This window comes from Xiphias gladius, chromosome 16 (assembly GCF_016859285.1).
Source record: "Xiphias gladius isolate SHS-SW01 ecotype Sanya breed wild chromosome 16, ASM1685928v1, whole genome shotgun sequence".
NCBI lineage: Eukaryota > Metazoa > Chordata > Actinopteri > Istiophoriformes > Xiphiidae > Xiphias > Xiphias gladius.
In genome coordinates, this window is record NC_053415.1 from 9003310 (window position 1) to 9073871 (window position 70562).

Here is a 70562-nt window from a genome sequence, read left to right on the forward strand (position 1 = left end):
AAAATGTTACTTTTGTGACCTTTAGAAAATATATTTTAGGAAATACATATCAATTTCATTTAAAGAAATTTGTTGTACATCATAGGTAGTGTAAATTTGTAGTGCATTATTTTGGGTTCACTTTTAAATTTCAATCCATCTGACACAGACCAATCCACTGGTACTGTTTGTTCTCAATTTTAACAGTTAAACTTACCAGTTTTAAAATTGTTAATAATTCACCTGAGTAAGAAACATTTGTCAGTGATAGCAGTAGGTCCTACTCAAAAAAAAGGTATATTTTTTGGACATTATTCACTTTCATTTAAAATGTATTTTATAAACAAAAAGTAAACATGTCCTAACCACTTTTGTATAAGAAAGACATTGATTTAATTTGAAAAGTCGTTTTGAAACACAAAAATAGTCAGAAAACCGAGGGGGTAAACATTGTTTTTTTTACAGCACTGAGAAGAAGTGGTTTTTGTGCCAGAGTGTAATGAGAGCAATGAGAGAAAATGGTTTATTTTTACAAAGTGAATACAATTTAGGAAAAAAACCCAACAAAAACTGCATTCAAAATTATATTCTCCCCCCAAAAAAAAAAAAAAGATCCACAAAACTGACACTTTGTGCACAAACTGCAGCTGGTCAGCACCCTTCTGATTTGGTGGCTTTCAAAAATTCCCTGGACAGAATACTACAAGTGCGATCATTTAGGCAACACTGTCAAACCATGTCCTTGGTCCTTATAACGCAGGAGCATGAAGCTGACTGTCAATACTTATTGAGCAGCATCTTGTTTTCCATCTTGATAAGTTGTGTCCACAGAAATGTCCTCCGATAACACCACTGACAATGTGAAACAGCAGAAGCATGTATTTGGGAAATAGTGTGTGTGTGTAAGTGTGTGTGTGTGTTCAGAAGAACATGTCCTGGAAGAGGTTTTGTCCCATTTCAATGTAGGCCTCTTTCTCCTGTGCAGACATCTGCTCCACTAGCTCCGGCCTCTGGCTCACCTCCCGGTATGAGAACTGCCGACCTCCCACCATCACCACTGGCTCATCCCCCACCTCCTCAAACTCATCCTCTTCCTCTTCCTCCTCCTCCTCCTCGGCCCGATGCTGAGCAGCTGTGGCAGGGGGAGGACCTGAGGGAAAGTCGTCGTCCGATTCGCTAGTGTCGCTCTCGGAGTCGCTGGCATTAGCTGTGGCGGAGGCAAGTCCCCTGGCAGCAGCGCTTGCTCCACCTCCACCTGCTCCTGCCACGCCCCTCTTCTCATGGATGAGCAGTGCACGCATCACCTCCTCATTTTCATCTGCCTGACCAATTCCATGACCAGCCACTCCATCCTGGGTTTCGGGTACAATGTCTCCACCTGAGGAAACAACAAATATTAGAAAAATATTCACTTCTGAAATCATTCTTTTTATTACTTCCACTGGAACTTAACTTTAAGCTGCTTTTGAACATTTTGAGCCATTCTTAAATCTCTTTATTAAATTGTACCTGGCACAAGACTTCAAGGTCTTATGACGTGGTATGGTAGGTTTGTCCTAACTCACAACCTTATCAACCATCGCTCTGTAGCTGGTGTCTGTACTCGGCCATAGAGCACTCTATAAAAACACTGTACAACCACGGGGGGACAGAATGCTTCCATAGCTCCAAGAGAGTGATACATCTCTCTAGCCGACTGTGTCATGTCAATTTCGGGAGTCACATTCTCCCAATAATTTAATCAATCAACATCAATAATTGAAGACGAGCTTGGTAGGTTTGAAGCAGGACCTCTGTTCTTTGGATCAAGTATCTTGTGAAAAATTAAGTTTGCAAAATTTAGTTTAGTCTACAGCTTTTACTTCAGTGTGAATCATTTAATCAATATTTCAGTAAATACAAGTATCAGATCAGACTCAGTATCAGCAGATACACAATGTTGAAGGACTCGGATTGGTATCGGGGTAAAAAAAAAAAAAAAAAAAAAAAAAAAAAAAAACTTTATTGGGACATCCCTACTTATTACTGAATAAAATCTGTTTTTAAACCACGTCACCCTCAGATGTTTTGTCTCTTTCCGGGCTAACAAGATCATTACAGACAGAATACAGAGACACATCTCAGAGACAGGAAATTGGAAGCCATAATTCATGCCATTTCCACAAAAATGGATTTTATTAATGAGCAATCCTTGCTCAGCCATGAACTAATCGAGTCTGATTATTTCAATTAGGCAATTATGTTTCAGTGACAGTCTGGCCAGGCCTGATTGCTACATGCCCTTTGGGTGGAAAAACAGTGTCAGTATAAGATAGCTTGGTGAAAGACCACTCTGACAACGGGAGATAACCTGGGTTGACCTGTAATAGTCTGTTTCAACTACAAAGAGAACAGGGATGGAAATTATCGGTCAGAGAAGAGCAGCCAAATGTGCGGCTCTGGATTGCGCTTGTCGCAGTCCATCACTGCCATCAGCTGACTATTTTCTGAAAAACCCTGTGTGTATAGCCAGCCAAGCCATGGACAGGCAATAAGATTTAGGATTAATGACAGTGGCAACAGCAGCTGAGAGTGGGCGCAAATTCAATGTCGAATTTTCCAATTTTAAATCTTCTAACTCACTGAGCCGGAGATCATGAGACTATGGTAGAGAATTTGCTTCAAAATGGAATAACAGTTACACCAATGTGGCAGCACTTCTGGTTCTTGTTTCTTTAAAGACATGTCCTTATATAATGTATGAAGGACATTTACATTTTTGTGAGGCTTCTAGACGTATATACATCTATATAGAGTCAAAATGAATTCTTGAAGCTGATTTTTTTGTAATCTATTTTCCTCCAACTCACAAAATTAGATTGTCCTCCAAAAAAATGTGTCTGATGTCTAATCTTTCTACGAACAAAAACTTATGCCATCAGAATAATGTGCAATGTAAACTTACGGTTCTTGAGGATGTCAGGTTCGCTGTAAGCACCCTGCACGGTGCTCTGGGTCAACCAGACGGGCCTCTCCTTAGTTGCCTTGCCCTCATTGGCCTGCTTCTGTTGGTCATCCTGCTCCTCCATGCTGATAACCACATTCTGGGTGTACAGGTCGGCGTAAGACGAGCCTTTGTTAGACCAGGCTTCACGGTGCTGGCCGCTGGCAGGGTTTCCTCCGGAGGCCGCAGCACGTTCACGGCTATAGGAAAAATTGAGCGAATATCCTTTCTTCACCAGTTCAATTAAACATGAGTAATTGTGATTGAGTAATTCATTTAAGCTACTACCAAGGCTTAATAGACTAGAATGACATTGTGGCACTGTTATAAAGCTGAGCCAGTATCACTGAGGCATCTGTTGTCAGCGAAACTGGCTCAGGATGTGACTCAGGAGGACCTATGTGATGCTGACTGTGGGGAATCAATAGGTCCATTTCTATGAGATTTGTGCAAACTGACCTCTGTTTGAGAGCAGGGATCTCAGAAGGCTCAGGTTCCAGCAGGTCATGGGACAAGTTGACATCTTCGGTCTCACGTAGCAGCGCATAGATGGGTTCTATCTGCTCATTGAATCGTGCCACCAGTGTCCTGGCATCAGGACAGACAGACTCGTCCTCTTCTACCTCCGTCTGGCAGAAGGTGCAGCGAAATGTACCTGTTAGTAAAGAAACAATTCAGTTTAAAACAAGTGAGAGGGGATGTTCAGGTAACCTGCCTGGCCAAAGCAGATACCATCTATCCACAACAGAGTCTTGCACCAGGTTGGGTACATGCGGGCAAAAATTTGTGCATAAAAACTATATTTATATTAATTCACGGGTACAAGCATGGGTAAAAATGAACTAAATGAGGGCTGGCAGCGGGTGAAACAAACATGAAAACGAATAAAACAAACACACAGAAATTAAAATAAAGGTGGATTTAAAAAAAAAAAATCTAAACCAGCGTAATTTTATTAAATCTAATTAGCTGGCAAGATTTTTCTTTATTGTGAATGTCTACGACATAACCATCTATCCATCCATTAGCTACACTGCTTGAGGGTGGCCGGGGGGGCTGGAGCCAATCCCAGCTGACACTGGGTGACAGGCGGGGTACATCCTGAACAGTCAATCACAGGACTGACACCTTGCGACAAACAACTATTCACACTCACAATTTAGAGTCGCCAAATCACCTGACCTGCATGTCTTTGGACAAACCGGAGCACCCATACAGTCACGGGGAGAACATGTCTCACGGAATGGCCTTGGCTGGCTGACAGGTCTGAACCCAGAGCCTTCGTGCTGTGAGGCAACAGTGCTAACCACTGCACCACCGTGCCACCCCACACAACCTCTGACTCCTCTTCATCGGTCCAGAACTGCGAATGACCCTTTTAATATGTGGGCAGATGACTACTGCAAAATCAGTTATATTTCTGTCACTTTGCATTACATCAATAACCAGTTGGAGCTGTCTGAGCGAGTGCTTAGCACATCTGAATGGGACAGTACATTACGGAAAATGGCACATAACCCTCAGACCAGCGATTGTGAAAACCCTGGTTGAAAACAATCTAGATGAGTTCCAAAGTGAGTGAAGTAAATATACTTGAAATGTGTAAGAAGTTTTGTCATGATGCTTTAATTCTGAAGTATTGTTAAAGCCCAAATTGTACTTAGTATACTTTTGTTTTAATGTTGTAACATAAAACTAAATGAGTATTTAGACCGTAACTTAATAACTAAGGAGAAATGTGGACCCTAGGGCTTGAATAGTAGGAAAAAACTGGAGCAGGAAAAACTCCTCTGGGACTTGCTGCGTTGTTGTGACAATGACACAGCAGGCCATCTTCTCAAAGGTAACCAGAAATGATAGTTTATTCCATTGTGATGATCTTTTTGTGAGGTGCCACGCACGCATGCACGCACACACACCTTCCTAGAGAAGAGCATGTTTGGCCATCTGCTTCTCTGGTTGACTTCAGTTTCAGTAATGGGAACTGTTCCAGCATTAGCACAGACCCCATGTCTGCCTCGTGTCTACGTGTGTGACAGAGAGAAAAAACAAAGTCTGTGTGGGGTAGGGAGAGTGTGCGTGACAGAAACAGAGAAAGAGAGACAGAGTCCATGGTGCCACAGTACAGTGCTAGATATGAGGAGAGACAGTCACATAGAGATAGAATAAAACCCTCAATGCTTGTGGCATATAAAGACATTTTCAATAAAATTCCTTTTTGATGTAAATTCAACAAAGAGATTTTAATTATTAAAAGCAAACAATATAGATCAAGTTAAGTCTTAGCAACTTTCTCTTTTTCAATAACACACGTCTAGCAAAGCCATCTTGTGACTGCTGCTCTTCATCACAATAAATGAAAGAATGTTAACATTTTACTGCAAAACACTCCAGCATGGCAGTAGTCTCCTGTTTGGTAATGAGACATGATAATGTCATGATGATGACATGATGATGTTCTCACTGCTGCTCTATATCACAAACTGAGGTTGGGTTCCACCTTAAATATGTTCATATTTGCATTCCTACAAGTCTGAAACAAATCTTAGAGAGCACCAACTGATCAAAGAAGAAATGGTAAAAATATGTAACATTTTACGCACAAATAAAATAAAGCTATTTTTTCTCAAAAAGTTGGGTGGACCAATTTGTCAAGTGGAATGAGTACAAAAACGCATGCCTTACAGCATCCACAAAGCACATTGTGAAAATTCAGAGCTGCGTTGTTTTCGGCTCTCCTCTGCAGGTCAAAATGAGCTGGAAGACCAGTAATGTCGTTTCCCATCCCTTTGAGAACACACTGAGTGTTGCTGCCCCTGCAGAAGCAACCGCTTCATCAGACTACCACTTGTGAGCTCCAGGTATTCTTTTTGTCAGCCTCTGTCAGGACGCAGGGTCACTGCCTTCACAGCAAGATTTAATACCAGTTGAGATACGTTGGAACATGCGACAAGTGCAAAGGAACTGTCGAGATGAATATTAATGTGTCACCAGGAAGACGCTTACTGTTACAAAACAGTACCAGTAAGCTGAGAATGTGGTTTCTGTGCAGCATGAAATTTACATTGCCTATCAAATGTATTTATCCAACGTGGAATTATTGTTCATTTTCTTTCATTGAAGTACTTATACGTGGCATTTTGGGCCACAAGTTTTTACGACTCACTCCTGACAAAGTAGATGTTTTCAGTGGTTCTGGGAAGCCCATTCTATTCTTCTACTTTAAAGTATAAAAGGCATTTGTAGGAAACATGCAGCCTTCCTCCACAGTTTAAAACTTGCCCTCATTTTATTTTTTTTCCTACTTATACTTATTGTAATTCTGTAAAACAGAACAAATGATTACATGGACTGAAAGAAATTCATTCAGATTTTAGCCCACTGCCTGTAGTATATTAGGGTATCACAGATATCGATTTCAGTGCATTATAATACATTTCTGATAACATGTTTCTCTGCTTGCCTGCCAGCCTGTCAGGCTGAGCTGGAGTTGAGAAAGAAGAAAAAAGTAATTTCAATTTCAAATGAAGATGAAGAAAAAATCAATTCTGACAGCTCAAAAAATATGTGGTAGGCCTAACTGCAAAACACACTACATAAATAAAATAAAAGAATTCAAATCCAATAACAGAAGTCAATATAGGATTCATATTGATTAGAATGGTAGCAAACCACAGCCCTAATTTTCAGATTCCCATCCAATCAAATCAGCTATTTCCAACAATTATTCACCCAATGAAAACAGAGATTTAAATTTAAATAATGAACATTTGCTAAAAAAGGCATGTGAGATCTTATTGTAAACGCTTGTATAGCACAACCTACCTGTGTATCCTAGCAACAGTGCTGGTTGATCAGTAATCAACCCTAGGGCTGGCAGATGGTGTAAGCATGGTGCCTCATTCTTACAGACTCAAGAATGAAAGCAGTTTCTGAATGAACACAGTTTAGAGGAAGGGCTCTCCCTAAAGTATGAAACATACAAAATCATCACCACAAGGACAATATTCTTCTGCAGCAATATTATTCCATTCAAATGCATAATTTCATGCATTTTTAGAAAGCGACATACAGCATTACTGACGTACAAGTGATGTACTTTACTGAGACGGAGATCATCACCATACCCTGAGATGCTGGGTGGATGACTTGCAGAAAATTAAATTCAATGATATGCCATAGTCTTATAACCAGACCGTCTCACATACAATGGTCAGTGGCAGTAAACATCCTTTATATGTTGAAAAACTAGCTGATTTTAACATCCTATTTTACTTGGCTTGCTACCAACTGGGAATTTTGCGTATTCTTGACACTGGAGCTAAATTAATTTAGTGCTGGCTGAGTGTAGGTGACCATTCGCAAGTTACTTCTCTCAAGCCTTGAAAACTATCTTTAAATGACCTTTTCTGTTAATATGAATACCACATGCATCTGCCTGCTAAAGCTGTGAGTGATTTAAGTGGGCTTACTGTTCAGTTGCATAAGCACTGGTGACTCAAGCGAGGTGGTCCTACCTTGGTAAGTAAGGAGTCTATGTCTACCATAATGCCTAGTTATTTAGATTTATCCTCCCTTTAAATTCTGCATATCCCCACCAACGCTCTGCCTAAGGTGATTAAGACTTTCTGGTTGCTTCTTTTACTCACCTGTGAAACACATGCACTAACACAAAATAATGGATAACTCCTAGCGATAAGTGAGTGATGTGATGTGATGACCATTTAAAAGCAAGGTTTTGGACAGCTGCCAGCCCATATTGATACAAGGTGAGGATCCGAGAGTGACAATGACAGACAGAAAAACAAAAAGTGTATAAATACAGAGATGGGGAGGGTGAGATGAACAAAGACTGATTCAATGCTGTAGATCACGATGATGTAAAACAGTAGATGTACCAATATGGGCCTGATATTACTCAGCCCTCTTTTTGTTTGTTAATACAGTCAGCCAACTTGTCAGCATAACTGCATGTCTCAGATCTCAGTCTGTCCAATCCATTGCCATCTTACTGTTATGTATTATTATTATTTTTAATGTAGGCACAAAAGGAACCCTGTAGCTTGGCTGAAATATTTCTTGGCAGGCTGAAAGAGGAAACAGGCCCATGTGCTGTTTGTCCATTTCTGCTGTGATGAGGAAGCTTAATCTACCCAGTGGAAAGTAACATTTATTGTTGTACTGTAGTGTGAAAGGAACTTAAGAAAACACTCTTTTCCTATGAACTGCTGCATGCTATGACAAACAATTTCATCAGTTTAGAAGTCACAATGACTAAACAAAGTGGCAAAACGGCATTACAAAATGATTATTTAAGAAAACATTTTCAAATCATTAGGGCTGTAGTCAACCTAAGAAAATCTTTGTTGACTGAAATTATACCTACTCTTCAACCAATCGTGTCAGTTGGTTTGGAGCCGACTGAGTAGACATTTGTACACATTATATAAGTTAGAGCTAGCAGCCAACATTAGGTTTCACAGGTAGCCTGTCGCTCCCAGCGCCAAAAGTAATGGATTAATCCCAGAAGACTATTGACGTAGAGCTTTTCTCCTTACGAAACTAAGGCTGTCTGACCAATGAGAATTTGGTCGGACAAGAGCATATCGACCGAACGATCGCACAGTCAACTGGGATACTACAATCCTACAAATCAACCCCGTTGACAAGGAGTAAAGTGTAAATTGTGGATAGATGTGTAAAACTTACACTTTGTTATTTCAGCATCAGGTAGGGAACAGAGTCAGCCAATAACACCTATACACCTATTACAGAACATAATACAGAAAAAGATGCTTGGGGTAATTTAGAAATGGTGTCATCACATAGTTTGTCCAGCAGAGTGCACTCTGACTCCATTGTTTACAATACTCTCAGCACTGACTGCAGCACGTGTAGCAGAGTGCACATCACAGTGGAGCAGATGGTGGTGCGGAGTCAAGCAGTGTCTTCACAGTAAGTTGCTAACGAGTTTGTGAAATGCATTGCTGGAAAGTTAATAAACAATGGCCCCGTCATTTTATCTTTTCAATACAACTCTAACATTAATGTCTATGTGTGTGTATATACACGCACGCACGCATGCACACAAACACACGCACACAAACACTAAAGTGTTATTCATCAGCTGCACAATGACAATTAGTGATTAACTGATGATTGTAACTATTTAAAATATTTATGTTTTGATTATTTAAATACTAAAGAAAACTAAAAATGTATTTATGGAATGATTTTGTTTGTAAGTGTACATGTTGAAACCTCTATCATAAGCTTAAATAGTCATCTACATATATAATCATGGTAAACGGGTGAAGACACCACACACATTATATGGATAAGTAATGCTAATGAGTCATCCTGATTTACGCAGGTCATTCCATTGAGCAGGCGTAATAGTCAGTTAAAGTGAACTTTCTACCCACCGCAAACAGTAACTCAACTTTGACATGACAGAATGTTAATTTGCAAAAAATATACGCCTGCTATCTTACAATGAACCACTTGCACATCATTATCCCCAATTAGGGTTTGAATTTACATCTTTTCACTGCAAATAGCAAACATAGAAGTGTTCTCCATTTTTCTAACAACATTCATAAAGTACACTTGAGAATTAAAAGTATAAAGGCATCACCAAGTCATTGCTGCTGCACATTCGCAGATTAAAGATAAAACCAAACAATTGAAATTGCTTGTAGACACACTTAAATATTTTTGACTTTTGTTAGAAGCGGAAGTTTGAGAAAATGCAACTCTAAAAATTTGTTCTAATAAAATGGCCCAGAGACAGCACAAAAAGTATATAGGTGGGTTTTTTTTCTGAAAAGGGTACATTTTAATGAAGGGCTGGAGGCACAACCATCTTTTTAAATAAGAGCAGTTATTTCATTCTTATTAGGGACTTGAAGTACTTATTTCAGTATATAGTGTCACTGATGTTAAACTGAGCACTGACGGCAACCTAGAGGCGTACTGCCCTGTACACCATTAAGGTAATAGACTGCTAAAAATTCACATTTTTGCATTATTGTAAAACAGTCTCAGGGCAAAAAAAGGAGATCCTAGTAACATTTCTTTGTATTTTTGTAATTTTTCCTTTGTACACCACCACAATGTGAAACAAAGGCATCAAGATGTGATTGAAGTGCAGACACCCTTAGGAAAGGTACATCTAATCATACCACCATACCATACTGTAAATAGTAAACTAAAATTTCCATGAAACTGCCAGAATATTTTTTCATATTCAGGCATTATGAAGATCAACACCACCAATGTGCTATAGAACTGTAGATAGTTTGTAACCATAGATAGTTACTTACTATTACTTACTGTACTTCCCCTAATGTTTACCTGTCATAGGGTCAAACAGCTGGTTGGCTTCTAGGTCGGTGAAGGTGGAGAAGCAGCAAGGGCACCGGAAGGAAGCACGGTTGGTGGAGTCTCGCTCATCTGTTTCGATGCGCCGTCGCATGTGATCCAATTTATACTTGACCACATTGACCAGTACCCTATAAAATTAGATTGGCAAAAAGCGTTGTTGACGGCAACATATTGACATGGGAGGATTAACTGTCTTTGATGTGGCTGACAATAGAAAGAAAAATAACATGAAAATAAAGGACTCTATGATATTAAAATCAAACACTTTTTGAATGAAAAGTGCATTTCATCTATTGTTGGATGCATTGGTTGGGAGCTTAAATGTATTTAAATAGCTGCTTTTGTGTTTTAGTACTTAAAGGCCTTGTAAGTTTCTTGGCAGACAAGTATAGCTATTATTTTTCCTCATAGCGGAGATTCAGTGGTACCCAGATGTACCACACTGAGGCTTCTGAAAGTGTTGCAGGCTTAGGTCTTGGAAGCATTGCTGACATGACTGATAATGCCTGGAAGGTAGATACCTGGTATCACCCAAATCCTATTCCCTGGACTTCAGCTATAATGAACCTTCAACTGTCAGATTGGGGCGTTTAGGACACTGTGTTCATTGTCTGCACTGTTAAATGCGAAAATTAGAAAATAACCACAAAACCTGTAGTTGATGAAGTAGTAGTTGTGCCGTGTTGTCTTGCCATCAGGGGCTGTCTCCACCCTCATGCGGCACTTGACAAACTTGTCTGACTTCAAGGTGTTTAGTACTGAGCGCAGCTGTTTACGGTCAAACTTGAGCAGCTCCAGCATGTCCTCCTCACGTACACATGGATTACGGATGAGCACATCCAGGGCCAGGGCATGCTCCACTCCATAGAAACCCCTCACAACCTGCTTGGCTAGCCGCTTAAGTGCTGCAGGGACCTCGGTCAGTAACTCTGGTTCTATCATCTTCTGCTGTGGAGAGAAATGAAACCTCTGAAAAGGCTGAAATGCAGTCGTCTTGTGTAAAAGATCTGAGACAGCAGGCGGGAACCTTTGGGAAGCAATGCTGGGGGGGAGTGCCAGAGACTTCGTTGAGCATAAATCAGTAGGTAAGTAACCTTAATCACTGAAGGCTTTGGAGGGAGTTTAAGTACAATTTAGATGGAAATGAAAAAATATATATTGAGCAGCATTAATACACTGAGGGAAATCTGAAGGGAGACAAGATCATATTTTTCGAATAACCTTCATTTTCCTTTACTCAATCCTTTCCCTGAACGGGGTTTGCTTGAACGCAATACTTCTGCTAAAGTGGTGAACAACTTTTAAATTAACGGATTCCCAGTCTCTTTGTGCTTACATATACGGAGTGGTGGCTTAAACCCACAGATTACACTGACGGTTAAACTGACTGCTGGATTGTGGCAATTTAACTTAATGCTATCTTGACGTTAGCTAACTCGAACAAAAGACAAATACCAGTGGTTAGCACTACGCTTGGCTGTAACTACTGGTGCGGACACTGTAGTTGGCGAGTAACTTTATAACATTAGTCGATTTACCAGCAGACTATTATCTTAAATTATCTTTACTTTAAGGTTACCGATGCTACCTTACGTTAACTAAACTTGCAGCCAACATTAGGTTAGTTTTTAGAAAACCGTTTGCCAGTTAACATGTATCTTACCCGACTATCTTTATGGTCCACCAATACGTTAGCGTACAGCCAACGCTTTCCTAAGTCATTTCAGAGTAAACGCTAAATTGGTCTCAAACACACTCAGCTAAAACGCACGCATTTCTACAACTCAAGCTTTAAGCTGCTAGGTCAGCTAGCATGCTTTCATGACTTCTTTTTTTTTTTTCATAAGAAAGCCCCGGAAAGAAAACCAATACCAATACTGAAACGAAATGTTTTACTAAATTCCAATTGGCCGACCTGTAAAATTTGCACTCCATAGCCAATAGAGGTAAAATAATGTTGATTGATATACAGTTTAACCAATGGCTGTGCTTTTTTTTTTCCCAGCCCGAGTAATTTCTCTGAACCAATCAGATTAGACATTGCAAAAGGGGTTTCCACTGTTTTCTTCCGGGACGCTGCTGTCAACCGAAAAATGGCTTCTCTTGACAGAGTAAAAGTATTAGTTTTAGGAGATTCCGGTAAGTCAAGTGACAATTTCGCAATTCAGACTCTATATATAACCTCTTTGCCTATTTTATTAACACATTTGTTTGGTTTGGACAAAGGGCGCCCAGTTAAAAACTCCTCTAATCTTTAATAAAGGAACCTAAACTCTTTTCGGTCCGTTTCAGTTGCTCTGTAAACCTGCATACCTTGCGCAAAGTAACTGCAATGTCCACTGGTAAATTCAGGATCACAGGTGCAATCATTGCACCTGTTATGGTTTGGTCACACTCGTCAGTGCCGACCTAGGTACTTCATTCGCGCGTAAGAAGGCTGCTTGGTATAGGACGAATCATCACCAAAATTTGAAATTTTATAGATATATAATTCCCGAATTAAAGGGTGACACTGAATAGCTCATTAAATATATTTATCAATGTTCTACAAGGCATGTGTTTTGATGGAAACGAAGAATATTTTACACTGACATATTTTTTCAATGGAGGCTTGTTATCATTATATGAACTCGAACCACGTCTTCATCGTCTTGCAGTCAGTAGTGGCAGTAGTAATTGTATAGCCTTACATCAAGACATGGATGTTACTGAATGTGTCTCCTTGTGACTAGGAGTCATTGCCTGAGTATTTATTAGGCCCACCAAAACTGTCAATCATCTACCCATATTTGTTGTTTTTCGCAGGGGTGGGCAAATCATCCTTGGTCCATCTTCTATGTCAGAATCAGGTGTTAGGAAATCCATCATGGACTGTTGGTTGCTCTGTGGATGTACGGGTAAGCAGGCTGAACATCCAAATTTACAAAATGTATTTGAGATAGAATCTAAACTGATGCAGCTGGACTTTTTTTTCAATTAGCCTTAGATGAACTAAATATACTTCATACAACAATCTTTTAAATAACAACATTTGTAAAGTTTTAAAATGTTGGAACCATAGTTTGTCTAAAAAGTAAGATCAGACACTTAATACACTAACTTTACAATATACTGTATGCTTAATGTCAGTCTAATATATGATTTGACACTATCATGCTAGATAAAAATGAGTACAGCACTTAAATGTTACAGATGCTCTACAGGATTAAAATAATTGAGGGGTTGACATAATCATTCTACTACAGGTTCAGGACTATAAGGAGGGAACCCCAGAGGAGAAAACCTACTACATTGAACTCTGGGATGTTGGAGGATCTGTGGGCAGTGCCAGCAGTGTCAAAAGCACCAGAGCGGTCTTCTACAATTCAGTTAATGGTAAAGTTGATTTCATATGATTATTTAAACAATTCTAAAATCACAAGGACTATTATTCAGGTATATTCTTTTATTTTCTGGATTATTTTAGGAATTATATTGGTACATGATTTGACAAATAAGAAATCCTCTCAGAATGTTTACCGCTGGTCACTAGAAGCTTTGAACAAGGATTCCTCTCCAACAGGAGTTATTGTCTCAAATGGGTGAGTAGACATGTGTTTTTTGTATTGTTTGTTTCTTGTTTATTTTTTATACACACAAACACAGTTGTCAAAAATGAACATACTGATACTCAAAACGTTAGTTACCAGGGAGTTCAGTCATGTTTTTTCTCCCCGCAGTGACTATGATAGAGAGCAGTTTGCTGAGAACCCCGTGCCTTTGCTGCTAATTGGCACCAAGTTTGACCAGATCCCAGAGAACAAACGCAATGAAGTTCTCAACCGAACAGCCTTCCTCTCTGAAGACTTCAATGCAGAGGAGATCAATCTCGTAAGTTAACTTTTTCATTCCTACAAGCTCTGACCATAAGGCACTTTCAGACATGGAATCTGTAACATTGCTGGCTTCATCTGTGTGTTAAAGCAATAGCTTTTTGGCATTCAAACATAGGTCTCCGTTAAGGCATGTTCCAAAAAAACATTGGTCAACTATAACAACACCGTTACAAATAAAGCTACAATGCATGTGTGGTATTTGGCATCTGGTACAAGAAAGAGAGTGAAAAGTTCCCTTTCCTTCTGACCATAGTGGAAATACTGCTGGTGAACTGGTGAAGTCAATGTTTGAAGGATTGTAGCTGCAAAATTGAATAGTTTTGACTGACTCAGAAATTACTTCTCTCAAATTCCCAAGGGTTTTCTCACAAAATAGAAAAGTATATCTATTTGCCTTATAAATAGGATTGATGGATCTACAGTAGCTTTATGTGGTCTAACTTTTTTAAAGTGTCATGGTTATTTTTGGATATAACCTTGCTCATTACATAATGTGGCAGCTCATCTGTGCAGGAAAAAAAAATCTCCTTGGGTTGATTACCCAACGGTAAAAAAAAAAAAAAAAAAAAAAAATCAAACCTCTGTGTTATAATCGGTCACAAAAACAGAAAATCAAAGAGACCTATAGTAACATTGTAGCCCCTATGTGTATGATTTGAAAATGGTGGTTTCGAAGAAGACACCATGGCAGACAGCAATACCTGCCAATTTTACGTCAGAAATGTTGATTTTTTTTTTTTTTTTTGCAAACAAAAAAATTATCCCATCAGAACAATTTGAAAGAATACATCATCACTCACATATTCTACACATAAAGCTGTAAGATTTAACCTGAGAAAGACAAGACTCACTTTCTTTGAGGTTTGTGGCTGATTTGCTATTTTGTTTTCACAGGACTGCACCAACCCACGATATCTTGCTGCAGGTACATCAAATGCAGTGAAGCTTAGCAGGTTTTTTGACAAGGTGAGAAAGCCAGAGTTCTGTAATGCGACGTGCAGTTATTTCCTGTTTCTGTAGAGAGTGTCTTTACAATAAGTACAGTATGGACAGGAGAATGTTATTTATACTGTATATATACTATATATAAAAATGTGGTTGTTTTGCTCAAATCACAGTGTTATATTGAGAGAAGTGGGGTATTTATATTTTTTGATGGTGAATTAAATGTCAAAGTGAATATGACAGTATATAAAATTCCAAAATAACAACTTTGACGTCACCACATAGGCCTAGTTTAAAAGTGAACCATAGTTACATAATGATAGCCATTTAAGGATACTTGTTAATTTCCTGTATCATTGTGTTACCTAATTTGTAACCCGTGTCTGACACGATTTGGCAATCAAGTTGGTATCTTCAAAAATTTGTAAAAATACAAAGTTCCCTCCTTCAGTCAATGTGGCTATGCGAGTATGGTAATAAGATTTACTCAAAAATCTTAACCTATCTCTTAACAGGTAATAGAGAAGAGATATTTCACAAGAGATCCAAGTCAGGTGAGTTACACATGTCCAGGCTTTATTTCTGTTATAAAAACAAGATTAAGAAATCACAATGTTGTAATTATTTTGGTAAAAGGAAATTTTAACCCAAAAATCAGAATTCACTTGTGACTGATAAGGACTAAGGTGTAATTGTAAGGGGAGCTATTCCTTTAAACAACGCATTCTTTCCCTTTCTCTGCAGATGACGGGTTTCACGGACAGAAAACGCTTCAACTTCAAAAGTTTGCACTATGACTGACAAGGCCTGAATGCTACAGCTGCGGTCTAGGTTTAATCATAGTGCATGTGGGCTTTTACACCACAACCATCACACTCACTGAAACACTTTCTGTATCTGTACTCCCTTTGCCCACCACTGTTAAACTGCCATTTCTCCCATATGCTATTCAGTCTAAAAGAATTTTCATCCGAACACACAAAAAAGTAGAATTTTTAAATGACTTAAATGTAAATATTTACATGGTTGACAAAACATCACACATGAGTTTTGCAAAAAGGAAATGAAGCTTATTTCAGAAATGAAGGGACATGCTGTAGCACGATGATGTGAAAGGACATAGGCACATGTTATAAATGTACAGTGAGATTTTGTGTTAAACTACTCAATTTCCACAATTCTTTAATGCCAGATTTTTTCAGTACAAGGAAATGTGCTGTTTTTTCCCCATTTCTGTATGAACATTCACATATACCAGCTTCATTAATTCCTTTTTCAAACTAAAACCAGTTTATTAAGCCGTGTTATTTAATAAGCAGAAAGGGCAATATTCACAGCCTCTTAATAGTGGCTTATGCAACATTCCCCTTATCTCTGCATGATTTTGTTAATCCAGGGAAGAAAGAAATTTATTTTAGTGAAGACATGAGGATACTTGGGATTATTACAATCATCTTTGAAAGTAAAAGCTGTTATACCATGAGGCTTGTTGTTGCAGATGAGTGGTCCGCCAGAATCACCCTAGGAAAAAGGCAACAAATAGACTTGATTGAGTAGTCTGTGGAAAGATGATAATTGTTTTTCATAAATAAAAGAAAATAGTTTGTGAACTTTCTGTTGTCAGCAGCATTATTAGTGTATTTTGTTGTATGTAATGGTTGGTTGCTTATTTGCTGGTCTGCTTCAAATACTGTTTAATTACCTGGCAAACTCCTCCCTTCTTTTTGTCAAACTTGGTGCATATCATCCTATCTGTGTTGAAGTAGTCTTGCCATATTCTTTTGCACTCAAAGCTGAATTGAATCTTCTCTGTGGTTTCCTTCAGTACATTTGAGGGAGGCTCCTGGTTTCCAGTTTTGCCCCAGCCAGCAACGACACAGTTAACATTGGCGGGGGTTTTCCCATTTTTCTTAGGTAATCCAATGGGCTTCACATACTTGTTCATTGTGGCTTTGTTTTTTAACTGTGAAAGAGAACAGAGCGAAGTTGGAAATCACAACAGATATAAAGCGTTTACTTCATCAGTTGTTTTGCAATTTACTGTATTTCATGAAACAGTTTACCCATCTGTCAGACATCACAGTGCGTGTGTTTGTGTATGTGTGTGTTGATCTGTCCTCTTAAAGCAACATTGAGTTTTTAGGCAAAGCAATTCGCCCCCACATCCTCACCAGCTTCAGTGCAAATGTGTGAAATCATGTAGTGCATCTTTAACGCCACATCAGACATGGTGAAAAAATGAACTGAAATGATAACCTCACCCACATTGTACAAAATATTTTTAAGAGAAACTGATTTCAGTTAACACACAAGATCAGCTTTGATATGGACTTTTACACAATTTTACTTTACCTTAAGCAGCATAATGTCATAATCCTGTTTTCCGTTGTAATTTGGATGTTGATGGTAGTCAGCCACTTGGATCTTTTGCTGACTTTTTTCAAACTTGCTTATGTATTGTGCCCCTAGTACCACTGTCATGCGCTGATGTCTTTCAAATCAGAGAACAAATAATAACAAAATATTTTATTTATGCTTAACTTTTTACACTTTAAAAGGGACTTAAAGAAAACAACAGCTGTGAATAATTCGTACGTATGATTTTACATTTATGCAAAGTAAACTCACTGTTTGCAGTGTGCTGCAGTTAGAACAAAGTCCTCTCGAATAAGTATCCCACCACATGAGTGGTTTCCATTAAACTGGAGAGATGCCATGTAGGGTCTGGAGTGAGGCTTTGAAACCTTACCACCTACTATTCCACTCTCAGTAGCCACTTACATGAGGAGGGAAGGTAAATTATTATACAGATTACAAAATACAAAATCCTCAGCCACCAAATTCGTTTTATCATTACGGAGCAAAAAAGAAACCTAATCTCTTAAAAACTGTAAAAAAATAAAACCTGCTATTATTATAAAGTTATTTATATTCAATTCTTCCAGTAATAATTTTGAAAACGAATTTCAGCATCTTACCCGCTAGAGAGAACACCTGAAAGACAAATATAATGCAGAATGTTTGTGTCATGGTCGTTGCACTGAAGTAAAAGCTGAAGAGTCTGGCCGGAAGCAAACCCTCTGCCACCTTTTATAGCCCCCCTTCCAGCTCCCACTACAGAAACTTTGTGGGCAGGTGTCAAAATCAGTTATGAACTGCAACATGCGTGAGGCCCCTTTACAAAATCAGATAAAACTTTCAATGCGTCATTTGAGTTGGCACACATTTTAAATCATCAATAATCTAAATGTGTAGAACTGTTTCTGTTTCATTGGGCCTTTACATGTGGAAATTTGGTTTTGTGTTACAGCCACAAAAAAAAAAGTCCATAGTTACATAATCATAGTTTTAATTCTCATACTTGACTGATTCTGTGTCTGTTGTCTGTTGAATACCTTTACTCTAAATGAAGGGCATAAAGGTAAGAGGTAAAAGGTCAATTGGAAACTGTGCGTTAGGGCCATATCAACCACAATGCGAACAAAGGTATTCACACCTCCCACACTAACCTGCACACACAATGTCGTTATTTCTATCCCCTGCGTTTCTTCCTAGACAAAATTAATATGATCGTTTTTCAAAAGACAGACTTGCATGTCAGCCTTTTGCTGTAGAGATCAGGGACAGTTTTTATATCCAGTGTTAGTAGATGCTGTAAGCAAACTGAGTCTTTTGAAGTACTCTACTGACCCTGATTAGCTAAGGACTTGTCTGCTGGAGGTGTTTGCAGGACTAAGTTGTCCTTGGAGACTCTGTGGATTTCTGGACCTCGATGTGATATCTGGAGGTTGATTAGAAGTCCATTTAAGCCATTAATACTAGTTCTTAATATTTGATGTTTTTTTTAAAACCAATCAACAACCATTAAGTTAGCATTTACTGAAATTGTGGGCAGTTGTACGCCTCGAAATACTAGGCCACAGACTTAGTCCTAGAATTTGGGGGAATGGTGTCCAATTAACCCTTTACTCAAGTGTCTTTTTGATAAACTACAATGGCTTGAGAACTATTAAACATAAGAACAAAAAAGAAGAAATGGCTTTATAAGGAAGCTGTAAAGCCTCATACTGTGTATCCTATTCTTTCTAGTGTCTGACACTAGATGGAAGCATTTTAGTGTTCATGAGATACACTTAAGAAAGAAGTTGTTATGCCCAGTCCTCATATAGACATCTGGTAAAAGTTTTACTTGTCTGTATTTATGAGGATGGCTATGACATAAGTCGCAATTATAACCCCCAGTGGTCTTTGTAGAGCTCTCTTGTTACCAGGTACAATAGTGTGATGGCAGGTCCAAAAATTCATTTGACTTTTATGATGAAGTTGAAGATATATGCTATTGCTTACCACTGAGTCTTCAGAAGAAGAACTTAATACGACTGTAGTGAATTATGATATAAACTCACATTTAAGAAAAATCTGATGAATAGTAGTCACCACTTAGAAAACGTTCTAGCAAGGTTATTAAGAGATTCCATAGTGGTGCTTCATTGTCCTTTCAGGTAACTGAATGCGAGTAATTCTCATGTCTTTGCACCCTCAGGAAGGGTAATTTGGCCCTCACCTGCAGTCAAACTGAAACATATACGAAGGCTTCGTACAACAAGCATCATCTTTCATTTGTCATCTTTTGATGTCCAATGGACGACACTTAATATGACAGTATTGTTAAATGTAGCTGGGTGAAATGATGAAAAGGAAACATTTCGGATATATAAATATAACTGAAACAGGCGACAAATCTAGCTTACTGTACAGCACCTTTTAGGATCACTACGGTCTTCTCATAGGCCACCTGTGCTGTTCGTACAATGCACATTTGTTAACAACAATTAATGCATAAACAGCCTCCTTAGGAACCGGAAGTCATGCACAATACTACTATAACTGTGGTTTCCACCGGCATGACCCGAACCTCTGCAAGGTAGCCAGAGAGGCGAGCCCGCACTGCAGAAGCTGCAGCCACTGTAGCATGCACATACAACAGACTAACAAATACCAGTACACTGGTGGGGTTGAATTCAGTAGCTAGTTAGAAGGGAGCAATATTCAAATTTCAACTGCTGCACCGCACTGTGGGCTAATGTGCATTCCTCACAATAATAAAGCTCACAACGAGCCACTGGCAGTGGTGATGTTAATACTGAAAGTGACAACAGTCAAACGTCTGTTATGCAGTTTGTGTACTGTGTAACTATTAAAGGGCACAGATTTTAAGGTCTGGCACTGTTTCATCCATAAACTACCCTAATAACAGATTCTACTCACTGACAAGACATATCGTCTAAATTGCAATTTTGAGGCTTTCATGTTAAAGAACAAGAACAAGTTGAGGATGTAGTGGGCTCCAAGCTAGCACCTGTCAATGTTTAAATAAATAACTCAAAAATTATAGCAATATCAATACTTTTGAGACTACATTGCTGTCTGTGGATTTGTCTCCACAGGTAAGGGACAAAATGAGGTCCCGCAAAATACCCAAGGCATCACAAAGTGTGATAATTTTCCAGTTTTTCAAGGAAAAGGAGATTCATCAAAAATTACATGATTTTGCAGTCCATATGAAAATAGAGCATGTCCGAACATGTCATATGTTCTGGCTGCACCCTGAAATTTTTACATATTTTCCTCCAATAGCGTGATGAATACCAAAGTTGATTTTGTTTTGCATCCTTTCAGCAATCTTCTTTTCTGATGTATGATGACAAACTTGCAGACACATTTTTTCATCTCTCTTCATGCAGTCCGAAAGAACATTTAACAGTGAGATTTCTCCGGTTTCTAGCTCCCAAGACGCAGCTTGCTCGGAGGGAGTGCAGGTAGATTCTACTGACGTGAATACGAACCAGGTAAGATCCGAGATGACATCATTTCTTCCTCATTCACTGACTGGAGAGCTTCCCTGCAGCGTTGCACTCAGTTCTGCCAATTTACTGATGGAGCATAGGCTGAACTAAAGGTAGAAGGTAGAACGGAAGCTACAGTATATCCACACAGCTTCACCTGTTTTCATCATAGCAAAGGAGGCCAGGTCAGAGTGGAAACAAATTAAAGTGCTTAATAAACATTCACTAAGGGCAAGATAATAATTATCTGTTTGATGATCTACAGTATTTACACAGCTTCAGCTGACTGCCAACTCGCAGCAGCCTGAGGGTCTCAGATAAAACTGTGACTTAAAGGTCACTAGGTCAAAGTCTTGCATCGCTTTGTCAAACAGATGTCAAACAACATAAACCAGACTTCAGTGGAAAAAAACTCAAATTCATAGTAAATGATCCACACCCACACCAAATTGTGATGGGTTCTTCCCTGGCGCACGCCCCGTCCCTCCGCCAAGTTCGCAGCAAATCAGTTTAGTAGCTTTTACGTAATGCTGCTGACAAATAAACAAACAAACCAACCAACAGACACGGGTAATACCAGTGAACAGCCCCGTTTCCCTAATAACTAGACTCCGAGTGCCTTTTGGTACGTTCCAAATCGTGCCAAGAGCTGTGGAGCTCCAGTGTGGCTGTTCTGTTGTGTTACATTGCCTAAAGTGCCGTGTTGCAGGAAAAGTCTGTCTGATGTATCAGACCATTTGTTGTCTATAGGAAATATAGCAAATATAGCAATTAAACACACAATAACCAAAATTAACTCCAACTTTTGTTTTTTTGTTTTTTTTACTGCAGCCTTTAACATCATAAGCAGAGGACTGGATAACAAACGAGCAGGAAGTGTCTTAAGTGTACTCGAGAGTTTTTTCTTAGCTTGTTTTAGAAATATTTAAAGTCCATGAGCAGGTGGTTAAAAAAGCAACAACATTTGCTCGAAAGTTTGTTTCTCAAACAATGGCTTCAATCAGTCATTGCCAGCATCAGGTTACAGGTGTTTCAGACGGTGTAGTAATGACACTTTTGCTGAGATTTTACAAACCCACAAACATATACACACACAAATATAGTACATCAGTCTGAAATCTCACTGCAATGTTGCAACCTCCATTATTCACTTAATTGTAGAATTTATGAAACGTAATAAATATTGCATTAGAAACACTACTCTAATTTTCTCTTATCAGTCCCCTTTCTGCAGCACTTCAGGGTGCAGAACAGGCAGCATTTCAGTGTCACCCACAGAACAGTTAGGAGAATGATGACAAGAAAGCAGAAGACGTCCAGGCTGTGGTACTGAATCCAGTTCAAGTCATGTGCACCTACTCTCAGGTGTGTAGCACCTTTGTGTCTCATGATGAACTCGGTCCAGAAAACAGCCAGGTCCAAAGGCTGAACGGGACGGTCCAGGTGTATCTGAGACAGTTCCACTACCTTCTCTTTGTAACTGGGGAGGAGTAAAAATAAAAAGTCAATACTCTGATCTCCAGTTTGTGATCGTCACAAGACCTTTAATATAATCACAAATCTTACAGTACATTAATATAACTATTTGCTATGATACTATCTGTACTGTTCATATTAAACTAAGTAGTGTAAGGAAAGTAAGTTGTAAAGGTAATGTCTGTCTGAAGAAGTGGTAAACTATTTTGCAAACTAGAATGGCACTCTGAGAACGCACACCTCTGCCAAGGGCAATGTCAAACAAAATACACCAGACTTCAGAGAAAAAAATTCAAATTCATAGTACATGATACTGATGTGCCCCAAACGTTAATGGGTTCTTCCCTGGCCCATGCCCCGTACCTCCACCAAGTTAGGTGCAAATCAGTTCAGTACTTTTTGTAGACTTTGTAGAATTAAAACGATTACAGAGTAAAATTACAGAGTACAAGTAAAAAAAACCTACCTCTACCATTTCCCAAAAATTACCACTAATTACTTTTGACAGGGGAAGCTACTCACTATAGAAAGGGTCAACAATATAAACTCCTTAAAAAAGGAAGAAAATGTCTGCATACTATCTCCATGACTCTATCTTTTACAGAGCAGATGTTGCATTAATTAGGGTCTTTTTTCAAACATTTTCATTTGTCTACCATGTAGAAGACATACATTAATACAATACAGTACATCAGTGAGAAAAATATGTAATATTCATGGAAACATATCATTTGAGTAGAAGTCCAGATAAGAGGTCTAATGCAACATGTGTGAAAACACACGCAAGTGGAACACGTGTGCTCAGGCACTTGCTTGCAAATACTGAAAATACCATATGCAAATATGTAGACAAGTAGTCATTGTATTTTTTTCCAGTTTAGTTCAGCTCATAGGTTTTTTGTTGAAACTTTACCTGCCTTAAAAGTATCTTTTTCTTTAGTAGTGAATTTTTCCATATACACCTGAGTGACTGTTCTCTTTAATCAACATCTAGTTGTCTTACCTTTTATCATGGATGATTTTATTTAGTGCAGCCAGTAATTTTTCAGACGTCATCTCATATATACTGAGTTTCTCTGCTACACCACGGACCACCAAGCGATGTACATTGTCTCCCTGCTCCCCAAACAGTGGAAACATCAACATGGGGACAGCATTGCAGATGCTCTCGTAGATACCGTGGCTACCTCCGTGAGTGATGAAGACTTTAGCCTTGGGATGGGCTGAGGAGCAGAGGAAAAGTTACATTTAAGGTCAAGGTCAGTTTAATGTCTCTTTAAAATAAGCACCAAGAAAAAAAAAAAATGCATCCATTCAAAATTATTGAATGTTATGTTTAAATTGTTTAAAAAAGGATAAAATATTTGCACTGAATAACAGTTTAAAGAAAAGTCACCTCTGTAAATAATTTTATTAAGGACTTTTTTTACTGTTTTGCAATTAACAGTACTGAAATAACTATGCTTGCCAATCCCTGCAGCAAACAAATTTCAGATCTTTTTACTACTTTTGGTAGTTTGAATAGTTTAATTTATGTCATGATAGCATCACCTCATACATTTGTCTGGATGAAACTAAACACACCTAGAAGATCGTTCTGAGGTAGCCACTGCATAAGCTTCACGTTCTTGGGCACATCCTCTGGTGGGACTCCAGCGTATCTCCACACAACCTGAAACATAAAAAAAATACCTCTTCGTTTTTAACATTTGATGTGCAAACTATATTTTGTAATGTACTGAGTGTTTTGCATTTTCCCAACAAGGCAAGGCAGGGGACAAAGTCTTGTGGTTCAAACTGAGTGTGATAATCTCTGGATAATGTGTAAGTATTTGTCTTGCCCATGTAGTTAGAAACTTATGTGACATTAATGTTTTATCTGGAAGTTAATAAATAGCAGTCTAATCAAAGTAAAAAGTAGAGTTTTTGAATCTAAGTAAAGTGATTTAATCTATTGAGGTTATCTTTACCCTTTGAGGCATCTGCCGAAAGGCATCAAAGAACTGTTTAGCCTTCTCCTCAGGCATGCTGGACACCAGTGAGCCCAGAGTAAAGACAATAAATCCGTTGTCTCCTGAGCCATCCACAAACTCCTCTAAGTCCTGCAGGGAGGTTGGAGAAGACACAAAAATGGTTTTCAGTCTGTAGAGTGTATGGATGTAAGCTCATAATAATATGTGATCTAGCGTGCAAAGACTAATGTGCAAAGGCTTTTTATTTTAAGGTGCAGCCATTATATCACTTCCATCTTATCTGTAGTCAGGGATCATTTTTAAATGTACTGAAGGGAATTCATTTGATCAATGTGATTTCAGCAGAGATCTACCCAATGAAGTAATGTAAGAGGCAAAATCTTATTTTTACTTATTTCAGCAAATCTTTTGCTTTTGTAGAATATTTGACACTTGCTAACACAAAGGACTTCTCACTCCCTCTCCTTTTCTTAGATTACAAGGGCCATAGAGCAGAAAACAGCTTTTATCTTGAAACATTTTTATCTCCATATTCACATCAAAAGTGTGAGCCCTTTCTTGTCCCACTAAAAAATGAGCACTGAGAGTTTTTTGTTGTTGTTGTTGTATAACAGTGAAATATTTTGCAGGTCCCCAAAATGAATACCATATCAACCTACTACGGTAGGGAAAAACATATCACATAAGGAAACCTAACCTAACCTTAGCTAAGCTGCAGCAGTTGTTTTTTTTTTTTTGGCCAAGTGTGGTCAGACGAAAAGTATAGCGATCTAAAGAACACATACAATGGACATATCATCACCTTATAAAGTTATTTTGACCGACATGTCAGCAAACAGTTACCTAATTACACATCAGGCAGACACGGAGCAACACTAGCACTCGTTTGGAGTCAGTTTTTTACTCTCCTTTTAACTGTTTTTTGTCTCAGCCGAAAACTCTCTTTAGCTGCTAGATGCTCCACTTTCCTTCATTAATTAGTGCCTAACTTTGTCTGTCAGAGAATTTTTTGCTTAAAAAACAGCTCCCTGTCGCTGCTGAAAACAGGGATGATGAGATCAGATTTTGCGGGCTGTGCAACCAAAAAACAGAGAGCTATAAGAGACTAAAACGCTTAGAGCTGCAGAGTTGGTTGATTATTCTCCATGGGGTCATCACTACGAGTGAGCCCTTTCACATTAAACATTTTCATTTGATCAATCATTAATACAAAACAACAAGGTTTTAAGGATTCTGCTGTAGCCTGACTCAACACAAAGCACGTATATGTGATTTGCTGTAAGTGAATAATCCAGGTGTGATGCATACTTGTTTACTCTGGCATACATCCTTTACATACTCACCGCTGGCAGAGGAGCTTTCTTTACACAGTTGATACCTCCGATAAGAACCATGTTTGGCATGAGAGGTCTGGGCCATTCAAAAGCAAAGTCATACCTGAGAAGCCAGATAGCCCCGTGACTAATAAGGTCCTTGTAGGTCATGCTGTCTCCTAAATACCTGCTGACCAGATCGTCAAAGTGGCCATACATTATTTTGCACATGTAGATCTCAACCATAGACATGACCATGTTTTTGACTCTCTGTGGGAAGGTCATGTTTTGTGTATTACCAGAGAAATACACAGGAACATAGGAAGGAGGGGAGGGGCACTGGTTAGCCTTAACATCTAGCTCACATGGAAGTCCACGCAGGAAATAAACAGCTGGGATGGAAAAGACATGAGCCAGGACGGAGCCACAGGGTAGGAAGGGGTCTGTGAGCATGAGATCGAATCCCTCTCCCCTCAGTCGACTCATTAGAGGCTGGTTGTTTAGCAAACTCTCACAACCTTTCACCTGAAATGAAGTGAAGTTAACCAAACGCTGCATATTGATAATGATATCTGTGATTTCCGGTGGCTTGAGGAACAATCCATCCTTCAGCTCGTTGAAATTTTCATCCAGTTCAGCTTTGGTGTATGACACTTGGTAGATCTCAGTCCTGTAGTTCTCTGAACCATTGATCAACATGCTGCTTTCAGGCACCAGCACCAGGACCTCATGGCCCCTGCGGATGAGCTCCTTCACCAGTATCTTCATGCTAAGCCAGTGGCTCCCATCAACAGGCATAACCAGTACCTTCCCCCCCTGAACAGGCCCCAGGCTGAGGCAGCACAGCCAGACCACCAGCCCCGCTGTAGGAAACCACACCCTGCCTCTCATTGCTTCCTCTCTGTCCTGCAGGCTGGCTTGTTGCAAGACGTTATGTGTGAGTGTGTGTTTAAATTCTGCAGGAAGTTCGGGCTGCTTTTGTAGGCGGGCTATTATATAACCACAGAAGACAGACAGAGTGTAGATTCCCAATGGATTTTATGGTAGGGGCTAGCATTCAGAGTGTGTCTCCAGTTAATCATTTTCTAGAATGAATACTTGTGCGACAATAAAAGTGGAAACTGAAAGGTTAAGTGTCTTTTGAGATGCCAATAGTGAAAACCATGTATTTTTTTATTACCTTTATTTATCATACTATACTATACTTTTACTCTAATTCATTTCTGTTTGTAGTCTTATTTATTTTTTTCAGCAGTGCAAGTCGTGGTGGCTATGCATGTTTGCAGCCTTTACTGCCTACTGATTTGTGCAAAGTCCTCTCTATTTATCTTGGCTGTTCCTTGTCTCTTACTCCTGACACATGCGTGCGTAATGAGCTGTTGCGTGCGCCCTCTTTTAACCTCTTTTTTTCTCACTCTTCATTTGCACGCACACGCATATACCTACAACCATTGTAAAAAGACTGGTGGCGTGCGAAGCCACTTGTAATAGGACACCAACACCCTCCTCTTTGGAGGGGGCTGATAAAATCAAACCAGTGTTGTGTGGAATTTCACCCTTGGTTACTTTTTTTTTCTCTCAGTAAACTCCTTTTTATATTAACTGTTCCACTGGTTGTGAAATTGAAAAAAGTATTCATTTATTCAAGTGAATAAAGAACAAGAGGATAGTTATTATACAACCAGGGCTAAAGTTGATTTTTGACTATCACTCTAGTCAGGGCAACACATATGCTTGAATTTAGTTGAATGACAACCCACTCTTGAAAGAATAAATAAATAAATAATAAAAATAAATAATAAATTGTGAGGGGGAGCCCAGTGAGGCTGAGGGGTTGGGTGTTAGTGGGGTGGCTTTCATAGGGACTATTTCTTCAGCAGAAAGTAGTTCCAGCGCAAGCTGTAGACATTAGCGTTCTGTGGATGTGGATGTGGAATGTAATAATGGCAATTTTCTAAATGTCATTTTTTTTAATGCTGTACCACAAACTAAATTTCATTCACCTCCTAAATGGCAAGAGAACACTTGGGAGAGGTGAGAACATTTTCATTTTCATTCAGTTTAATTTAATTTATTGACTTTTTTGGTAATTTGGCTGAAGCGACACTCTGGATGAATTCGAGCGGGGAAAAAAATAACCTTGGTGAAACACTTTGAAAAGGCCTTTACCCAATTGGCAGACAATTTTTTTTCTATGAATATATGGTTCACAAAACACTTATATTCCTTTTCCATGCTTGAAAATAGACATACAGTATCTTTACACTGAGGTAACTACAGTATCTACAGTAACCTATACGTTTAGTGTAATAAATTGTGTTTTCATTAGGTCGACTATTTGAGCCTTATTTTTTATTTACTGAAGTAAATGATGAGATCCATGCTTTGCAGTAATTCCATGCCAGCAAATATTATTGCATTTAGACAGCAACATTTCAAATTCTGTGTAATAATCTGCTTTACACACCAGAAAATGATAATGTGAATTTCCAGAGAAAAGCAGTGAAAACAGTAGTGCCAGGTAAGAAGTTGGTATGAATGGAGCTTACAAGATCTGTTCTGATGAGGCAAAAGCAAATGAAAAAATATTTTTATAGGCTCATACATTTTTTCTACCGCTTAAAATGGGCTGATTCACAGTATTTCTGGTTAATTAAATGATTATATCTCCTGGTGGTTTATAAAGATAATTAAATGACAGATTTCTTCTTCTTCTGAGACAGCAAAACAAGTTGTGGGGTTTAATGTCGCTCTCTGCCCATTTAACCTTGTTTCCGTTCCGTTCAGATTGAAACTGGTACAGAAATTTTACTAGGTCTTGGCCTAGTCACTAGACTGTTGTTGTGGGTATTCTGAAAAAGTGAGGTTAATTCAAACATGAAACCAACTTGTAAAATTGCCGGTGCATTAATAAAGCAAGGTGTCCACGTCTGAAAGGGGCTGAAGGAATGGCAAACAATGAAATAAAGCTTGGAGGCAAAGAAACCCTTGCACGCACCTAAAAGGCTGCAGTGCACACAACCCTTGCAGTAGTTACAAAGCTGAAGGCTACGTCTGAGTGCTGATATGAAATGAAATGTTTTTAGCCATCATAGTGCTGTATTCTATGGATGGCATTGTTAGTCTGTTATTGTGTCAGCCAGTCTGTTGGCCAATCCACCACTTTGGTCTAGACTGAATATTTTCAATGACTGTTGCTATAACAGTGTTCAGACTTTCATGGTCCCCAGAGGATGAATCCTACTGACTCTGGTGATCCACTGACTTTTTTTCTAGTGCCACGAGGAGGCTGATACTTGTGGCGAGTGAGTGAAATGTCTCAACATCTGGATGGATTGCCATGAAATTTGATATAGTGCTTTCTGCCACTTTTGCTCAGTTCTGTCTCTCTCAAGAAACCCCAGGAGTAACTGCAGTGAGGGAGCTGTTTAAACAATTCTCACATGGAAATAGGAGAAAAGGGGCTGTGCTTGGGTTACTATGTGGTTCTTCATATGAATACAACATGAAAACCCCTATTGGTGTGCTGCAGTGGCATCCAGACACAGGACTTTCCTAACACAGAAATGTTTTCATACAGAAAAATGCCGTTTGACAATTTCCCGGCCACCCGTGTGGATAAGTTGTTTTCTGTCTGGGAGTGATAATCTGGATAACATACTTTTCAGGTCCAACTCTCCAGATTGATGTATGCTCCCCGTTGTCCACTGACACCTCACCTTACTACAGGAGATTGCAGGAGGAGTGCTGTTTCCCGCCTCGGTGTTTGCGTGTAGCTGAGCATCACTCCTTAAAGCCCATGACCTTGTCAACACTGGCCACAAAGCGAAAAACAAAAGCTCAACTGAAGCAGCTACATTCTCTGTCACTGTCACTAGATCTTATCGGTCACAGTGCTGCTGTGCACTTAGAAATTCTTTGAAATCAATCACAACCCACAATGCAATCGTAGAATTACTTTGTATAGGTTTTTGTCACACTTATATGTGGAATTTGTGTAGACGGCTGCTTTGATTAAACTTGCAATGTATCTCTTCTCTGAGACAGAAAACTGAAAACATGGCCGAAATCCTCCCTGCGTAAACACGGTGTATAGAGCGATGTGCTGCACTGTGAAACCTTCAAACCATGCGTAGATATATTGTCACACTATTTCAACGAATAGTATTGGATAAAAAGCTGCACTTCTTTATCTTTTACATATTTACACTTGTGTAAAGAGTAGTACTGGTCCTGGTAGTTTCAATATTTTTGCCACTTTTCATGTCATCACCACAAGACAGAGCACATGTAATAAACATGCTCAGCGTCAAACAACATACGGTTTTAACGTGTGCAGCTCGCAGGCAGGTTGTCATAAAAGTGAAACGAATCTCAATGTGAATGAAATGCTAACATGCTCATAAAATGTGATAATCCAGCCAGACAACAAGCCAGCACCCAGATGAGATGTGCCTTTTGGCAAAATAGGAAGTTACTGTGTGTTATTTGTCAGTTTACAGGCAGGCTGATGCCTGTCAGTTATATCTGCCTGCACAACTAAATGAAAACCATAATTAATTTCAGATCAATCATACAGCTCAAACTGCTTTCAGGGATTTTGTCTGTTTACTTGCACAATTTGTGTGGATTGTGTTCATTTTTTGACCATTTTATGACAGAAGTATTTTCATTCACAGTCAATTTTAATTAAAATGTTTAAACAAGAGGAGCATCTGACTTCTTCACTGCTTTGTAGACATACAAAAAGAAAAAAAAAAAAACCCCAACCTTTTAATGAGAAACTAATGTAGTTTTGATGTGGCTGCAAAGCTATGAAAAGACCATATTGTTCAACCTGATGGTGGTGCCAAAGCCAAATAATCATCCCCAAGCAGTTATATGGAAATATTTTCTGTTGGTTTACTGTATTATTCATCTGCGCAGGACTGTGTTTCCATTCACTAAGCATTCAAGCACCAAACACCACGCCATTCTTATTGTTGTCAGTCAAAAGCAAGGTATTGACATGGAACACAAGGGGGAATTTTGTTTCTTCAGCAAGCTACTGTAATGTTGTCATATCAACAGGTGCATATTTCAGATTCTCTCCTTGTTTGTCTCAAACTTCAAAGATTTTAATCCTTACAGCAGCGTTTAAGCTAGTTTACACTAAGTGGAAAATATGATTGTGCTCATAGCAAATAGTGTGTAAATATAATAGTGTGTCCCTTTCTTTTCTCCTGCTGCTTCAACTCAAACGTGTCAGATTAAATGTGGATGGCTCTGTAATGGGAACAGCGGAGAGCCGTTATACAAAAACACTTTGCTTTGGTCTGTCTCTCTATGTATTTCTACCTCCCATAAGGGCCAATGAAAGCACACACTGACGCACACTGAGAGGGTCATCTAGTACTACCAAGCAATGCTTTGGATTACATTTAGTATGAAGTATCCAGGCTGTGAAATGAAGCTGTTTCCTTTTTATTCCAAGGCAACACATATATATATATATATATATATATATATATATACACACATATACATATACATATATATCGGCAATACATACATATATATTAGCAAATTGCTAAATGGGCCTGTGGCACAAATAAACATCCATAAAGTGCATGCAGTTAATGCAATAAAATTCATGGCAACTCCCAGGAAATGAGATATGACAACCACTGCAGGAGCTGCAGTCTATTTAAATGTTTATCTCTAACATTTAAATCTGGATATATTGGATACGAATCGGAGAACAACTTTCAATTGGTGGGGCATAGAAAACTCTCCAAACTGCTTAGACTATTCCCACACACGGGATGAGATGGGCGAGAATGCCCCCCCCCCCATCTAGCATTTATAAGCATTATATAAATATGTAATAAATAGTTTATGAAACACTATAATGTAGCAGTAAGCAGGTATAAGTACCTTTTCAAGTGTTTATTAACGTGCAGCATTTGTCAACAATTATAACTCCTATGAAGACATATATTATTACAACTGTGTTTTACTATATTGCCATTCATTATCGTTTAACACATCGGCATCCAGTCATTGTTTTTCCCACAGGAGGAGTTACAGTTATTACCAAATACATTAATAAACACTTACAACTACGTTTTAGTGAGTTATAACCCATTTATTAATGGTTTATATACTGTTTTTGAATGCCGAACGGGGGGGGGGCTTAAAGTAAAGTGTCACCACCAAATGTCAACTGGGGCATAGAAAAGAAATACATAGTAAGGAGATACCTGCACACTGGACTGATACTGGCTCAGCGGTTTACTCAGCAACAGTTTATCCTCTACTTGTGTTTCATTGCTTCACCTTGATACTGTGCCTGTATTGCACCATTGCCCCTGTCACAAACCATTAAGGTTTAAATGTGGAGAAAAGTTCGCACTGATTAGTCTTACAAAACATTCAGCGCATGGCATAAATAGGACCGTTTCACTGCAAGATATAAACTGAAGGTTTAATGTGAACTAATTACCAATTTCATCTGCAACAGACAGCCACTGCCGAGTGCTCCCTGCCAATCGAGGCCTGTGAGTGTGACCACACGAGGGCGCCAAAGTCACACGGATCGACCACAGTCTCGTCCACGGCAGCATACTCGACCGCCTCAGCACAGCCAGAGTCAACGTTTGACCTTTTGCTGTCTGTACTGTGCGACAAGCGAGCGAATACTACTCACCATTGTTTTGTTTTTTACTCGCATGATTCAAACAGCCCTGCTAATATGATTGTGTTTGCAAGCTGGAAGCCATAATCGCATCGATTAAAGATACTTAAAGAAAAAAAAGAAAAGAAAAAGTGTTGTGTCAAAGTTGTTGTGTGCTTTCCACAGACCTCCAGGCACAGGTCACACGGTGCAGAGCAGCCATGGTTACATTTACTCTCATGTGGCTGGACTCGCGCACCCGACCACCACCACGTAGAACACGGTGGCAAACTACTTGCACGAGTGAGATTAGGCGTCCAAACCTTGAAAGGGTTAAGAACGTGGACGTGTTGCCGAGCAAAACCCGACAACGGTGACATCAAGGCTCTCACTTGTCTCCAAGACGGAGAGAGTGAGAGCTCAGAGGTAGATCTTCGGGTCTGGCTCTCCGCACGGATGCGCGCCGACCTCGGAGCCTTCAGACGCACAGCGGAGGATTTTGCGCACTAAAGTAGAGCTGAGGAGAGCGCACAGCGCGCGCACCGCCGACTGGCCGACACTGGGATACGAGCTCGCTCGGCCGCACTTTTTGCCGCCCGCACCGACGTCTCACGAACAACGGCAGTTCGGGTCGAGCAGGGGAAAAAACATTTAGCCCACAGTTTATTTCGGCTTGGCGTGACCCGCAACTTGGCGGAGTGTCGCTCCCACTGAGCCGCTGAACGCAGACCCTTGTTCGCAGAGCAAGACAAGAGTCCCCGGCTGCTCAGGGAGAATTCGCTCAACAGCCCGAGAGACGGAGGCGCCTTGGGAGGATTTTAGGACTCTTTGCCGAGAGTGGATTGATCGATGGTGATCCCGGTCGCCTTGCCCAACTAAGTGAGGTATTGCCTTCGCGAAACGGTAAGGAAAAGTTCCTCTTTTTCTTACACCATACCATTCAAGTGTCCCATCTTTGCGGGGAGGGGGGGGGGGGGTTTGAGTGATTTAACGCGGTGCCTCCTTCTCGCAGGTGATCACAGCGATGCTTCAGCGGCGTGCGCGTCTGCCCCTCTCCAAATCTTCCAGAGAGAGGATTTAAGCGCCGCTCGTCTTGAAGAAGTCGAGAAGTCATCGAAGATGAGTGCCCTGCAGACCTTCCTGTTTCTTTTTCTCCTGCACCAGGTGAGGTTTGAGATGACCGAACGCCGGCAGATAGAAACCAGGAGTAGCGGCGCTTTCGCGGGGCTTTCGCGCCACACCGGACTTATCAGCCACCACATAAAATCAGTCCCTGGCCTGACATTTGAGTTGACGCAGTCGCCAGCAGCAAATGTGTTTGCCGACGAGCCCTCTTCATCCAGTTTCACAGGGGGCGAGCTTGCTTTTTAATGTACCCGAACTTGCAGTCTTTTCAGTGAAATGCTTTTTATCTTATTCTTAATATTCCTTAAAACAGAGCATTCCTCAACCCTTCCGCAAATATGGGGATCTGTTTAATTTCTGTAGCCTATGTAAAATATTTCAGAAGCAAAAATGATCATTTTCAGTCTGGCTGACTGCATTTAATTTTTCACAGATAGACTCCAGCTTTGTCAACAGCCATAATATATTTATTATACAATATGCAATTAATTCCCTTAATAGCATCTGAATCAACTGATTTTTCTTATCTGGCATTGTGACTTTTTGTAGGACATTCAGCTTTCTTATGTATATTTGTACAATATACAACATATTTACGTCACATTCCTAGTTAATGAGCATAATCATAGTTTATGATTAACCATTTTGCAGTACTTCACAACTGAGAAGTTGAGTTAATGTGGTTAAAAACAATATCAATCAATTCACTTTTCACTGGATGTAAACCAACATTTACTGATGTGCCAGCTTGCGAAGTTTATTGTTTATTTCTGTCGTGGTGTTTTTTTTTTTTTTTTTAATCATTGATATCATGGACTTGGTATCCTGTGTCTGTCACTTATGGCTCAACAGAACCTCTTCATTTATTCAGCTGTCACATGCATATTTGTGGTTAACAGTCTAATTCAATCAGTCTAATTTATTTTGCTTGCAGGCATGAACCAGGTTTAACCTCTGCGTTGAACCAACGACACCGGTGAAGTGTCGTTGTCATGGACACATAGGCTAGAGTAAAAAAAAAATAATAATAAAATAAATAAATAAATAATGGTAAAAAAAAAAAAAAAAATGACAACTGAGAACAATAGGTGAAAATTGCAGTACTCAGGTTTCCAGGGCCTGCGCTCTTCCTCCTTGATGATTTACACGATGTGATGAAATCATAAGTCCCTGTGAATACATAAGAAATTATTTCGTATTTACCAGAGACTGATTGTCTTAAGCTTCTGGACATAATCTTTCCGCAGCCTAATTCTGTTTTTATTACAGGAATAATCTCTCCAAAGAAAGATCAGGAGCGTTAGGGAAATATAAAAGTTTTTTTTCAACAGCTGCTCATGTTGTCCGCTAGTTGAAAACAGCGTGGGTTTTATCGTGATCATCCTTGATTTACGGGCTCTTGCCGTGATCAGACCTGAGCAGCAAATGCCATGTGATTGAAGAAGTTCTTCACATCTGCGCCATCCTCAAAGAGGGCTTCTTTAAAGATAGCCTTGAACTGTGCAGATGGAGCGGCAAAGTGCTGTCTGATCTGGCTGCTGTTGTAATCAGCCTTGTGCCTATTGGGGGCTCTGCCTCTAGAGAAAGAGAGAGACAGGCTGCCTCCCTGGAGAGACTTTCTTCATATGCCTCCGTGGCTTCTCTCCCAGCAGACCCACCACTGTCTGACTGGGGACATACTGGCCCTTATCAGTATTCCTCCACCTTTCGTGGGGCAAAGAATGCTTAAATACCAGGCCGACGCTCAGCAAAAGCGTGAAATATGCGCAGCAAAACTCCCTGAGCTGCGAACAAGTTTTGTTTTTTCTCAGTATGTCTGCATCATAGAATAGTTTAAGAGGCGCTGGAAAAATGTTTAAGGACGACACGGGACAAAGTTGCCAGGCCAGATTTCAACCCTGGGCATCATGTGGTGTCCTGGGATGGACCACCAGGATAGCCTTTGATATGGAAGGATACATTTCTCGTTTTAATCCGAGGTTCAGTGTCTGGAGCAATGGCCAAATCATCCAAAACAAGAAACCGAAACACAAACGCATTTCTCCCTCTTCATACGCACTCACACAGAAGACACTCAGAACATGAATCAAATGGTGAAAATGTAACCCCAGCCCCAGCATCTGTGCCATACCCCAGGGACAAATAAGAGGGTCAAAGCCACCCCGGGAGGATCCATTCTTCCTCATGACATCTGCCACAGTTATCCTCTGTGCAATGACAGCAGAACAATGTAGATGACTTGAGAGCCCTGCTCTCTGCCATCTCCCTCTGTTTGTCCTGCCCTGCCTCAGTTCCACAGATTGCATGCAGGGAAAGTGTGCCTTTCAACGCTGGCTGGGATTAAGTGTGAGTAGTCGTTGACAAAGTCCATTACACCTTTGTGTATTATAGCTGGAGTAAGGGTTCTCTGTTGATATTATGTCATGACAAAACAGCTACAGTATGTCGCCCGTGCCAAGAGGGTGGGTATTAAAAGTATAGCTACCTTCTCCGTTGCGGTAAACGTCGGCCAAGCTCGGAGTGACCAGGGACGGAGCAAATAACTTGATAGAGGGGTGTGACGCATTAAAGAGACAAAGCTTAGCCGGTTACTAGTAAGCTGAACGTGTCTTGGCCTCTGGATCTGCCTCATGCTTGGAGTTCATCCCTGCAACTTTGATGTGCACTGATTTAAGGGATTACAAGTCGTTTCTCAAAGGATTTAGCATTAATTTCGACAGTTATTTATTTATTTAGTAACATCTAATTACTTCATAATTTATCTCGTCATCCATCAGGGGCACTGGAAAAATACTTAGAACAAGAAAGTTAGATTGTGAATTTAAATGGCTTCACTTTTAGCTCCTAACATTGTTGTAAAATTCTGCCGGAGGATTTTTTTCCCACTTGCTTTTTTTTTTCTCTGCAGTGTTGTAGTGAGACAGTGAGGCTCTATTCAAAGTCAAAACGGGCTCTGGCAAGGACAACAGTTTTATCCCTGTCTTCATAACAAAACACAAATTCTACATAAGTTCCTTCTCTGAGGGCTCTTTAACCCTTTTCCCCTTCCCCATGCTCAATTAGGTTTGGTTTTATTATTTATTTATTGTATATTTAAAGGCAATTTACACTGGGAAGTGTAATAAAATGTACAGTGGGGGGATTAGGAGCAGCGCTTTAATCTCACGCTTCTGATAATACTGCATGGGCTGATTGATTAGTTTTTCAGGAAGCTTATGTCAGAAAAACCTAATCCGTCTTTGGATTGTGCCAGCCTTGTAAGGTTTTCCGCACTGCCACTTTATCATGGTGGCGAATTACAGAGCTGCTGGGCTGTGATAAGGTCCTCGTCTCTTTTACAGACCCCGCCGCCCAACCCCCTGCACCCTCCCTTTCCCTCTGGACAATAAAAAAATTGTGTTTATATTCTTCACATCCCTGCTCTGCCTGGTCTTCACATCAACCTCTCCCAGGATTTGCCTTGTAAGAAAGAGAGGGAGAGAGAGAAATAAAGAGCGGAACTTAAGTCTTCAAAAACCCGCCAGAGAAATTGGGCGGGGAGAGAGAAAAATATGAGAGAAAATGTCAGGCAGACCAGTAGAAATCTTTCTGTGGAAGTGATTAAACATGGATTGACAGAGCAAAGGGGCCTTGTATGCATGCGCTGCCTTCCAGGAATCAGTTTGGAGCTTACATGGTGCCGATGTGTATCTGTGCTCGTATTGGGGTCACAATCTTTCTAGCCAGAGGGCTTGACTTGATAATCCATCATAAACAATACTGTCTGTGGCATTTACAGTCCTCTGCCTGTATGTTGTCTCAGACCTCTGAAAGGTTGTTGTTTTGCGGTTTAAATCCCTCCAATGTAGCTTGCAGCTACTACAGGTTGGGTTGACTGTATTGAGCCCTGGACCCCATTCCTTTTCCAATCATCAATCATAATTGTGTGTGTCCTGGCAATAAATCCATGATAAAGGTCCTGAAATGAAAAGAAAGAAGCTCCTAATGATTGATATTTGTGACACAATTGCCCTTTGCATTGACAATAACCCTAATCTGGCTGCTGGATGGACCAATAAAGATTTAAGTCAGACAATTATGAGCAGCACGATTACTTTCCCCACGCTTCTCTTGTTATGTGAACTGTTTAGAATGATGTGAAATGCTGAGCAGCTCTCTCAGAAGTCATACCCACTCTGCTGGCTCTGGCGCAGGAAACATTATGTTTAATACGATGTTGAGTCTCCTGATCTTGGTCCACAGCTATGAATTTTTATGGGCGATGTGCAGCCTGAGGCGCTGTTAGATCTGGAGGCTCCGCTACCTTATTGCATTGTCATTACTGTTCTGCAGGGTCAGAGACACCCAGCACTCTCTCATGCACAACCTCAATGTTTAGCAGCTCTTTTACTGTCTGCGTTGCTTTTTACTGCTGTGCTGCAACAAAACAAAATGCGGAGATCAGTTCATATATGGCATATACAGTATTTTGTCTAAATTGGGTGTGGGTGACAGAAATCATACGAGGAATTGTGGTTTCACGTTTTCTTTTAGTCAATCAAATATAGCAATAGTTGTCTTGTTACTGTCACGGCCAGGAGTTCTCCATTTATGTCTGAGCTTCCAAACCCATAATAAGCTGTGTAATCACACAAAACCACCTCTCTAGCAGGCACAGCAGCAAAGTTTCTGCCTTTGAACACTTTCATATTTCCCAAACACTCTGACATATGAAGTTCTTAATTACCACCTGGTTGGTTCTTGGAATAGGCAATCAGACTACATGTCAGAGTGCAGGAAAATGATTGACCTCTTTAATTAAAACTGCATTGCTTTCCTGTAAAAGGCAAGGTGTGACAGCTTTAGAATAAGTTCAATAAATCTCCTTTCTGATTATTTTCAGTTTTGCATTCCCTCCTCTGCCTCCGGGCTTTGAGGCCTCTCTTTTCAGCTTGTCATTTTCAGCCCTAACAAAGCACTGTCAGCCCCGCTCTGTCTTTGTATATTTCTTGTGAAGTACCTGTCTTCAGAGCTACTCATAGAATAAGGAAGCAACGTCTTTCCAACTCCCGTTTCTTCTTCAAAGGGAGCTGTTTCTGTGAAATAAGTGGCGGCGCAATCTCCTTTGAGAACAGAAGCATTTGCTCTGTTAAATTTAGTTGACGTATGCTTGAGCAAATCAAGCAAAAACATTTTTGAATAAAACACTCGTATCCTTTGCGGCACGGATTTGAAGAGATGAAAACACAAAATTGACAATTAAGTTGTCAATACAAAAAAAAAAAAAAAAAAGGCTCAGTGAGTGAAATTGCAGATTACGTCATCCTGAGATGAAAGAAGGAAAACTATAACCAGAACCAAGAAGTATTAATTTAAGAGGAACATGCTATGCCTTTTCAAGTATTGGCTGAGGAGTTTTACAAGGACATATACCATTGTTGTACAATATAGAAGGTGTTGAGAATTAGTCGAGAGAATGATAATTACACTGAGTCCACCGTGCTTCGTGGTATTATCCTCCTGAATCCCAGCTATCAGACATACGGAGGTGTGCTGCAGGTGTCAGGAGCCAGCACAGGAGATGGAGCTTTGACCATGTAAGGGGATTATGAAACTGATGATGCGTTGAAAGGTAACGCCTGCCTAAAAGTGAAGTGTTCAGGGCTTTGCTGCTGCCACATGTGGCAAGTGCTGAGATAACACAAGTATCCAGATTACTTGCAGGCTCTCGTCCCAGTGCCTCCTCTCGCTTCTCCTTCTTCTCTCCTGGTGGGATCTTTGTTAACACTTTCTGAACACCTGACATCATCGCTGCATTTAAATTTCCCACACCACGCCACGTTCACTAACAAACGCACATTCATATCCTGGGCCTTGCCACTGATGTAGGTGAAAAATAAAATGTCAGCTATCTCCTGCAGTTAATTCACAAACTTGACAGGAGGCACATTTTAAATTGCGACTAGATTAATGCAGCAACATCATTTAGATTTTTATTGATTTTCATGCAAGGAGAGGATTGGAATCAACGGTAAATATTCACAACATTTTCTTCCGTCATCTTGTGATTTATTTAATGTATTATTTTGTCATAGTTACTGATAGTGTAAATAAATTTTCATCTACAGGTCTATTGCATCCTAGATGTCCTGCAACTGTTAGATAATGTGGGCTTCCTTGTTTTAAACAGCTCCAAACAGCAGTGGAATGTAATTACATTTTAGAGTACATGTACTTTACTTGACTCTATGCAGCAAATAGTGTACTTTTGCTCTACTATTTAATTTGAAAGCTATAGTCACTGGTTACCTTGCAGATTAAGATTTTGTATACCAAACCTGTATAAAAAATATATAAATTTATGATTATTATATTAAAATTATAATTAGAATTATAAAATGTGATATAGTTAATAGTTAATTAGATCCCTCTTGACCAGCATTAAAATGCTGCTTACATGTAAATGTATCTGTGATAGTAATCCAATAATAAATTACATTAAAAAATGGACAGGGGCAGTTCCTCTGCATAAACGTATAATAAAGCATTTTTTAATGTGCGGTATTCTACTTTTGCTTAATTAAAGAGTTTGAATAAGTCTTGTATGTAACTTCATTACTGTTCAGTAAATAGATGAGTTTTGGCCGACGGTTTTAGAGTCCCACAGGCTTGTTGCTTACTGTGGGGAAAACACCTTAGGAGCATATGAGGGGTCCCATTTATAATTCAGTTTAAAAGATGACACAGTTCAGCAGTGCAACTATCGGCAGCTTCGATATAGAAACTCTGATTGTGATATCAGCCTACGAAAATCCTTTTATCTCAACAAAAGAAAAAAAGTTGCTGTTTTTATTCATTTTTGAAGACAAATATGACTAGAATGGCACCCAGGAGAGCGCATACTTCCACCAAGGCAGAAAAAAAATGCTCTATCTCACAATGTTGAGGAAAGTGAAAAAACATTTCTGGATCAGCCCCTTTAACCGGATTTATGGGGTTCTTCCCTGGTCCATGCCCCAGCCCTCTACCAAAATTTGTGCACATTGGTTCAGTGCTTTTTGCGTAATCCTGCTGACACATAAACCAAACCTACAAACAAACAGAAATGGTGGAAACATAACCTCCTTGGCGTAGGTAATAAAACCCACTCAAGAACTTGTAGCAATTAAAGTATAGAGAAATACTACAATCACCTTTCACTTCCTGCTGCCTGAAATTGAATAGGGGCAATCTGGCCTAAATACTGAAGCAATCGTACGAAAACAGGAGTGCTGTGTTCTTTGATACCGACACTGGTTTGCTGCATCAGGCCTTAGATCTGCTGCCAATGCAGTTCCCTGTAAGTTGTGATTGGTTTACACAAGGGGTGTACTGGCTTCTTTGTGAGATTACATTTATGCCATCTGGTTTACTAGATTTGCAATACGGCACTGATGGAACAGATTTCTGTTGTCAATAGATTTGACAATATCATGGACATTTATTTTCGCCGGACAGAAAAAAAGATGATACTGATTACTCGTAATCTTGAAGATAACTTTAGATTAGTTGCTATGCTACTAGGCATAGAAGGACAGGCCAATAATACTTTGTGAGTTTTTGGCAGTCATGTTCTAACAGGAGACTCATTAGAATCCAAACAAAGTATGTCAGCAAGGTTGGAACTAACTGTGGTATAATTTTCTGTAATTTGTTCCATTTGTTAGGTAACACTGAAGCGCATTTCTACAATTCTTTGTTGGATGCTACCACACTGCAGGAGAGTTCATTGTGTGTGATTTGTGCAGTTTAGTCAATAGGGAAGTGCTCACTAATGATACCAAATGCTTCAGTGCGAAGACCCCCCCCCCCAAAAAAAAACGCTAATACAAATAAAAGTGCAAAGTCCCTTCAATTGCAAAAAAAGTGAGGTGAGGCATCATTTCAGTCGGTGTCAGTTGCTGGGAGCAGTGTTAAACAGGAGCTAGTGTGATTGAGCAAGGATAGAAAAACACTGACACTATAAACATGACTAATGACTCCCATAATATGATTTATGCTAGCCACAGGAGGGTTATGTCACGTGCTATAATTTATGCTAATCATAGGATGCGAGCAGCCTCGAGTGACATCATGAGCAGTCAGATAATATTTTGCAGCACCATGTGTGCAAAAACAGGCTCCCAAACATGCTTAATTTTAGTTAAATACACTTTTAGATAGTATAACTTTGTTTGTGTCAGAACAAAAACAGAACTTGGGTGGACAGTGACTCTCCATTGAGAACTCAATTAGTCTGCATATTTATAATTTCTTGAAGAGTGAAGTGGGCAGGAGTTAAACCCGCTCTCTGTACTTCCCCATAAGAGAGGTCGGAGGTCAGGGACAGCATCAGATCAACAGCGCTACAAGTGGTAGAGATACACTGTCGTTGACGTTGTCACTTGACTTAGAGTCTAAAACATAAAACTCCTCATCAGCCAATCCTTCTTAGAGAAAACTGCATTTTTACGTTTAAAATGTGCTTATACTTTATCTGCTCTGATAACTATGTTATACTGTGTCACAAACCTTTTGTTGTTTGTAGACTGCGTATAAATGCTAAATAGGGGGACTTAGAGAGAAGTGTTACAGATAATTATAGTATCTGTTTTTGATGTACACTATATATTTCCATATGCCTGTTTGATTTTACGGCTTGCATTAGGCTGTATCAAACACTGCACACCTCAAGGAGCGTGAAGGTTTGGGCTAGGTTTCCTAAGTGGCTGGATGCCTGTACTTTTGTGGTGCTGTAAGAAAATTTAGCTGTCAACATTGAGCAACATGAAAAAAGCAGCTGTAACAGAACAATCCAGGTGCAGCCGCACCGCAGTCATAAACTTCACAGTCACATGCATTCTACTTTTTCTTGCCGTTAAATCATTTTAGCCCCAGTTTTCAGTGCATGTTTAATGTGAAGCAAGATACCAAATTTGCACAATTATTAGTCAGTGTGTGTAAGAGCATGTGTTGTTAATGTCACTCACTCTTATAACGGATGCCTCCCCACCTCTCCATCTCGATGGCGCTGGCACATTTGTTACATATTATGTTTCGTGACAATGATGTGATGCACACTCCCAGGTTTTACCGTGCACATCTGTCAACAGCAGAAGAGGTAGGACCGATGTACTGTGGAGATACAGAACTGGTGATACTGCTGGGATTATAGTAATGAAAACATCAGCATCACGTTTTTTTGAGCTTGTCATCCCCTCTCCTTTCAAGAATAGATATACATTCCACCCTTACTAGGCTCCAAACGCAATGTTCATTAGATCCTGGCTACTCTCAGTATTCACCGAAAATAATCTCAAGTATGTAGATGATGAATTAAGCCACAAATTCAATATGGGATCTTAAGCAGGAGTGCTGAGATATTAGAGGCTGTAGTCTGTCTCATTCTCACAGAGGTCAGGTGGTAATGGCCAAAAGGATTATACTGGAGGGGAGTAGATATGCTATACACACACACACACACACACACACACACACACACACAGACACGCACACACACACACACACCCACACCCTAACCGTAGCCTTCTGTGATTGGGAAGTTGCCCCTGGTGTGGATTTGCTGTTGCGATCCACCACAATGCTGAAGCACCTGCCATGTGTTTCCCTGGACAGCCTCTGATTAAAAGTGATGGCTCTGGAGCGTGAGGCTGTTCAAGCGATCAGAGCACCAATCTATTCTTCAGCAGCGTGTAGACTCTCGCTCTGCACTGCCTAAGCGCCTCCAGGGCCTTCTCTCCTGGAACCGGCTCTGGGTGTGAATCATTACAAATGATATGCCCTGTAACATCAGGTGGATGGCTGGGGAAGGATGTGGGGCACGGGATAGCAGGCTGAGAATGCTTTTAATGTGAGTGGAACGGCTTGTCATGTTAGATGTTTGAAAGCAAGAAGCTGCAGTCAATCCGGCTCTGCACTAATCTGTGGTCTAATGCTAGCAGCAACGGCTGGGCGGCTCTGGCAGGTGTTGTGTTGCAGTAGTGCTGGGGAAGTATTACGAAAGGCAGTCGCGAAGCCGGCGTAATTTCCATGAGACGTCCAGATTTTTACTACGTAGAAGCGCATCAAGTTAATGAAGCTTCAGACACAGAAAATTAGCAGAGAAATGAATTGCACCACCAAAGTGAGGTCAATTTGCACAGATAAATCCATGAAGAACAGTGGAGTGCATCATTGGAAGTGCTCTGCTTGCACTGCTGAGCAGGTTAATTGCCCATTTTGTTTATTGTGAGAAAGATGCCTGAAAGCAATTTTCCCCAGATGCATATCCCAGCCTTATGTGCTGGAAAAAAATCAACTATGGAAAGCTCAGAAACAGATTATTTTAGCTCATAAATACAGGGAACATTGTAATCAAGATGATGCAGAACCATAAAAGGGAGAAAAAGAAACAGAATAGTAGAGCTCAGATGATGAGTGGTGGCCACACAAGCCAACTGTGCCAGGTTTAGAGAGACTCCATCAGATTCCATTGATGCCATCAAAACAGTGCTGTAGCCCTGCCCGCGGCCCAGAACCCATCACAGCCAAGCACAATGTCGCCGGCTGCTCCCTCCAAATGCATTTTAACGGCATCTCTTCAGATGATCTAGAAGCCAGATGTCACGGGCTTCTTAATAACTTTCTAGAGGCTAGTTCTGGTCACTGTGGCAATTACCTTTATGTCAGGCCTCTAAAAGATATGTCTACCCACGGGACAAGCAGACAGCAAGCTCCATAACGCTCATTTCAGATGAATGTCAAGGCTGATTCATCCTGACTCAGTGTGGGGCTTGCTGCTGCTCAGGCCACTGTCAATATTTAAGTTCCATTAATACCTCTGGATGGTATGGAATTACACACCATTAAATCAAATATACAGTATATGTGCCGTAAAGATGAAGAATTTACAAATGATCATTGTAATTTTCATAGTGACATCTGAGCATGTTTCATCTATCCTTCATTTAGCCACGGAGGTCCTCGAGATGCAAAAATGACCGTAAAAACATTGAAAATTTAAAATATAATCGGTTCCACACTCTATGTAGAGAAGACGAAGCATGCTCATGAAAACAAGAGATTAGAAGAAAATTCTTGTTTAAAGGAGAAACATGCAGCCCATACTATTTAATACAGTCCTGGTTGAAATGATTGGCACCCCTGAATTTTAAGTACAGAATTTAGAATATCTGCAGAAATAAATGCAAATGAACCAATTTTGTATACTCAAAATATTTAATAAAATGTCCAAAGTTACTGAACAACAACAAAAGAAAATGCTTTCATATAGAGAAATAAAAAATACAGACATAAAATGTACACCTGACACAAGTATTTGCACCCTTTTGATGAAGTTGCATTAGTTCATCAAACAATATAACAAACAAAAAAGATTCACCTGTGCTTAATCTTCAGGGTTCATGTGACCTGAATTGACCAATGAATGATGCTTTTACTGCATGAAAAGGGGCAGATTGTTTCAAGTTTCTTTCTCACAATGGTGTAGACAAGAGAGCTGTCTGAGAGCATCAGAAATGCTATTATCAAAAAACAACAACTCCAAAGGCTACGAGGCAATTGACAAAGATCGAGAAATACCCTGTTTCAACAGTTTGTAATGTTATAAAGAAGTTTCACAGTCACAAAACTGTTAAGATGCTTCCAGGATGTGGCACTAAGAAGAAACTCGATGAGAGAAGACTGCGAAGGTTGATGCGGATTGTGGAAAAAACACCACACAAGACATCTAAAGAGCTTCAGGCTGACTTGGAGCAATCTGGAGTGGTGGTTTCAGCCCGTACCATACGCTGCACACTAAACCAAGTAGGGCTCCATGGGCGAAGGCCAAGAAGGATACCACTTTTGAAAGAAATGCACAAAAGAGTCCCTGACATATCATCAGTGTGTGTGTGCGCGTGTGTGTGTGTGTGTAGAAAGGGGCAGAAAAGAGCGCTGTATGAATGTTTTTAAAGTGTGAATGGGTGAATGCGGCAGTAGTGTAAAGTGCTTTGAGTGGTCAGTAAGACTAGAAAAGCGCTATATAAATGCAGTCCATTTACCAACACCCTCCCTACAGTAAAACATGGGGGAGGTTGTATCTTACTGTAGGACTGCTTTGCTGCCTCTGGTACCGGAGGCACTGAATGTATGAAAGGAATGACAAAATCGGAAGATTACCAAGGCATTTGAAAGCCTTTTAGAGAACGTTAACCAGTGTCAGAAAACTAGGTTTGAGGTGTAGGTCTTGGATCTTTCAACAGGACAACGACCCAAAGCACACATCCAGCAGCACAAAAGAATGGTTGACAAGGAAAAGATGGACTGTTTTCAACTGGCCAGCAATTAATCCTGACCTAAATCCCATTCAAAACCTTTGGAGAGAGCTGAAATCTGCCATTGCAAAAAGGACTCCTGCAAACCAACGAGCTTGAACGCATAGCAATGGAAGAGTGGCAGAAACTACCAGTAGACAGGTGCAAGAAGCTTCTAGATGGCTACAAGAAACGTTTAGAGGCTGTCATTGTTTCCAAAGGTTCTACAACCAAGCACTAGTGAAGGACACTAATAATTGTGTCTGGGGTACATTTTGTGTTTGTATTATTTCACTATTATGCAAGTTTTTTTTTTTTCTTTTGTTCAGTAACCTTGGACATTTTATTAAAATATTTTTTACTATTTCTGTACTTAAATTCAAGGGTGCCAATAATTTCAACCAGGACTGTATCCTCACTTCAAAGCCCTAAGTCCGATTTTATGCAACATCAGTTTGTGAAAAAACTTTAAAAATACAAAGGGAAACCTTCTGCATTAACAATATTTTGCAGTTAATCCCACGACCAAGGTACATAGACGTAGTTTTAGTCAGCCGCGAATACACTTTTGACTCACATAAAAGAATGTGACAAAAAGATCTAGAGGAATAATTGCTCGTGAAATAAGATAAAGGGCTAGAGATGCACAGTTAATTTAACCTGCCTCAAGTATAAATGACACATACATTTTTCTCCTCTGATATAAGAAGGAACTGCCCGTCAGTGGAAGCTAGACTTATGTGTGTACTTTAAGGATGTTGTAGAGGATGAACTTTCCAAAATTCAGTTTTCCCCAGCTTTTATGCTGACATACACAGCTGTATGCAAAAGTTTGGTCACCCTAGGGCAAATGCCACATTTTGTTGATTTTTGAAGTGAAAAGAAGCAAATACAAACCCTACAGCAAACAGACATTAAAAGCAGATGTTAATGCACTGTTACTTTTTATTTCAAGACCTTAAAAAATAAAAAATAGTGGCATGTGCAAAAGCCTGAGCACCCTACTGAGTCAATTCTTAGTAATGCCGTCTTTAGCAGATATCACAGCTTGCAAATGCTTTTTGTAGCCAGCCTCTTTATTCTTGATTTAGGAATTTTCATCCACTTGTCCTTGCAGGTCACTTGAAGTTCTGAGATATTTTTAGGCTGTCTTGCACTCGCAGCATGTTTGAACTCCACCAACAGATTTTCTATGATGTTCAGGTCAGGGGGCAGGATCAATGTCCTGCTGTTTGCAGTGTCACTTTTTGACTAAATGCATGACATTCGCATCCAGAGTTTGCAGATATTTAGTCTGTGTATTGTTTCCTCTGTTCCAAGCTGCCACACAACCCCAATGCAGAATATTTCCACCTCCATGCTTAGCAATTGGCAAAGTTTTCTTTTCATCAAATGCTGCTCCTGTTTTCTCCAGACACACCTTTGGTGACTGTGGCCACAGAGCTTGACTTCAACTTTATCTGTCCACAGTTCTTGTTTTTTAAAATGCCTCTGGCTTATCCAGACGTATCCTAATGACAATTCTTGACCTGCCTTACAAGTGCTAATGAGTCAATCGAGGCCTAACAAGTTAATGAGTGTTTTACAAGTAGAAGAATGCCAAAAAGATTTGCACCTGTCACAATTACTGTTTAATTTTGTTCTATTTTTTAAGTTCATGGAATAAAAAGTAGCAGTGCATTAACATCTGAAGGCTCATTTTTGGTCTGTTTGCTTAAGGGGTTGCTTTTATTTCTTTTTCCTTCAGAATTCGACAAAATATATAATTTGACAAGGGGTGCCCAAACCTTTTACATTCAAATGTACATACCAATGATGCAAATTCATGATATACAGTGTATAGTGACACTTTTTTTGAGGCTGATGTCAATATGAACATTTGGGGGCTTTAAAAAAATCTAACTATGACATAGTGGCCAATATTAATATTTTTACATAAATGCATAAGAAAAACAATTAATTCTGATATGAATATTAAAACATTGTGACCAAGATATTTGTTGAGTGGGACATTTTACAGGTTATACACCAACCTCAAAAATCCCCATAGTAGAGTAAAAAATGCTGTGTCCATGACACATACGTTATTTTTTGCAGAAAATCTCACAATACAATGCATAGTCTGAGCTCCTGAGGTTACAGAGGTATACATTACAGTTATATATTGCAAACTGATTGTTAAGTGTAAAAAAAATCTCAGTTTACTAGTCACTACATTATAAACTATGGAGTGTTTATGATGAATGGTGTTGTCAATGAGTGAGACCTATATGCTGTTTCAAGGTAAGGCTGTTTAAAGATACTGAATATTAAGTGGAAATATCAGCTATAAGCTGCTGCAGTAAAAAAAAAAATAAAACCTTGTGTTTGTCCATACTGGTAGATGTCCATTAAAATTTCTGACAGCAATTATAATTCAACCACCTTTATGCTTACTGCTGTATCACTAAGTGTACTCTTCTATGCGGCAGATGTACCATTGACAGCTGCGGAATACAACTGTAACATCTCTGCTGGGTAGCGTAAGGTTCACGCACCTCTCTGCGTTTTTGTTTGGGGACTTACAGGAAAAGGAAGACGCCAAACCACAGACATATCCGCAACATTTGCCACTAGTTACTTTCCCTTTTGCTGCTGAAATTAGGTCTGGTGTTTTCAGCTCCATAAGTCTGCAGTTATTATCATAATAATGTCTTGTTTCAAGTTGCCCTGAAATGCCTCTAGCACAGCAGCACCGATTAAGAAATCTTAATTAAGCTTTTGTAGATTCTCCTTCATCAGACCTTGCCTCCTTTTTTTTTTTTTTTTCCAAAGCGTCTTGTTATATAAAAAACTCGGATTCCTTTTGCCTGTTTTTAAGAGGCACCACTTCCGCCTGAATGAAGGAAGTATGTTATTGTGTGTAAGTGCTGCATGTGTGCAGGGAGACAGCGAGAGAGAAAGAAACCAAAGCCTATGTGTCAGTGCGAGCTTTCAAGTTCCCAGTGCTTCATCTCTCTTGGGGCATTTAAGTATTAGATATCCCTCTGCTGATCCCCTTGTTGTCACAGCAATTTCCCCAGTTGCTCATCATACTTAAACTCCTCTCTCATTTCCATTATAATCATCCTATACAAAGCTCACCTGAGATTTACGCTGAAAGACAAAATTCGGTTCCACCTCTGAAGCTGCGCAGCATGACACGCAATGTGAAACGGCTGTAACAGCTCGGGCTGGCGGGAAGACGAGTGCCACGTCTCCCTTGTTCACAGCAGTAAAGACATGTTCCTGTTGGGAGCCCATAGCACTGAAGATTTTATGTTCAGCATTGCCTTTTATTGTGATGTTGTCATAGTCACGTCAAATTAACAACCGAGCTCACACGAGGTATTACTAAGTAGCAGTATCAATGGGGAATATTGGAATTGGTTGATTAAATGACTGCGGATTTGGTGAGCTACACAGAAGGGTATTATTACTGTGTTGCCTCATTCATCCATGTTTACAGGGAGCAACTGTCTTAATTAAGCATTGTGAGGGCTGATAGATTGGCCAGGCTCAGTGGGAGACATATCGATTTCACATTACATTATCCAGATAGCCATCACATTCTGTTTACTACATTAAGGTGTTACTCCTGTCTGGGACATGAGCAGAGTAGTAGAGAAAAGCTCTAACTATAAGACACACCGTTGCACGGCGTAAGATGTATGTAGCCGTCAACCGGAAAAGGTTTGCAAGAATGTGAGTGTAACAAAACAAATTGTGCTAGAGAGACCTAGTTTGTTAGCTTTTTACACTTGTGCCTCAGTTAGGCTTACAGCAAAATTATAATTAGCGGTTTGAATTTTCAGCTCAGTGAGAATTCAAACCGCCGCTACTCTGTGCTTTCAACATCTGCTTCTCTCAGTGATCCCTGCAACCGGGCCTGGGGAAAGCCGGCTCCACTAATTACTAATAAAACTAGCTAAGCTTATTTCCGTGAATTATTAAAGCTTTATCTGAAGTGGACCAGGAATCGCTCCTGAAGCTAAAAGGCTTTGAGGTACAAGCAGGGATCATAGTTCATTGCTGCATCTGGATTAGCACTTAGCACATGCTTTACCACACAATTGTAGAAACCGATTTTATTGTTGGGAACCCATTACAAGCCATAGTTCATATGCATAGATTATCTAAGAAGAGCATTACGGATCTGAGAGCAGCTCACATGTTTAGTTCAGGGGATTTTCATTGTCACATAATCTGACAAGTCGTCTGGAAATATTAGAAGCTTTATGCGAATATGAGCTGTGTCCGAGTTCATCAGTACATCCAAAAATTTTGCTTTATACTTTAGTACAGATTTCTTGTTTTCTCACCTACGGTGGAGTTGCTAGTGTTTAGAGGTGCAGTTTAATTTAATTACAAGTGTGTCTACATTTCGTAGCAAGACATTTGATGTCATTTGGTGTGGCCACTGCAACTACAAACAGTTTCGGGTAATAAATACAAGGACTGCTTTAACTAATGCTACTGTCTCAATTCAAACTCCTTTGACCACCCTAAGCCATCACACACACACACACACACACACACACACACACACACACACACACACACACGCACACAGAAGCATCCTTAACATGGCATAAACAAGGGATTGTCCACCAACGTTTAAGACAAAAGACCATTTGCGTAGACTGTGTTGTAGCAGGTCTGCTGGTTAAAGTGGAGAATTGTTGAAGTTGTGTAGTTTATTAAAGATGCTACAAAACTGAAAACTGAGACAAGTCAAGCTCATTGTGTAGGTATTGTGGTGGTGATGTCAAACTGTCATTTAAATGTTGAAAGCTGAATATGTTTTTAATGTGTGTCAGAATTTGTGAAGATTGTAAAAGATCTGATGTTACAAATTTAGATTTGAGTTGACAGGAGCAGTTCAACATTTTGGGAAAAATGCTTTTTTTTTTTTTTGTTTTTTTTGCCAGCATCCAGTTAGCTTGAAACAAAGGGAAAGCAGGCCTGGCTCTGTGATAACATGTACATTTTTGAGCTAGAGAAGTGCTGCTGGGCAATTGTTTTGGTTTTTTTTTAACTTTGGACAGAGTCAGGCTAGTTGTTTCCCCCTCTTTCCAGTCCTTATGCTAAGCTAAGTGTCTGCTGGCTACAGCTACATTACCAAACGGACATGAGAGTGGTACTGATCTTCTCATGTAACTCACAGCAAGAATTTTTCCCATTATGTCGAACTATTCCTTTGACTTCAATGAGAAGATAACATAGTTTTTCTTTTGGGAAGAACCCATATTGCAATGTTTTTAATGTTCTTTAAATGTATTTGTAAAACTAAACATTAGTATTTGTGTTTTAAGCACTTATAAGCATTGATAACAGCTATTTATTCACAAGTATTTTGATAAACAGTTGAATGTTTTTTTTTAAATACTGAATTAAGTGAGTAATTATGCTCAATGTCATATATCTGCATCCAGAATAAAGTAGACATGGGCGTAAAATGAAAGTTGTGGATCCACGCTCAACAGTAATGAATTTCATTTAAACTGCTTTTTCTAAAGCACAGTAAATTCAGAAAGGCAACTTGATTCCTTTAATAAATTTTATTGTGCCAGGGAATCAAGTGGCTGTCCTGAACTTTTTGTATTTTCAATAAAAATGTATTTCCAAAGACTGAGCACCTCTTTTTTAGCATCTGTTTGAAATACTTTTTGTCAAGCTTTAGTTACAAAACATTTTTTCCCAAAGGTATCTTTGCTATGTTTTATCGTTTTATCTTTAATCTTTAAAGTTGCTTGACAAGTGGGTGCTCCATGTTCTTGGTGTTTTTTTTTCCCTCTCCCCGTTTAGTGCTGACGTGCTGTTCTTTATCCTTAGTGCTGAACTGCTGCTGTGGCATTTTTACAGTGCAATCACCACAAATAAGTTGACAGTCAGTGTGAGCAGTGCTGTGATTTGTTGCATTTAATGGTATTTTGTACTAGATTTATGGTCTGTGAAAGGTATCACTGTCCATGTAAACCACACTGTGCTTTTTGGACTTTTTCTGAACAATCTGGAAACATCAAATGCATTACAGTCTGTGTATCTGTGGATTTTTTTTCCTTGAAAAGATCAAATAAACACTCAATGTTTCAAAGTGCATAGACTAAAATATGGTCTGTGTTACTTAACGTAATCTTTTTCTGTCTACCTGTGCTCTGTTTCCTCTGAAGGTCACATGCAGGAAGGTGCACGGCGCGGCCACAGAGCTCATTGAGTGGGGAGACACTAATAATGAACAGAAGATTTCTCCCACGGGTGCCAGTCCACGGATCCTCAATCCCCTGCGTTTGTTTGCCAGAGGCTCCCCTGGGTTCAAGAGCAACATGAGGGAAATAACATATTTACAGAACATGGAGGACTTTTGGGACTGGTTATCTAACCAGACAGATGTTCAGGGTGCACAGGCCAGAACTAAACGCAGGCCCATGGTCAAGACTGGCAAGTTCAAAAAGATGTTCGGTTGGGGGGACTTCCACTCCAACATCAAGACTGTCAAACTCAACCTGCTGATCACAGGGAAGATCGTGGACCACGGAAACGGCACTTTTAGCGTTTACTTCCGCCACAACTCCACGGGCCTGGGGAACGTGTCAGTCAGCCTGGTGCCGCCCTCCAAGGTGGTGGAGTTTGAGATCGCCCAGCAGTCCACGCTGGAGACCAAAGACACCAAATCATTCAACTGTCGCATTGAATATGAGAAGACGGACCGCAACAAGAAGACTGCCCTGTGCAGCTTTGACCCGTCCAAGGTGTGCTATCAGGAGCAGACGCAGAGCCACGTGTCCTGGCTGTGCTCGAAACCCTTTAAAGTCATATGCATCTATATAGCCTTTTACAGTGTAGACTACAAACTGGTGCAGAAGGTATGCCCTGACTACAACTACCATAGTGAAACACCTTACTCCTCCACAGGATGACCTAGCTGTTGTTAGTATGCATCAACCTTTTGTTTTATCTTCAAATAATGTAAATGTCAACTTCTAAGCTCCTTGTCCTGAAATACCTAAATACCTGAGACATGTTGCAGGAGCTGCAACTTAAAATGGGACACACACTGGAGGGATTCGGCGCATTATTACAAAACTTTTGTATATACTGCACAAGTATACAGCTCTAACACTTCAGATAGTTAGGTGTCCAGGGACTTGGTTTTAGGGGTTGACTTGGGATCCAGAGCTAGCTACCAACCCTGAGTGATTCCTTCCCATCACAACAGCACATGTTGTCTGTAAACCGCAGGAATAATTAGTATGTTGTCCAGATGTTTTCTTCAAGGCTAGACCATAGGCAAAGCAGCCTCTCAGTTGGAAGCGTATAGCTGGCTTCTCTGCCAGTGATGCATCGATACTAGCATTATCAAAGAATTTCCTCACCTCATTTAAACAATGAAATATGACGAGACTTTGAACCATGTTACTAATTACAATACTGAGACATTTGAATTGTTATTCAACAGGGCATAAAATGAGATATTGCCCATTTGAAACATCACTACATTTTGACCGATTACTCAAAATGTTCATTGTCTTTGAAGTGGAGCTAAAACCCATTTGTACCTGTTAGCAGAACACAGGCAGGACGGTGTCTATTATTTCAGATCAGTTTGATTAATACTTTTTTTGAGCAGTTCTGAATAATTAATATGTCCTTACAACCTATCTCTTATCTCTGTTACCTGTCTCTTGCACAGACTAAAATAAAGTGAACTGATTCATTGAACCTAACTGTAAGTGCCCAAGAAAAAATAAATTGATCCAGCAAATCTAATCCAAAAGCAACCTGAGAGCATGATCATAAATCATCACAAATACATACTGTATGTAGGTACTCATCCATGTATGACCTGGTTGCTGCCTTGTTTGCTCCTTAAAATGTCTTGGTTTTCTGCTACAATCATCATAAGGCATGTGTATGCTAAACTAGCCTGGAATCCAACATGCATTTGAGGCATCAGCTTGCCGTGCAAGCCCCACAGTAGATTAATGTGTCAGGAGAGGTGGGGTGGGGGGTGGGGGTGTGTGTGGGGTGGGGGGGGGGGGGATAATTGCAGGACAGGTGGATTTAGTGAGTCTGGCAGACAATTATCAGCACTTTGTCATGGTCCCGCCACAAGCCCTGACATTACCTGTCTTTAATAGGCTTTAATTAGCCTGGGAAATTTCATTTACCTAATACCAAGAGTGGAGAAACCAAAAGCAAAAGTAAAAAAAAAGGCAAAAGTACAGAATCCGTCTGGAATTTTAATGAGAAGTGGGACTAATAAGTTTGAAAATGTCAGACATTTCCCAATTGTACAGCAGGCTTAAACTGAATAACTGTTGTGTAAAAGTGGATAACATCCAGTCCCATAGTAAATGGTGTAATGTGCTTTGACTTAACAATAACAAAAACATTTTTGAAATGTTTTGTTTAAAACCACCACCACATTAAATGCCATAAATTGTGTTTGTTTGCACATATTCCGGGGTTTTAGGCTAGGGCATGTGCCACTGACTAATCACACGGCACTTATTTCTTTCAGTTACTTTATTTGCTGTATCTCACGTGTTTCCCAGTCTGCTGTAAATGATCCTGTCACATTACACATGTGGAGAGGTGTATGATAAGGAAAAACCTAAATCCGAATTGATCTATGTTGATGTTTTAGTTCATCTCCTTTGTGAAAATGCTGTGTATTATCGTGTAACTCTAAAACTAAATGTGTTTAATTATGGCTTCAGAGTAAATGATGTCAAATTACTCTAATTTTTCCAGAGAAATATATCAATGAGTATACTGGTCCTTATTTTTGGTGTTTGTTCAGCGATACCATGTAGACAGATGTCATATTTATTGCTTCTAGTTATAGATTGCTTTGATTTCCATTTTTGTAATCCTTGCAGATTGTACCTATTTTGATTCCTTGCTTGCTTAATCTTGTTTAAACAGTTTCCCCTGTAAAATAGGAGTAATAGCTCTGCTGTGTGTAAAGTGCAAGTACAAATGTTCATTTTGGAATATTTGATTTCATAGGGGGTTTATTTTGTTAAAATGAAATTGTAAAGATCAATTTAGGTTTTTATGGCATTAAACCTTATTTGAACTTGGCTCACAGCATAATGTCACACTGAGTCAGCTCCAGTCTGTCGGTGCTAACAGTTGTACCGTTTGATTCCTACAAGGACTTCTCAACAGGATAAACACACCGTTTTAAGAGGTACATTTCAGTGTAGCTTTTTAATGGGCAATAAATCTGTGTCCACAGGCGTGGATGATACCAGAGGTACACCTCAGGGAGCACATCCATTTTGCTGTGGCCATCAGGGACAGGCCTTTTCATTCGTTTCCATTACTCTTATCTGATCAGGGTGAGGCACCCACTCGTTAAGCATCAAGTCACACCAGGCTTTTCCTGCTGCACACATCCAACTCATTGGAAAACTAAGAGGAACGTTAACATACATTTCATATTTCCTGCTTGTCAGTGGGGATGTTACTTATTATTAGACACTCAAATAATAAATGACTTTTAATTTGTTAGCTAATTGCCCATCTCATACCTTGATTTGACAATTAACACCAGTAATTCACAAATGCAGAGCTACATTTTACTTTATCGTCAGTCGTAAATATAGGGTGTTGTTGCTTAGACACTCCGGACTGACAGTCAACAATTGCAAAGGCAAAAATCTCCCAATTTTCACCCAAATGCAAAACCTCTCAGTCCACAAAAGCACTCTCCATCTACACTTCATGTGTATTCCTCAGCTGGACTTAATGAGTCCTTGACCCCACACTGGGTTTGTCAAAATGCTTCCTGGGAAACAAAGGAAGCTATGTACATAATAGAATAAGGCTGAGGAAAAAGTAGTAGCTAAAAACATCGCAGAGTTTATCACAGAACACGTCCTGGGATGCAGTGGGCACCACTGAGTGGGAGTTTCTTTTGTCTTAATCTGTCAATTCTTTGTGTTAGTCAGGGAACTGTTCTCTGCTGTAGCCTCACTTTACTTAACTCATAAAACTAGGCCATATTCATAATCAAGCATCTAAACATCTGAGCCAAAGTCACTGTCCACTGCTAATTTAACAATCCTGTTTAAGATCCAAATGACAGAACAAATTTTCAATTTTGACAGCGCAACTGCAGGCATCTTCACTTTCAAGTGTTACAGTTGGCTTAGAAATCGAAGGAGGAAGATAAAAGGTTGGAGAGACGTCCTAAAGCAGAGATGGTATCAGGTATTTTCCTAGGATCTGTGCTGAGAGGGGCGGATGAGGATCAGCAAGCTGCTGATGAAGACGTCTCTGTTCCAGCAGGAAAGAGCTGCCTCACGTTCATTTTAATTAGAGCTTGTGCCAGGCATTCACACATAAAACTAAAGGAAAAAAATTTCTTTTATGTGTCAGAAAAGGTTCAACATTAAACATGTTGCTATGCTAATGCAGTTTAAGAACATTTTCTTTTGATTATCAACAGGGTGTTGTTTCAAAATCATATTTAAAAGAAAACCAGTGGAGGGAAAAAAAAAAAAAAAAAAAAAAAATCTCCTAAGCCTGACATCCACTTCCATTAATATGGTTATTAAAAAGAGAAAGTGTGGATAATAACTACCCTTTCTCGCACTGAAATCTCTTGTCACACTGAGTTCAACAATCTCCAATTAAAAATAAATAAACAAACAAACCTGGGGCACTTCAGACTGCTGGAAAATGTTTTAATGGGTTAATGCAGGCATTCTTGCAGACAACAACTTCATCTTTTTTGCTTCCAACCAAAGGTAGTTTCAACATCTCAACATGACGCTGAATGATGAGTAATATCATGTAAAAATGATGGTACTCTTAATTTACAAAATCCTCTGAAGTGTCTGTCACACCACACTACATACGAGACGGACTGAATAAACATGACAACCCCCCCATTCAAACACAGAATAACATTGCCAGTAGAAGTGATGCTCAGCATCCTACAAATATCCAAGCATGTTAGAGGAAATTTTTGCACATACTCAATTCATTTAATTCTGCACAAATATGTCAGATAATTGCAGAAAATAAATTGTTAAAAACAAAATTGGTACTTGGACACTTTCTTTGACAATAACATGACCATGCATTAGTCTCTCCACTTTTAGTTAACCACAATATATTGAGAATATATATTTGTAAGTTGGCAATACTAAGGAAAAAAATTCTTAAAAATTTAATCTATAACAGTTCACAGACGTATGATCTGGAATATGTCATTCAAATGGGAGACTGAGTAAATACTTCCATATACTTCCAATGTTTAATATATTAGGGCCAAGGTTCTGACAGTTTTCTGTCTTAGATGAATTATTAGGATTGACACTGGGTCTTCATAATGGCAGATTACTATTTTTCCCCACAAATATGCAATAGAACAGACTTTCTTGTACACTGGTCTTCTGAAGATGGTTCAACTGTCATTTACATAGAAATGGTGCCATCAATATGGGGCATACACATCTTTTAAAAAGTGTAAAGAACTGACCTTGCACTGAAAGTGTTCATGCTTTTTAATGTCTAGTCACAAAACGGGCTAAACATTACAAATATATATAATATTTCCCATTTAGTTAAACCTTTGTTACGTTCCTATAGAACTCCATATCAAAATGACTATTCATGGGAACTAGTGCAACCTGGAGGAGGCCTGGTCTTTGTGACAAGGCAGGCACAGAGTAAAATAGACAAAGTACTCTAGAGCAGCTCCAGAGCAATGGCAGATATATTAAGGCCATTTTTAAAATTACAGGAAAAGAAAAAAAAAACAAAAAAAAAAAAAAACAAAAAAACAAAAACAAAAAAAACAAACAAACAAAAGAAGAAAAAAAAAAAAGAAAGAAAGAAAAAAAAAAAAAACAGTAGCAGACAGCTTGCCCTGCTCCCCATGCTGAACAGAATTCAGTTGGGGAAGCAAAGCAAGCAAGCAACACCGATTGAACCAATTTTTTCCCAATCCATTGATGTCAGTCGTCCACGTGCCAGCCTCCCCACATTCCTGGCCAGAAAGCTCCACTCTTCTTTATTCAAGTGTGTTCAGTTTTGGTGGAAATAAGAGTGGTACCCTCGCTTGTCCTTCCTTTGTAAACCCATGCTTCACACCTCCAGTAAAGTCCTGGGGCACAGTCAGGCAGTCAGGACTGTTTTAGACGCTTCCTTGGAAGACCAAAGGGTGGGCACTGTGCTGAAGCCAGGGCACGAAAGGCCTCGGCTACCAAGTGAGGATGGGACTGGATCATTGATTTCCAGCCTGCAGTCTCCATTATATCTGTAGCATGACTGTAAGCACGGGCAAAAAGAAAGTTACCACCCAGACTTAAGAATGTGCACATTAAAAATCAATAAACATAAATGAGATCGTAATGATCAAGCAAAACAAAGAGGACTTGATTTGTGAGTTTCACTGTGAAACTTGAAAAAGGGCCATTAGTGCTTTATGTATGTGCATAGGTTGAAATTAATGCAGGATTAGAACGTCTTCACATGTAAAATACAACAGAGACAGATATAAGTTCAACATTTCAAGGTGTCCTATAATAACACACTACATCATCTGAGAGAAAAACTTCCCATAGCGACCACCTCCCTTCTTTTTAAAATTCTACAAATATTCCATTTCCAGGGTTCGTGCAGGTATGAGTCTATTAATAACTTGGATACAAAGATACGGAGCTTCAAACTGAAAAGGCAAATAGCACTCTGTCTGCCTGGGCTAAAACAATGAATCCTAATGCTTCTGGTTGGGGAAAGAGATAAGAGTGTGTTATTAATCTTGTGTCACATATATCAGCTAATTACATACTTGCTATTCCAGTTCTTTCCATCTTTACAGCCCAGCTGTCTCAGGACACTGCACCTATGGCAAGGAGATAAAAAGGTAAGCATTCAGGGCTGGTAAACAGAAATGGCAGCAGGAATTTATCACTGGAGTTTTTTTTTTTTTTTTGGCGATACTTGCCTGTTGATAAAATCTATGGCTTGTGCTTTGAGCTGCTCGGCACTGTGCAAGTCTGCTAAGATGAGGGTGTCGGCCACATTCTCCACTGAAAGGCTGTTGCACAAGGCCTCTTCACACATGACCTTTAAACGCTCCAAAGCATACTGGGTGTGGGGGGTATGGGGGCACAAAAAGCAGCAGTTACATCTTGGATTCAATGTGTTAAATGTGGATGCCCATGGTTTGTGAATTTGTCTCATATGTGACAACGAGCAGAATCATGTAACATATAATATAAAACAAAAACAAGAATTACACAATTTTCACACCATAGTGTACATCTTCAATTAGCAATGATTAGGGTGACTGTGGAGGGGGAATAAAGGTTGTTGCTCGATATTCGGGTTCACTACTCAGTTAAAACTCATCCATCATATCCATGATCAGTGCCATATTCATGATACACTTAACCTAAAAAGAAGGGGAAATATTTCTTTACAGATATAAAAGTGCCATAATTATAAACCTAAAATGAGCTGAAAACGGAGGCTACAAAATATGTACATCCATGGCAATATATTATCACATAGACATAACACAATACCTTAAGTGAAGTTTTTTTTTAAGTCATAAAACATGTTCTCATACCAAGATCTTAAAAGACAGTTTCATTATTTCCACACGCCTACATAGAATAGAAACAATATCACTAACTACATCCTCAATCATTTCTGTTAACTTCAATTAGCACTTATCAAACAGTCCCCCACAGAAGCTGATTATAAGCATCAAAAAACAGACAGCAGTATTTGTTGAAGAGCTGTACTGAATTAGATTTTACAGGTGTTTAATATTTACAAGCATGCTTTAAAAATAGGTGAGGATGGGGGGGAATGAAATAGACAATATTTTATATACTTGATCAGTAGTGAAATGATGTCACATTAGATATAGGCTAACAGAGAGACAGTAAGGTACATGAATGCCCCAAGACTACATGTATATCATATCTCAACATTACTGTTTCAGTGTTTAGGTGGACTAATGTAAATACTAATTTGACATAATACCTTGTGATGATACACAAGTCTGAAATGGTCATATAAGTTATTTTGATAAGATCCGATGGGTCCAAGTGTTATACTTACCAGATACTTTGAACACAGTTGTTAAGAAGAACTATCTCTTTATTCATGAAAAGGAGAGTTGTATCACAACATAATTAGAGAGTGGAGCATGTGGCTAAAGGGCTGGTTTACAATCTGTTCCTAAGACATGCTGTCTGGCCACGGCGGAAATCATGTGTTTATACCTGATCTGAATGGCCACATTCGAACGTAGAGTAAAAGAGGGCTGTCATCGATGGGGGGAGACATGATATTGTGTAAATATGGGGCAACTCCGCACAGCTGTCCGATCACGGTGTGAATGGTGCCAAATAGGGGGGGGGACCCCCCCTAATTCGATGTCGGAGTATAGAAACCGGCTAAAGTCTAACTAAATACTGGATATATCAGGTAACACTTTTGCACTGTGTTTAACTCACAATAATTGGCAAAACAAAGCCAGTAATAAAGGAAACTGTCTTTCGCTTTTAAACAGAAGTGGGAGTTTAGTATCTTGAAGTTTCACTATCTCGGGTGCTTACTTTATCTGCAGCTGCCAGCAAGTTGTCTGCCATCTTCTCCAGGTTTGGGGCCTTTCCCGTATAGATGAAGCCCATCATTTCCTTGAAGACATCTGGGTCCACATCACTGATGTCAACACGGTTCTGCAAAAAGGACACAAGGTTACCTGACTATTCATAAGAGCTTGGCAAATGAAAAACATCCATGAAAGAAGGTGATGACTTTTCATTACCACTGAGTTAGGATGATGAGGAAAAATGTGACGAAAGATTTGTGTGGCATTTTGCCTTAGTAGTCATAAATGAACTGTTTAGGAAAGAATATAATAATCTATGACAAAAGGCAATTATAACCAGTTACTCTTACCTTTTTACTTTCTTCCATTTCATGTTCAAACATAGCATTAAAGACTGGTGACCTCGCTGTCAAAGAAATGAATTGGGACACTGATAAATATAATGACCAGTCAACATCATATTAAGCAGTGTTAGTAAACAAAATCAATAGTGTTCAAGACCTAACAACATTGTGCTATGTGTCAAAAAAAAAAAAAAAAAAACTGCCTCACATAAAAAAAGTGGACAAAACATGAATTATTACAGCTCTAAAATGCTGCAAAATCCGTAGAGGTGCCACTTTGTCAGCATTTGCCACTCACTACTGCAGTTACCACCATGTCTAATGGAGACCAGCTGGAGAGGAGAGCCAGCCTCTCCGTCTCCTGGATCCTACGATCATCTGGGTCAAGCAGGGCCAAGCAGGGGTAGTGGGGTGGATTAGCACCCACTGCAGAACTTGGCCAAAAAAAAAAAAAAAAAAAATCAAGCCAGGAATACAGACCCTCCGTAGCCTTTTGAGGTGCTTATGGCTCTCCACGATAGGCCAATAAGAAGAGGCATAGACATGTCTTGCTTAAGCCAATTTGGGGGCTTCTCTCCTGGTTGCTGATGCTAAAGTTCTGGGGGCCAAGGACCGTCTTACCTGCAAGGATGGATTTGTGGGCTTTAAACTCCTGCCCTCCCACATAGAGGCTGCAGTCTGTGAAGCGTGAACACTCCCATAGGTTCCCCAGGTCATCAGACAGCTGGCACTCGGGTACCTTCAGCATGTTCATGTTGGACTGGCCCGAAATGTTAACAGAGTCTTGCACAACGCTTACCTGTATACAAGTAACATCATAGAGAGATCGAGACACTGACGCAATACATATACAAATTCAGCAGCAAGTATGTGTTACCTCATTGAAGAAAAATCTCATTTCTGTTTAATTTGCTCTTTTTTAAGTGTATTTTTGAGGAACCTACAGTGGGAGGGACTCCACTTGAAACCAAAATGAATTAACTTTGCTGACATAACTAATTGATGAGAAAAGGCATTTTGTCTTTAATTGGAAAGTAATTTGTTTTTCAAAGTGGCAGTTCCCCTGAAATTGTTGAATCTTTCTGGAACTGATCTTTGGCACACTGTCTTCTCCTGGCAGTATTCAGTCAATAGCATTTAGATCAAAATTCACTGCAACTTCATTTAACTTGTTCCTTGAAAGAACGTTTTAGGAGACATTTATTCATCCTGAAACACTGAATTCAATTATTTCAAGAACCAGTGTCATTGTAAATGAGGGGAGAAGGAGGAAGCATTTCACTTTGTAAGATTTTAATGTAATGTGAAGCAAATGCTATCAATATGTTTGTAGTTAAATGGCACTACAGCTTACACTCAGGTGTAAAGGCGCAAAGACAAGAATTAAGAGACTCTAGCCTTGGTTCATTACAAGGTAACACTAAGGGTTTAAATGCTTCAATACAACAATAATCTGCTATTGATGCCAAAGATTCAATGCAACAATTAAATGATTTGTATGCCACATACAACACAACAGCAGCTCAGTAACATGGTCCTGTTACACAACAATGGAAAATGCATCTAACAGAAGCTGAACAGAAACACATTAAAATGGGTGAATTTCAATGAAAAGAAACACCCTACTGCAATTTTGATTCATTTCAAACTTTTCCAGGTCGTGAAATTGGCATTCGAGAATCGTGTCTCTTCAGCAAGTCAGCAAAGAGATGTCTAATCACAATAACGAAATAACGCCACAAGCTGTGTCTGACAACAAAGCTTCTCTGTGCCTGTTACAGAGATGTAAATCACATTTCTTTCCATAAATTATACATAATTACTTTTTAGCAAACTCATATCCTTGACACTGCAGTTTGTTATAGTTCCTAATAATTTACCTCTAAACTCCAAATCATTTCTATTTCATTAAACAACATCAAACAGGCATGGACGGTAAGTTTGTTCCCTAAATGGAAAAAGAAAAAAGAAAAAGAACTGAGAGATTGCTGTTTTCTCTGGATAGATTTGAAAAGGAATGTGAGTCAGCCCAATCAATGATCTTCCAAAATGAGTGACCAATTCATTGGGGGAAAAAAGAAAAAAATAACCTTCTCCCATTTACATGTCAAAAAGACATGTTTGTAAAGTTCTACCTTTCACCGCAGGTAGGAGTGAGGAAAGTGTGGCTCTACGTTAACCAGAAAGCAACAGTATAATAATTACCTCACAGAACAGGGTGAGCTTGTCATCTGGTAAAAGTCCATTGGCTTCATCGAGGAGGAAATCTCTCCTTATAAATTTTTTGAAGCCCCAGTCTTTACCTTGGACAAATCTATATGCTCTTTGGCTTTCTGTAACGAGAAGAAAACAATACCACGTCTTGTTATTGCCTTCGTGTTAGCAAGTTAATAAAAATAATAAAATAAAAAATAAACAGCTGTGGTGCTACACAAGGAACACTAAATATACAGATTAAGTGGATGTGCTGACGTTTCTGAACGCTTGTACTCACCCATCGCTTTTGTCTCCTCTCTTTTAGCGTTCAACAAAGAAAACTTGAACTTTGCTCTGACTTCACTTTTTGGACAACTAACAAGAAGTAAATACAATGACAGATAGTCTTTGCTTTCATCATCAAGTCCCTTTGGATTGACTCGCAGACACCTGGAAAGTAAACAGATCCCACAGTACATTAGAAAGCTTTCAAACCAGAGAAGACAACACTGACAAGGCTTCAGGGGTGATTTTTTCTTGTTTTGAAAAACTGAAATGATCACTTTTGTGTTCCCACACTAAAATAAAATATACAGGCTTTTCATAAGATATTTTTATTGTGTTTGGGGAAATTCAAGGACATGAAACTTGATGTGATAAAATGGCTCATTATAGATAAATCCAAAGAAGCAAATGCAATTTATTATTATATTCAGGCCTACATTTGCTCACGAGTTACCAGTTATTTTCACAGCCACAGAAGCCCTGCAAATAAATAAACTCCAGTGGGAAGTTTAACTTGAGTACTAACCATTTCATTTTGTCATTAGGACCAGAGGAGAAGGTCGAGCTCTTCAACACCTCGCCCATCTCTTCTCTACAAAAACTAAAGTTGTTTATGGTCCACATGTAGGAAAACTTCACAACTTTGACCTTGGAACCAGAAGCAGAAACATGCAGAACCATCAGACCAAAGCTCTTCATTTCTTTCGTTTTCCATTTTTAAGATTCAGTAATAACATTTTACTTTGTCAAGACACAGTTGACATAGTTTAGACTGAAAAGGAATTAAGAGAGCAATGCCAGTTTACCTCCTAAAATAACGAAAAAAGTTTCCGTTAAAGTTTTTACTGTTCTGCACTATAGTATAACAGCCAACCAACATAAATTTCTTATGTCTCAGTAGGAAAGGACAGGTGTATATAATAAAACTAATGATGGCTGAATTCAATTTAGCTGCTTCAGTTTCAGGGTCCTGGTATTGTGCATGCTGCCTCGCTGTCACTCTGTCGTGACTTGCAGGGACAATTGAACAGAACAGAGTCATTGTTAATATTATTAGTAACGCCTGTGCTATTCCTAACAAGATATGTCAAATTGTCTGCTGTGAAAAGGCCCATTAACATAAAGAAGGAGAAACAAAAATAGGAGTATGAGTTGGGAAGGAAATACCAGTGCTCAGGGTTTTCCCAGAACTGTAAATCTAATTTGTATCTCAAACATGATCAAATCTGTCACCTTTGTTTATCTAACAAGATACAATGTGTTTCATTATGCCCGTACCTGTGTGTAACACCAGCTCTCTGCCACAGGTCCACTTGACATCTCCCCAGGAGGAGGAGGGGTGGGAACCCGTGACATCGCCGGCTTAGGGGTACCACTCACTCACGTCCTTAAAGCACTAATCATTCCAAGAAAGTGAGTAAGTATTATTACTTTTGCACAAATTAAAAGCATTTCAGTTATAAAATAAATAGTCAATGGTTTCAACTGCCTGGACAGACTAAGCGTGGCAAAACAATTTTCAAGATGGCAAAATCCTTCACAAGAATCTGAGTTGGCTTGTATTCTGATTGTGATGCAAGAAAGTATGCAAAGTTAAACAAAGTGAACTCAGTGCAGTGCAGTTCAGTGCGTGGTTGTAATCATTAGTATTGCAAATGTGTCCATGCTACACAGCAAATTGTGTGTTCTATGATTATGATAAAATCAGTACCTACTGAAATGTAAAATGCATAACTGATACAGCTTCTCTAATATTGCAATCTTTGACTATGTGGTAACATAAATGCACATCCTCACAGCTATTATCCTACCTCATCCTCATCAGAGGAAATAAATGTAAAACAAGGAAAAAGGCTAAAATGACAACCCATCAATTGACAGTATTGACATACTGCATACAAGGGTGTGTCTGGGCCATCAGGGTTGTCAAAAAAAAAAAAAAAGGGCAACAAGAAACCAACAGCAGAGAACTGGAGCCAACGTTAATGCCCTCGAAGGTGGGAAAAAAAAAAAATCATTAATTTCATCACTTTTAGAACACCTCACACTAAGGGAGTTGTAGACATATCTTGCAAATCAATTTCAAATTAATCAATTTTCTGTTATACTTGAAACTTTTGAAAGGCAACCAAAAAGGAACCACATTAGAGTAAGACTGAAACTCTTTCTAAAAGGGTGACGCTAGCAAGATGAAAGGACAAGCAGATCAAGATCACAATCCTCAAGTGGGGAAAAAACTAATATCTATGTTGACTCATGTTATTTGCAACTATGAAAAAAATACTGTTAATAGGCTAAATTTACAATTTCCAGTATTATCTTAAAAATTTCCTAGAACTTAAATACTTAACAAATGCCTAATTGCAGTACAACATAAATTTATTTCCTTTATTTACTGTACTAGAAAGCTTTTGGCCATAATGCTAACAATAATAATCAATTTTCCATGGAGAAATCCACAAGGAAGGTGAACTGTTCCAACAATACTGCATGCACATCATACATAAAAAAGAACTTTAAAATAAGTGACATAATCCGGTGAAGGTTACATACTAGAAAGGAAATCAACACAGCACAAATTTGTGGTGCAGCTAAATGTATGTATACTCAATGCAGCTTAAATGCTGATTTTTTAAATGGCACATTATACCAGATGGGGCTGTCTGCTAATCACAAGTTAACAGTGACACTCGAGAGATATTCTGTTACACTTTAGTCACCACTTATGTAGTCCTGTGCACAGATTTTCCCATAACTTGAGTATTGTCTCTATTAGTATTAATTATTAGTCTCTATAATCCGAGTATAGTCTGATTCATTTTGTAAATTAGCAAAGGAAAACGGACACAAATGAGCTGTGAGATAATTTAACTGGAAACATGCTGTGAAAAAATAACTTCTCATATCACACTGTTGATTCACTGGTGAGTTGAATTGGGTAGTTACTACACAGCAATGTTCACTAACCCCTGGCCAGCAAGCCTCTGCAGATTATGTTTATAAAAGAAAATGTAGCATATCGTTTTAGTCATTAAACAGCCATTTTTCCTGCCCAAACATGCCAATTTCATTCACTTTAAGGCATGAGTGTTATGACAGAAATATACCAAAGCCAAAACAAAAACTGGCATGTTCACACAGGCACATGTTTACCATAGCTGAATCACATTTGAAAGTGTTTTACGTTCCCTTCTCTATGGGGACACATCCCCGTTTAGAGTATTAGCACATTTCATTTCATTTAATCTCTCTCACAAAGTGAAGTTCATGTCAAAGCCTCTAAACCCCATCCTCCCACCGATTAAGCCATCTCAGAAAAAAGGTATTTCCGGTTATTCATAAAAGGTATAAACTTGGTCCAGAATGTTTTACATTTTTTGACAACTGGTAAGTGAGGATAGAGGTGAAAACCTACAAATATAACAATTGTGTTCCTCTAAAAACACTTGACACAAACCTTTAACGTATTGTGCACAAACACACTGCCTGATGCAAGAATCACAAACAACAAGAAGGCAAGATGATATGAGGACAGAGAATGGATGACACTGTTGGAACTACTGTTGTTCTTCCAGCTCTCTTCCCTTAAGTTAGCTTTCTTTCTGTACAAGTATCCTGGAAGGTGATTTACAATATACATCACAGAACCCCTGCTTCTCTGAGTAAATGTGAACTGTACACACACATCTAACATGACTGGTTGTTTGTGTGTGTGTGTATCGGCTTTGCCACATGTTGCCAGCTTTTTTCTTTGTTTACACTGAAATCCTCTTTCATGTATCTTTAGTATTTCCAATATTCTGTTTGAGGCAAAAAGCATTTAGTCTGTGAGACAATGTGCATTTATGACCATAAAAAACAGGGACTATAAAAGAACATCTGGCATCTCTGCTAGCACATTTTACACTTGAAATGCCCCTCCATGATATAAAAGGACTTTCAAATCACACAAAGTATTATTGATTGAATGGGGAAAATTGGGCAAACAGGCCTCAGGTTGAGTATACAGACATTTGCTTGCAGTGAAAAGTATAACGACTGTTTTGTACAGTACACTTCTGCCACTTTTAGCTATAATGATTGCAATGGTTAATATGACATGTGAATCATGCAGCATAAGCAAGGAAATCAAAACCTTCTCATCACCTCTTGACTGGTTGAAATGTACAATGATGGAGTTTTTCTAAGTTATCACAGGATCCTTCATGGCCCCATCTCCATGTTCCACTCTAGAAATAAAGAAACAGACATAGGGCCTTGAAAATGGACCTTATCAACCTATCTATCAAGTAATTAAACTGACACTACGTTACTAAAAGCATCTGGTAACAAAGTCACAGTCCTCACAATAAACCACATCTGTCACATCTACCAAAGGATATAAGTTACCCACGTTTCAATAGTGACCCCACTAGAGAGCTCTCAAACCATTTAAGAATGTCAAGTTATCAAAAAATGAAGGTGATAAGATAACAGATTGTAAACCCACATAGGTAGCTTAGGCTTTAAATACATTTCTATATTCAAGGTAACTGCATTTCTCTGTTTTATTGTAAAGCCTTGACTATAACTGACTGCTCGCCAGTTAAATTAGCTAACTCAAGATTCACCTGCAACTTTGTTTGGCTAACACATTAGCTGGAGTCGTGCTACCTCGCCTTTACTACATCAGAAGTGATGCTATCCGGAAAGGCATCTGGCTAGTTTGCATTAGTTGAAAGTTAAATGATCGTATCTTTGTTGAGCTTCACATCTTGCTCTATCCTAGCGTTATATGCAATTTGAGATGTAAGCGGATGTGACTACCCTTATTACAAAAAAATCGAAGTCACTAGAAAGCAACAGCTCAGTGTTAGCCTAACATCAGATGAAGTGTCAACACTAATTCCCAAACCATCATCGTTATCGCTTCGTGATTTGTCTTCCTTTAACATCTAAGCGAGTTTAACCAAGAATAATGTCAATAATCCATAAAGGAAAACAATAAGATTTTGCGAATCTTTCAATTCTGTGTGCAATACGTATTTAGCTAAGTCAAGCTAACATTAATGTTCTCACTAGCAAGATTAATGTTAACTTCACTTTAGCCTTGGTCCGCAAATGCAGCTAAAACTGATCAGCTAGCTTGTTAACAATACATCTCTCGACATACAACCAGGCAGACTTACGTTAGATAAGTTACTCCTCTTTTGCAACACAAACTAGCTAACGATACCTCAACTTAAACAGTTAATGTCCATTGTAGACCCCGCATTACCCGGTGTAAAACAAAGGGCCTTCGCCGATCCCTGCGGAGGGATGCTAACTAAACAAGCTAACGTAAACCCTCACGTTTTTGGTACAGTCTGCTGTTGGGAAAACGACGGCGGCTACCTAGCAGCTAGCCGAAGCTAATCTCTGCACTGATGCTCACAAAAAGTTTAAAAAGACATGGTGACGGCGTACCTTTCAATTTCATACTTCCATATATATCGGATAACGCATATAGCTTTATGTTACACCCGCTCCTTTCACACTCGGTTACTTTAAACTATTTTTCACTCAGTCTCTTCACAAAGCTTCTTTGTCCAATTTTTATCTGTGCTAGCTTACATCTGTCTAGCTGGCTCGTAGCTTAACAGGCTAGAAAATATATATATATTGCGCATGCGCGAATTTTGGATAACATCCTGGTCCATCTCATTATTTTCATCTGATCCAGACAACTATATCTACTATTACTACTACTACTGCTGTAATAATATTAATAATAATAATAATGATAATAATAATAATAATAATAATAATAACTGTACGTTACTGTTACATTGCTATTTATAATACAAGTATATAAAGTAGTTTGTCCTCGTTCCACATCCACCTTAAATACAGTAATTTTAAAGGGACCAATCTACAGATTAAGTGCTTTTATTCTGATATTTGAGTATAGCTAACTTCTTACCTCTACGTTTCTAAAAAAAATATTGAATGAGAGACTTTTAACAGATAGTGACAGAAAACTTTCTTCGTGTATGTGGTGTGTCATATCCCCCTTTTGCACACTCGAAAATGATTTAGTTTTAGACTCTCAAACCGAGCATATTTTGGGATGTGGTGTCTTTTAGACAGGTCCTCACTTCCTTATAGGGCCATTTTAGGCATAGGGTTTGTTTTTGGATTTGGGATTATAGGTTTTTGGGAAGGGTTAGTGTTACACATGAGTACTGATTTTTGAATGTATTCATTCACATTGCACTTGAGGTTCGTCATATAAGAAGAAATGCAAACAATGCGTGTGTGGGGAGGAGGTGTGGTCATGAGTCTTGATATTGTGGAGCTTACACAATAGATGAAACCCCCAACTGCAGCTCATTCCCAGCCACTGTCTATTCTGTCTGCTTCTGATGTCTCTCGTCTTGCAAACACAAAGCAGCTTGGAGTAAGTCATTCTCTGAAACAATACTCCATAAAGACTCCCTTTAGGCCTGTGATAACTAATTCCCTTTCATATGGATGGACACTGTTCTGCGCAGTGAGCGATAAATGGCTCCTCTGCATCAATCTGTCTACATTCATGGAAAAGGAAAGTACAGTCTTTGAATTTTTGCACTTTAAAGTGATGACAAACACAAAACACCTCTGTGAGACAGTTTCAGTTTGGTTAAATGTAGTGTAAACACAGCGGCAAAATGTCACATTTTGATACTGGAGCCCAAATCAAATGTCTTCAATATCATAGTGATGATACAGTGACCTATCTTGAAGTAGAAGGGATGGATGATAAGATCACATTTGAAGAGATAAAGGCATACTTATCGGGAATTTAAATCAGTTTAATTTAAGGGCAGGGAAACAGGCTTTGCTGAATGTGTCCACAGACAACATAGTCCAACAATTCAAGAACATGAAGGTTCAGGTTCATAATAATTTAATTGTATTATCTGCTATTCTTTTAAAAGCACTGAATTAGTGGGCGTGCGGCACAGTGTGTGCACCTGGGTTATTATGCCTTTTAAAATGAAATTCAAAGCTTTTTTTCTTAGTTTTACATCAGTGTGATTGTCGTGCTTCTATTCTTAGTACATGTTTGGCTTCAGAATGAATAGCACTGAATACCTGTTTTGTGTCTTTGTCATATTTGATATGTTCATCAAGTGCTGTATGAATAGCCTTCTGGATGAATATCTCCTTAAAGAATGGCTGTGACCGTCCTCTTCCTCCAATCTACAGTACTGTTCTAATTAAGAGGATCTCAAAATACCACTGATATTATTCCTTGA

At 39.3% G+C, this 70562-nt stretch overlaps 6 protein-coding genes across 12 annotated transcripts; 2 read left to right on the forward strand and 4 right to left on the reverse strand.

The window, feature by feature from the left end:
- Window positions 1-7: 7 nt before the first annotated feature.
- Window positions 8-12313, reverse strand: gtf2e1 (general transcription factor IIE, polypeptide 1, alpha). 2 transcript variants are annotated; one of them, XM_040148400.1, is made up of 6 exons: window positions 12012-12313; window positions 11001-11293; window positions 10319-10476; window positions 3422-3617; window positions 2924-3162; window positions 8-1357 (listed from the first exon to the last, which is right to left on the reverse strand). In XM_040148400.1, exons 2-6 carry the CDS (start codon window positions 11288-11290, stop codon window positions 900-902), a joined length of 1341 nt encoding a protein of 446 aa, XP_040004334.1. In that variant the 5' UTR covers window positions 11291-11293; window positions 12012-12313; the 3' UTR covers window positions 8-899. The 2 variants fall into 2 exon arrangements, with proteins under 2 accessions (XP_040004334.1, XP_040004333.1); XM_040148399.1 differs by having other exon boundaries at window positions 9-1357; window positions 11001-11296; window positions 12012-12283.
- rabl3 (RAB, member of RAS oncogene family-like 3) lies at window positions 11291-16778 on the forward strand. 4 transcript variants are annotated; one of them, XM_040148402.1, is made up of 9 exons: window positions 11291-11433; window positions 12354-12487; window positions 13154-13245; window positions 13594-13723; window positions 13815-13929; window positions 14068-14218; window positions 15118-15189; window positions 15684-15722; window positions 15913-16778. In XM_040148402.1, exons 2-9 carry the CDS (start codon window positions 12442-12444, stop codon window positions 15967-15969), a joined length of 702 nt encoding a protein of 233 aa, XP_040004336.1. In that variant the 5' UTR covers window positions 11291-11433; window positions 12354-12441; the 3' UTR covers window positions 15970-16778. The 4 variants fall into 4 exon arrangements, with proteins under 4 accessions (XP_040004336.1, XP_040004340.1, XP_040004337.1 ...); XM_040148403.1 differs by lacking the exon at window positions 11291-11433 and adding an exon at window positions 11536-11638; XM_040148404.1 differs by lacking the exon at window positions 11291-11433 and adding an exon at window positions 11908-11968.
- On the reverse strand, window positions 16512-18214 carry LOC120801418 (granzyme B-like). Its single transcript, XM_040148401.1, has 5 exons — window positions 18147-18214; window positions 17797-17944; window positions 17521-17659; window positions 16871-17131; window positions 16512-16689 (listed from the first exon to the last, which is right to left on the reverse strand). Exons 1-5 carry the CDS (start codon window positions 18196-18198, stop codon window positions 16537-16539), a joined length of 753 nt encoding a protein of 250 aa, XP_040004335.1. The 5' UTR covers window positions 18199-18214; the 3' UTR covers window positions 16512-16536.
- A 3633-nt stretch (window positions 18215-21847) lies between these two features.
- Window positions 21848-26772, reverse strand: LOC120802009 (UDP-glucuronosyltransferase-like). The gene is made up of 5 exons (XM_040149430.1): window positions 25807-26772; window positions 24461-24592; window positions 24075-24162; window positions 23494-23713; window positions 21848-22494 (listed from the first exon to the last, which is right to left on the reverse strand). The coding sequence occupies exons 1-5, from the start codon at window positions 26665-26667 to the stop codon at window positions 22212-22214; spliced, it is 1584 nt and encodes a 527-aa protein (XP_040005364.1). The 5' UTR covers window positions 26668-26772; the 3' UTR covers window positions 21848-22211.
- A 6776-nt stretch (window positions 26773-33548) lies between these two features.
- Window positions 33549-52932, forward strand: nxph2a (neurexophilin 2a). The gene is made up of 2 exons (XM_040149041.1): window positions 33549-33595; window positions 52059-52932. The coding sequence occupies exons 1-2, from the start codon at window positions 33551-33553 to the stop codon at window positions 52803-52805; spliced, it is 792 nt and encodes a 263-aa protein (XP_040004975.1). The 5' UTR covers window positions 33549-33550; the 3' UTR covers window positions 52806-52932.
- Window positions 52933-57764: 4832 nt separating this feature from the next.
- Window positions 57765-68917, reverse strand: spopla (speckle type BTB/POZ protein like a). 3 transcript variants are annotated; one of them, XM_040147674.1, is made up of 12 exons: window positions 68749-68917; window positions 67450-67532; window positions 64582-64699; window positions 63830-63951; window positions 63317-63468; window positions 63028-63155; window positions 61444-61621; window positions 60829-60884; window positions 60483-60605; window positions 58856-58998; window positions 58700-58753; window positions 57765-58176 (listed from the first exon to the last, which is right to left on the reverse strand). In XM_040147674.1, exons 3-12 carry the CDS (start codon window positions 64657-64659, stop codon window positions 58032-58034), a joined length of 1179 nt encoding a protein of 392 aa, XP_040003608.1. In that variant the 5' UTR covers window positions 64660-64699; window positions 67450-67532; window positions 68749-68917; the 3' UTR covers window positions 57765-58031. The 3 variants fall into 3 exon arrangements, with proteins under 3 accessions (XP_040003608.1, XP_040003609.1, XP_040003610.1); XM_040147675.1 differs by lacking the exon at window positions 68749-68917 and adding an exon at window positions 68472-68656 and having other exon boundaries at window positions 58032-58176; XM_040147676.1 differs by lacking the exon at window positions 68749-68917 and adding an exon at window positions 67697-67787 and having other exon boundaries at window positions 58032-58176.
- Window positions 68918-70562: the final 1645 nt, after the last annotated feature.

Bases quoted from the DNA above. Each gene is read 5' to 3' on its own strand.
- nxph2a (XM_040149041.1), top strand. From the start codon at position 33,551: ATGAGTGCCCTGCAGACCTTCCTGTTTCTTTTTCTCCTGCACCAG. The intron at 33,596-52,058 runs GTGAGGTTTGAG...TTTCCTCTGAAG, and splicing joins TTCTTTTTCTCCTGCACCAG to GTCACATGCAGGAAGGTGCA.
- LOC120802009 (XM_040149430.1), bottom strand. From the start codon at position 26,667: ATGAGAGGCAGGGTGTGGTTTCCTACAGCGGGGCTGGTGGTCTGGCTG. The intron at 23,714-24,074 runs GTGTGTTTAGTT...TCTGCTCCTCAG, and splicing joins ACCTCAGAACGATCTTCTAG to CCCATCCCAAGGCTAAAGTC. The intron at 22,495-23,493 runs GTAAGACAACTA...ACTCCTCCCCAG, and splicing joins AAAATCATCCATGATAAAAG to TTACAAAGAGAAGGTAGTGG.
- rabl3 (XM_040148402.1), top strand. From the start codon at position 12,442: ATGGCTTCTCTTGACAGAGTAAAAGTATTAGTTTTAGGAGATTCCG. The intron at 12,488-13,153 runs GTAAGTCAAGTG...TGTTTTTCGCAG, and splicing joins ATTAGTTTTAGGAGATTCCG to GGGTGGGCAAATCATCCTTG. The intron at 14,219-15,117 runs GTAAGTTAACTT...TTGTTTTCACAG, and splicing joins ATGCAGAGGAGATCAATCTC to GACTGCACCAACCCACGATA.
- LOC120801418 (XM_040148401.1), bottom strand. From the start codon at position 18,198: ATGACACAAACATTCTGCATTATATTTGTCTTTCAGGTGTTCTCTCTA. The intron at 17,660-17,796 runs GTGAGTTTACTT...CTGATTTGAAAG, and splicing joins ACTGCAGCACACTGCAAACA to ACATCAGCGCATGACAGTGG. The intron at 16,690-16,870 runs GTAATTAAACAG...CCTTTTTCCTAG, and splicing joins AGAAGGGAGGAGTTTGCCAG to GGTGATTCTGGCGGACCACT.
- spopla (XM_040147674.1), bottom strand. From the start codon at position 64,659: ATGTCACGGGTTCCCACCCCTCCTCCTCCTGGGGAGATGTCAAGTGGA. The intron at 61,622-63,027 runs GTAATTATTATA...ACTTGTATACAG, and splicing joins AGCTCACCCTGTTCTGTGAG to GTAAGCGTTGTGCAAGACTC. The intron at 58,177-58,699 runs GTATGTAATTAG...CCGTGCTTACAG, and splicing joins GGAAAGAACTGGAATAGCAA to TCATGCTACAGATATAATGG.
- gtf2e1 (XM_040148400.1), bottom strand. From the start codon at position 11,290: ATGATAGAACCAGAGTTACTGACCGAGGTCCCTGCAGCACTTAAGCGG. The intron at 3,618-10,318 runs GTAAACATTAGG...CTTTACTAACAG, and splicing joins GCTGTTTGACCCTATGACAG to GTACATTTCGCTGCACCTTC. The intron at 3,163-3,421 runs GTCAGTTTGCAC...TTTTTCCTATAG, and splicing joins ATCCCTGCTCTCAAACAGAG to CCGTGAACGTGCTGCGGCCT.